General features: G+C 46.5%; 4 protein-coding genes, 1 long non-coding RNA gene and 1 other non-coding gene across 11 annotated transcripts; 3 read left to right on the top strand and 3 right to left on the bottom strand.

The window, feature by feature from the left end:
• The first annotated feature begins 3,509 nt into the window (after positions 1-3,509).
• LOC117197766 (small nucleolar RNA U89) lies at positions 3,510-3,792 on the top strand. Its single transcript, XR_004478626.1, has one exon. It is a non-coding gene; the product is annotated as a small nucleolar RNA U89 (small nucleolar RNA).
• Positions 3,793-5,523: 1,731 nt separating this feature from the next.
• Positions 5,524-8,396, top strand: ATP5MC1 (ATP synthase membrane subunit c locus 1). Of its 4 annotated transcripts, none has more exons than XM_049702553.1 (5): positions 5,524-5,643; positions 6,234-6,281; positions 7,205-7,282; positions 7,707-7,858; positions 8,179-8,396. In XM_049702553.1, exons 2-5 carry the CDS (start codon positions 6,243-6,245, stop codon positions 8,291-8,293), a joined length of 384 nt encoding a protein of 127 aa, XP_049558510.1. In that variant the 5' UTR covers positions 5,524-5,643; positions 6,234-6,242; the 3' UTR covers positions 8,294-8,396. The 4 variants fall into 4 exon arrangements, with proteins under 4 accessions (XP_049558510.1, XP_004282704.1, XP_004282703.1 ...); XM_004282656.3 differs by having other exon boundaries at positions 5,539-5,643; positions 7,680-7,858; XM_004282655.3 differs by having other exon boundaries at positions 5,591-5,713; positions 7,680-7,858.
• Positions 8,397-11,608: 3,212 nt separating this feature from the next.
• Positions 11,609-17,394, bottom strand: LOC117197751 (uncharacterized). Its single transcript, XR_004478601.2, has 2 exons — positions 17,227-17,394; positions 11,609-12,324 (listed from the first exon to the last, which is right to left on the bottom strand). It is a non-coding gene; the product is annotated as an uncharacterized LOC117197751 (long non-coding RNA).
• A 131-nt stretch (positions 17,395-17,525) lies between these two features.
• UBE2Z (ubiquitin conjugating enzyme E2 Z) lies at positions 17,526-32,440 on the top strand. The gene is made up of 7 exons (XM_004282654.4): positions 17,526-17,955; positions 19,945-20,017; positions 21,947-22,134; positions 24,468-24,579; positions 27,182-27,294; positions 28,088-28,178; positions 30,155-32,440. Exons 1-7 carry the CDS (start codon positions 17,642-17,644, stop codon positions 30,323-30,325), a joined length of 1,062 nt encoding a protein of 353 aa, XP_004282702.1. The 5' UTR covers positions 17,526-17,641; the 3' UTR covers positions 30,326-32,440.
• Positions 32,441-32,662: 222 nt separating this feature from the next.
• SNF8 (SNF8 subunit of ESCRT-II) lies at positions 32,663-41,413 on the bottom strand. Of its 3 annotated transcripts, XM_004282653.4 has the most exons (8): positions 41,255-41,413; positions 40,844-40,894; positions 39,223-39,361; positions 37,981-38,085; positions 37,274-37,346; positions 36,183-36,324; positions 35,089-35,163; positions 33,780-34,044 (listed from the first exon to the last, which is right to left on the bottom strand). In XM_004282653.4, exons 1-8 carry the CDS (start codon positions 41,306-41,308, stop codon positions 33,907-33,909), a joined length of 777 nt encoding a protein of 258 aa, XP_004282701.1. In that variant the 5' UTR covers positions 41,309-41,413; the 3' UTR covers positions 33,780-33,906. The 3 variants fall into 3 exon arrangements, with proteins under 3 accessions (XP_033266907.1, XP_004282701.1, XP_033266906.1); XM_033411016.2 differs by lacking the exon at positions 35,089-35,163 and having other exon boundaries at positions 32,663-34,044; XM_033411015.2 differs by lacking the exon at positions 40,844-40,894 and having other exon boundaries at positions 41,255-41,402.
• Positions 41,414-45,663: 4,250 nt separating this feature from the next.
• Positions 45,664-50,804, bottom strand: GIP (gastric inhibitory polypeptide). Its single transcript, XM_004282652.1, has 6 exons — positions 50,744-50,804; positions 49,796-49,898; positions 48,203-48,349; positions 47,555-47,644; positions 46,708-46,809; positions 45,664-45,797 (listed from the first exon to the last, which is right to left on the bottom strand). The coding sequence occupies exons 2-6, from the start codon at positions 49,879-49,881 to the stop codon at positions 45,788-45,790; spliced, it is 435 nt and encodes a 144-aa protein (XP_004282700.1). The 5' UTR covers positions 49,882-49,898; positions 50,744-50,804; the 3' UTR covers positions 45,664-45,787.
• Between the last annotated feature and the right edge of the window lie 9,690 nt (positions 50,805-60,494).

The following is a 60,494-nucleotide window of genomic DNA, read 5'->3' on the forward strand; positions in this document are numbered from 1 at the left end:
AAGAGCCAAGCCACTTAATTGCTGCGACTGATACCCCTTTCCCTATCCCACTATATTCCCAGTCATGGCAGCTTCAGTTTAATATTACATGTTTACTGCTCTAATTTTATGTTCTCTCTTTCTTTTGGGTCCTTAGGGACTCTCGTTACTTTCTTGTGAGCTCAGCTATGCATTTAAAAGCTAGGATTTATCACCATGAATCATCTATGCCAAAAGCTCCCCCCACCCCAAAAAAAACCTCCCTTTATATTTGTTACTATTGTTGTTACAGAATATATCATCACCACCTGGGTCATTTGGCAGAGGAGATATTATTTTCAGACTGTGGGAAATTGGTAATTTGGATATAATATAGAATACATTTTATTTTAGCTGTCAGAAACAAGGCTATGCGTTTTAAAATATGTGTGCTATATTTATGTAGCATTTTTAGGTGTTGTGGCAGGAGGATTTTCAGAATACTTAGTCTGGCCATATTGCCAGAAATGGAGTATAGCAGTCATATTTCTGCTGTCCCATGGTCATGACTGATTGGTCTAAAATTGGCCACACCAACTCTCCTGGGTTTCTACATCTCATTCACTCTGCCTGGAATATCTTCATCCATTCTCACTCTCTCCCTTGATATATCTAGCTAACATATGTTTATCCTCAAATCTCAGCCCAGAATTTTTTTTTCCAAAAAGTTCTTCCTTGGTTCTCTCCACCTCCCTTCTCTGTACTTTGCAGGAAGTTTTCTTGTAGTGCTCCTTAAGATACTAGTTCTTAGTATTTATTTGCCTATTTATTTTCTTGTTAACTAAGTTTCCTTAGTGTGGAAACTGGTTCTATTCACCTGTGTTCCCCCAGAACCAAGTGCACTGCTTGGAGCTGTCAAGTGATCAAAAATGTTTGTTGAACTGAATTCCTAAAGGAAGAGTGAAACTGAATTCCTAAAGGAAGAGTGAAAAGGAAGAGGAAAAGTGAACGATCTGAGATAAGACTCTGGGTGGAAGAGGCAGATTTGAGGAGTCAGAAATGCCTTTGGAAAGAGGGACCTGCTGGTATTATTATCCACAAGTTTGCCCTTTGCCACCTTTATCAAAAGCTTTTTTGCCATACAAATGAACTTATTTACAAAGCATAAAGAGACCCACAGATAGAAAACAAACTTATGGTTACCAAAGGGTAAAGTAGGGAGGAGGGATAAACTAGGAGTTTGGGATTAACATATACACACCAAAATAGATAACCAACAAGGACCTACTGTATAGCACAGGGAACTATACCCAATATTTTGTAATAATCTATAGGAGAAAGAAAAAGAACAAATTGAAAAAGAACAAATATATATATATATATAACCAAATCACTGTGCTGTACACCTGAAACTAACACAACATAAGTCAACTATACCTCAATAAGAAAATATATCTCTAATAAATCATTTTGTAACCATAAGAAAAAAGCTTTTTTGCCTACTCAGGAATCCTCTCAGAGTTCCCACAGAAGTTTTTGGGCCTCCTCCAAGCCAGCTAGTACAACCCCCAAGATGTCAGGTCTGGGTTTGAGGTTTCCTAACCTCCTTCCACTTCCCACAGCCTCTCCTGGTTTACCAGTACTTTTTACTTCAATAATTAAAGGAGCACCTCTACATGTACTATCTCATTTACTCATAACAATTCTGTTGAAAAAGGGGTATCTCCTTTTTATAGATGATGACAGAGCACTAGAGAGGTTAAGAGCCTTGCCCCAAATCACACAGCAGTAAGTGGCATTGCCAGGATTTGAATCCTGCTTATTGAACTCCAAAATTCATGTCCTAAACATGGCACTGAAATACCTGATTTCCAGCAGGTCACAGGATAAACTTGGCAATGTTGAAGTTAAGCTATGAGTAGAGCTATGTGACAAATCTGGATATGAAAAAAAAATTAAAACACGTAGACAAAGTTAGGGATTTCCACACGAAAATATAACTTGTCCTAGAGTAGTAACAGCCAGGGACTATTCACCAAACACCAACCTAGGCCTGGCATTTATTTTACCTCATATTTCTATAAGGTAAGTAGTATTAACCCTGTTTTACAGCTTCCCCAGTTTTAGGGAGACTCAAGAGCTGATAGTTAAGCACTTTGGACCCAGACCGACCTGGGTCCACATACTGACTTTACCTCTTACCAAATATTCCAAACTGGAAAAAAGATGCTCTGTAACATGGGGGTAATCTGTAAAATAGGGATAATAATATCCACTTAAAAGGCTGTTGTCGGGCTTCCCTGGTGGCGCAGTGGTTGAGACTCCGCCTGCCGATGCAGGGGACACGGGTTCGTGCCCCTGTCCGGGAAAATCCCACATGCCGCGGAGCGGCTGGGTCCGTGAGCCATGGCCGCTGAGCCTGCGCGTCCGGAGCCCGTGCTGCGCAACGGGAGAAGCCACAACAGTGAGAGGCCCGCGTACCGCAAAAAAAAAAAAAAAAAAAAAAGGCTGTTGTCAAGCTTAAATCATATAACAGGTGAATCCACCTAATCCAATGCTTGCCGTATGGTAAATGGTAGCTTACTACACTAAAGCCAAAAGAGATGTGGTAATCTGCTCGGAGACAGACATACCTAGTTATATGATAGAGCCATGATAGGAACTCAAGTCTGTGTGATTTCAAAACTCCACATTCTTTCCATTGTACCATTCTTGCAGGATACCTTAAATCTCAATCTTAAAATATTTTTTCTAAGAGTCCAAAGTTCAGACTTTCCAGATTAGCATAATTGTTAATATATTGCTATTATAAATCTTATACAGGGACTTCCCTGGTGGCGCAGTGGTTAAGAAACCGCCTGCCAATGCAGGGGACAGGGGTTCGAGCCCTGGTCCGGGAAGATCCTACATGCCACAGAGCAACTAAGCCCAAGCACCACAACTACTGAGCCTGCGCTCTAGAGCCTGTGAGCCACAACTACTGAATCCCGCACGCCTAGAACCCATGCTCCGCAACAAGCCAAGCCACCACAATGAGAAGCCTGTGCACCACAACAAAGAGTAGCCCCTGCTCACCACAACTAGAGAAAGCATGCGTGCAGCAATAAAGACCCAATGCAATCAAAAATAAAGTAATTAATTTTTTAAAAATTTTTTAAATAAATAAAAGTACATCTGGCTGAAGTCAGATTAAAAAAAAAAAAAAAGGAATCCGCCTGCCAATGCAGGGGACACAGGTTTGGTTCCTGGTTTGGAAGACCCCACATGCCACTGAGCAACTAAGCCAGTGTGCCACAACTACTGAGCCTGTGCTCTAGAGCCCGCGAGCCACAACTACTGAGCCCACGTGCTGCAACTACTGACACTCACACACCTAGAGCCTGTGCTCTGCAACGAGAAGCCAAGCCACCACAATGAGAAGCCTGTGCACTGCAACAAAGAGTAGCCCCCACTCACTGCAACTAGAGAAAGCCTGCCTGCCCAGCAACGAAGACCCAACACAACCAAAAAAAAAAAAAAAAAAACTAATACATACTCATAAAAATATAAATCAACCTTATTATACCATACTGAATTAACTATTGTTTTATTTTTTTAATTTTTCCATTTTTTTCACAATGCCATACAGCTCTGCATTTAAATCTTCAAAATTTGTCTTACATCATGAAAATTTTCTCAGTATAAAACATAAAACCAGAAACATGGTTTTACAGGCCTTGCCTCAATTTCTGATGCTGCCTCCTGTTCCTGGCAGCTGCCCACAGGGAGGGTTCACAGGTAGGGACCAAAGTAGGGCTAAGCACGAGCCACCTTAATGCAACCTTGGATCTGAGAGCCCAGAGGATGGCTGGGGAGAGGGGGGTAGTAAGGGTGGGGGTCAGGGATTGAGACTTGGTCTTGTTGAACCCACCGTGCTCACCTCAGAGAAGCACTGAGCAGGAACCCAGGCTACATCAAAACTGCACAAGATCTGGGCAGCACAGAACATCTCCAAGACAATCGCCACATCACAGAATCGTATCTATCTCACTGCTGACAGCCTTGTGCTGAACCTACAACATGAAGTGTAGGTCACTTCCCTACACCCAGGGAAGTGACAACCTCATCAAGGGTAAGAAATGAGCCTGGTGACCCAGAACTCGGCCCCCAGAGAAGAAGTGGATCTGTTTCTCCCCTGGTTTTTCAGGAGCCAGTTCGTGGTCCAGCACACGCCCACCCTGCCCCCAGCAACATGTGATGGTCCCCTCAGCATCTGTCCTCCCAACACTTCTTGGAATAATGAGAACTGACCCATTTTCAGGGGAATGACTTTCCTCCCTATGTTGGCCAGGGGTGTTGGGACTGTGTGATTTCTCAATGATTTCCTAGTGTTGGTTGTTCCTCTCTTGAGGTTGGGAAGCCACAACCACCATCCCAGGAATTAATAAATTTTTATTACTTAAGCTGAAAAAAAAAAAGAAGGGGAGGAAGGAAGGAAATTTACAGTGTCTGCTTATTTCATCAAGTGAAAATATCACAATTTGCTTAACGTTTACCATTTACTTGTTTCCAATTTCAACAAATTCTGCAATGTACATCCTTTGAAGGGAATCTTTGCATTTCTGATTTTTTTCTTCAAGACCGATTTCTATGAGTGATATTCCTGGGTCAAAGAGGATAGAGAGTTTAAAGGCTCTCAATTCCTCGAGAATTTCTGAGTCAAAGAGGGTGGACCATTCAAAACCTTTCAACAAACATTACCAAATCACTTTCAAGAAAAGTTCTAATTCATACTTCTCACCAGCAGTACAGAAGTGCCTGGCTCACATTAGTAAAAAGAACTCTGCTTTTTGATTTAGTGAGAAAAGTTGCGTTTAAACTTCTATTTCTTTTTATAGTTTAGTTTAAGATTCTTCCCTTCAATTTATATTTCTTCTGCCTGTTTCCCATCCTTTGCTTGTTTATCAGGGTGTTACGCGTTTTGTCCTTGGAATGTTGTTTTTAACAATACAAAAATACTTAAAAAAAACAAGCAAACAAACTACTGGTTGCTAGCTCATGACTGCTCAACACTGGCACAAGCCCACAAAGTTGCGCTCACCCATTAGAGAACTTACATGGAGGCAGGTAGCCTTTACGCCTCTTGGCGGAAGCAAGACTCCCACAAAACACTAGGGCGGGAGTTGCTGCAAAGGCATTGGCTCTCCCAGCCTGGGGAGAAACGTCTCGCGGGATCTCAGCCGCCCTTAGGGCCTCTGACCCGACTACAAATCCCAACATGCAACGCGCCTCAGGGCCCGAGCGCTCGAATGAAGGCTAAGGTCCAAGGTCATGTGTCTCTCTGTGTAAGGCGACCGGTCATCTCTCCCACGCCTTTTTCTGCTGCTTTCCACCTTGGCCGCCATTTTGTGCGGGAGGTTATAGAACCTCTGAGTCAAGCCGACTCTGTGATCGAGCCCTTCAGGGATCGGCCAATCGGAAGCGAGATCTCGGAGGAAAACCCCGCCTTTACCCGCACGGAGGCGGGAACTGCCACGAAGCTCCTGTGGAGAGAGAGGAAGAAGCTGCGGAAGACCAATAAGAAAGGAGGACTCGAGGATGTTAACCAATGAGGGCGTGGGGGGATTGCGGCCAATGAGAGTGGGGGTACCCCCGGACACGTGGGCCGGGGAGCTGAGCGCTGAGTCCTAGAGCTAAAGCCCGGAGGTGAGTCAGTCACCTTGAGCCGGGCGAGCGCTGTGTTCCGAGAAGGGGCAGCAGGGCAGTGGGAGTGCAGGTGACCTGGGGCCGAAAACCAGCTATCGGCAGGGATGTGGCTGGGTTGTGTGGTGGGGCATTTGCCCCTAGGGCCGGGAAAGGCAATGGCCGTCTGTAACCTTAACAATTAATGTTAGTTACCAACGGTAATGAGCAATTTACTGTCCCGGCTGAGGCGGGCCGTGGACTGCTGTGTGAAATGGGCAGGACCCTGAACGGCACCTACCTAGTTTCTGCCTCCCCAGTCTTCCCGGCAGATCATCCTCTTTGGGTATCATTTCCCGGCTGGGGCTCGGGCCTCCTTCCTTTACTTCCGATCTCCGTGACCTTCCTTTGCAGACCTGTCGCGCTGAAAGTGGTGGAGAGGGTATTTGCGCTGTTCCTCTGACCTCTAATGGCCTCCTCAGCTGGGGCATGGTTCGAGGAAGACCGTGGTCCAGGGAGGACGGGCGGGGTGAAGGGGACGACCGAAGGTCGCGACTGTAAGCAAACAACCAGGCTGTCAGTGGATTTTTTTTTTTTTTTTTTCCCCTCTGCAGACCGAAAAAATGCAGACCACCAGGGCACTACTCATTCCTCCTGCTCTGGTAAGCTGCGGCTCCCGGGTGCTCTGTAGCGCCAGCTGTGGGAACCATGAGTGTTTAATGAATGAACTGAGAGGAGCTTGGCATTCTGATGATGTTGCCCCTTTAGCGAAGCAGTAGGATGGATGCAGTTAACCCCTGATTATTTAAGCCTGTAAACCAAGCTATCTTGGCTTTGCAATGTGGTCAGAGTCTGGATCTGACCTTTACCCCCAGTCTGACTTGGCCATAGTTAGCCCATTGAAACAGTGATTTTCAACATTGGCTGTACAATGGAATCATCTGGGGAGCTTTTAAAACTCCTGATGCCCAGGCTGCACCCTATGGGAGTGGAATCCATGCATCTGTATTTTTTTTATAACGCCCCAGGTGATTCTAATGTTCGACCAGGTTTCACAACTGCTACGTTATATTTCTTGAAATAGTTCAAGAAAGCCTTGTTACAGGAGTCTCTGCTTAGGTGACTGTTTCAGGAGCCTCACCAGGCTTACTGGCTCACTCCATTCAGGGTGTATAACAGTGACTACAGTTTTAGCAAAATAAGATTTTCCCCTTCTGATTCCTTTGGTGGTCTGGGTACAAACCCTTCCTGTACTTGGTTTGATGTTAGTGTGGGTTTTTGGTTTTGTTTTTTTCCACTCTGGGATATTGATTAAGGGCTGTGCTCATAGAAGTGAACTTTGTTACCCAGTTTTAAATGGAAGGGTTGCCACTGCTGACTACACCAGGGTCTCAGGACAGCTGTCTCTGGTGTGGGCATATCTGGTAGCAGCAGTAACACATTAATTGACCTTGAAATACCTTGGACTTGTTTTATTTATAATATTTGTAGTCATTTTTGACTGAAGCTCAGCAGTTAGGGGGATTTTTTGTTTTGTTTTGATTTCTTGCCTGATTTGGAGAAATGTGTCTTTCTGATTTTATAGATCTGCTCTTGTACCAGGGGTCTGAGCAGGCCTGTGTCTGCCTCCTTCCTGAGTAGGCCAGAGATCCCATCTGAACAGGTAAAGGAGATTGGGCCTTCTTAAGAATTTCCCCAGACTAAGTTCCTTTAAGTTTGTTCAGTTGCCTTTAGGCCAAAGTGGGAGGAGAGTCTGTGGTGCTTTAATAGTTCTAAGTACCTCAAGGTGAGCATTGTAGGTGAGAAACTTGCAAAAGTGAAATTGGGTTTATCATGAACCCCACGAAATTTCCCTAGTCCTGTCTGGAAACGGACCCTAAGACTAATTCCAAGCATGCTCTGCAGTCTGAGCGTTCTGTACTTGCTAAGAGCTTGCCAACAATTTCCGAGCTCAGGTGGGTGGGGTGAGGGGTGGAGTCAGCCACCTGTCCTTGAGCCTCACTATCTCCCTTCTTCCGCTCTTTCCTTCTCTACTTCCCTCTCTCTCCCCCTCCTTCTAGCCTTCCTACAGCAGTGTCCCACTCCAGGTGGCCAGGCGGGAGTTCCAGACCAGTGTTGTCTCCCGGGACATTGACACAGCGGCCAAGTTTATTGGTGCTGGGGCTGCCACAGTTGGTGTGGCTGGTTCAGGGGCCGGCATTGGAACAGTGTTTGGCAGTTTGATCATTGGCTATGCCAGGTAAGTTGTGGGGTGGCCTAGAGCGTCTTCTACTATAAATTCCATCTTATTTGGAGGAAGCCTCAGCAAGAGATCCTTCTAGCTTTGTGTTGATTTCATCTACCTCCTGTTTTCTCAGAATTTAAATATAAGTTTCCAGTCTGGCTCACTTAAACTTACCATGTTGGTACTCTGCTTGCCTGTCCAATCCCCAGGATATATGCAAGCTAGGCCCTCTCCCAGTTTCAGCACTATCCATTCACCTAACCTACTTGAGTCCTCCACCACCACCCATGACCCATACCCTCACCCCTTCCTTTCCCTGTCTCTGTCCCCGGCAGGAACCCGTCTCTGAAGCAGCAGCTCTTCTCCTATGCCATTCTGGGCTTTGCCCTGTCTGAGGCTATGGGGCTCTTCTGTTTGATGGTCGCCTTCCTCATCCTCTTTGCCATGTGAGGCTCCATGAAGGTCACCTATCCACCCCTGCTGCTTCAACTCCAGGCCATGCCCGGTGCTAGAGTGTGCTAAGCTTTACCATTAAACACAATGTTTCTCTAAACTCATATGCCTGCACCTCTGTCCTTTGCCCTTGGGGAGGACCTTCATAGAAAGGTGGGACAAGGAAATGGGATTGGGTCAGGAACCATTGGTGATTAGGAACTTCTCAGGGCTGAGAAGTAGCACTGACATGGCTGTAATAACATCTCCCACAGGAGGGAACACGGATTTGTCTAATGATAATTGGTGCTTTTTTCCCTTCAAATTTACTGTAATAATATGTAACATTTTTGAGGGGCTTAATTTGCACCAAGCTCTTTACCAAGTGTTTTGCATTTTTTATCTCAGCAACACTATGAATTGTAAGTGCAGTTATTATACCTGTTCTGCAAATGAGGGAACTGAGGCTTAGGGAAGCAAAATAACTTGTCCATCATCACAGAGCTGGAAAGTGGCAGAATTGGAGATTCCCCCCTCCCCACCTCGGACCAGCCTAAATCTTTACCTGCTGTGCTGTGCCATCTATTTTCATTTTGGCCACACAATTAAGGTGGCACAGATAGGGAAACTTCGTCCCAAAGAAGTTGTATAGCACGTTAGAGTTGGAGGTGGGCCTCCATCTGCCTGCACTTAGCTCCACCTGTAAGTTTCATTTCCTTTCTTAGAGTGCCTAAATGTTCTTGAATAAAGCAGATGAGGGACATGGTCTGTGTTCTTGGAGAATTTACAATCTTAGCTTTGCTAGGGATGAAAAGGGTGTTTGGGGGGTGCGGGGTAGTGAACCAACAAATGAATTGCTTAGAGAGCTCCTCATGGTATCATCCTGTGCTCTCAGTCTGTGGCCAGCAGGTGCCCCCCACTTGGCCTGACGTGGGACTGATAACCCAGGTAAGAGAAAGCTAAGCTGATATATCCACAGAATGAACTCAGGGGTGCTAGTAGGCATGGTCTATCTCAAATATGGGACCCATTTTTTGAAAACCCGATAATTCAACTTATTGCAAAAGTCCCAACTAGTGAAACCAAAATAAAATTCCTAATAATTGTTAACACCTTCCAGCTGAAGGGCAGCTAGTAGAGTTAAAACACCAAAAAATGTGAGTCAATAAGAATGGATTCAATTTAATGCAATTTAAAGACAGTTATGGGACTTCCCTGTTGGCGTAGTGGTTAAGAATCCGCCTGCCAATGCAAGGGACACCGGTGCAAGCCCTGGTCCGGGAAGATTCCACGTGCCACGGAGCCGCTAAGCCCGTGCACCACAACTACTGAGCCTGCGCTCTAGAGCCCGCGAGCAACAACTACTGAGCCCGCATGCTGCAACTACTGAAGCCCGCGCACCTAGAGCCTGTGCTCCGCCACCACAATGGGGAGCTTACGCACTACAACAGAGTAACCCCCACTTGCCACAACTAGAGAAAGCCCGTGTGCAGCAATGAAGACCCAATGCAGCCAAAAATAAATAAATAAAGATAGGCGTGCAGTTATTTAGGTGTTAAGCATCCTCCTAGGAGTCTTGGGGAATGCTGAAAAATCAAAGAGTGGAAACAATACTGAACAATGCCATAAATTATTGAATACGTGGGTACAGAAGCTATGTGCTATAGAAGAGGAAAAGCAAGGAGGCTAGTGTTGGTTGTAATAACATGAGCTAACATTTGAGCACTTGTATGTCAGGCATGGTGGTAAGCATTTTCAATGAAGAACTTCAACCTCCCTATGAAATAAGTCATTTTATAGGTAAGGAAAATGAGGGAGATTCAGAGAGGTGAGGAATCCTGTGAAGGTCATACAGCTGGTTAGTAAAGCTGGGATTCAAACTCCAGAACCTGTGTTCTAATGACTGCTGACTCATCCAAGATTCAGTGACATGCTCAAGGTCGTACAGCAGGGCAACGATTTCAATCCGAGACCACCTAACATTCAACAATCATGGTCTTATTCCACAGGATCGCTCACCCTTGGCACATTCCCGGCCAGATAAATCATTGTCTGATAATGTTTAGCAACATCCCTATTCTCTACCCACTAGATGCCAGTGGCAACCTCCCCTCCCCCAGTTGTGACAACCAATTGCCAAATGTACGATTGACAAATGTCTCCTAGTTCTGGGGCAAAATCACTCCCGGTTGAGAACCGTTGGTCTACTGTAACCTGCTACTTGTCCTCTTAGTCTGTTCACCTAAAGTAACTCTCAAGATTGTCCACAGCAACCCAGTGATAGAACCTGAAGCAGAGCCCAGGAATCTTAGGGCCAAAGAGAAGGAATCAGACTGAGGTTGAAGTGGCAGCTGAGGTATCACCAAGGGAGCAATGGATTAACTGGTAATGCTGTTATGCAAATGGAATGCAGTAACCTTTTGGGATGTCAGGCTGGCATCCTTGCCAGGTCACTACCCTTTGGTGGTAATCCAGGGGCAGCCCCCAGGGAAGATGGTTACCTTTTCCTTCCTGTGAAGCTCCAGGAACTTATTTTTTTCCCAAGGGGCTGGTAAGAATTTCCCTTCATCATGGGTTCCAAACAGCTTTGGAATTGCTGGGCTTTCAAATCCAAATCAGCGGGGTTGGGAATGTGGTTAGTGGGCCCATGGAACTCTAGAGTCAAGAGAGAATGTGCGGGACTTCCCTGGTGGTCCAGTGGCTAAGACTCCGCACTCCCAATGCAGGGGGCCCAGGTTCCATCCCTGGTCAGGGAACTAGGTCCCGCATGCTGCAACTAAAAGATCCCAGGTGCCGCAACTAGGAGCAGCCAAATAAAGAAATACTAGGAAAAAAAAAGAGAGAATGTGCTCCCACCCGCAAGCAGGCAATTAGTCCATTACCATTGAGATTCTTTATCTAAGCTCTATGGCCCATGGATGGGACCATTTTGCTTACCGCAAAATATTTGTGAGTACATACAGAGGTGCACTGTTCTTGGGAGAGGGGTAATGACCAAAAAAACACTGAGTAACCACTGCCTTAAGAGTTCAGCAAGGTGGCAAAGACCATAAACTTGGGAGTTAGAGGGGAGTGCAAATCTCAGCCCTGCCATTTCCTAACTATGAAGTTAATTATCTCTCTTGAGCCTTGATTTCCCCATCTGTAAAATGGGGATGAGAACAATTCATAGTGATTGCGACAACGAAGTAAGATAATACAGGTAAATGTATGCAAATAATGATAATATATGTAATGTATACATGTACAGTATTTTTAATATACATGTACAGTATTAATTATATGTAATATAAAGATGTATTGAGTACGTAATGAGATAACACATAATACGTGTATTATTAAAAATTTTAATATAGCTATTACTTATAATCAGAAGCCTCCAACACCCAGTCCAAGTTCTGATTTTTCCTTTTAGCCCCCAATTTGTGACCTGGGTGGGAACTCTTCATCTATTCCTGGCACTGAGCCCAAGACAAAAGGCTAGGCCCTGGAGGGGAAGGACTGCCCCAGAGAGCAGTGGGACACAAGACCTTGGGGAAGAGGAGAAGGATCTTCACGATGTATCTATTTAGAAGGTTGAAGCACAGCAGTGACCTGAACATCAGGATACTTGCTGGTCTCTGTCCTGGGGGAGAGTGCTTGCCAGGTTGCCATGAGCAAGGTGCTACCAAACTTTGCCGCACTGAGAGATGGCTCAATGCAGTCCAGTGTGCTGGGGAGGAGAGAGAGGCTTGGATCCAGTTTCCTGTCGGAACACAGCTTGGTTGTGTCATCCATCCCCAGAGGCCATGGGAGTGGCTTCAGAAGGCACACTCTTGCGCTCTGGCCAAGCTGCCAGGGAAAAGCAGCCAGGTGTTGCCTTGAAAAAGTCAGTGAGCACTGGACTAAGCAATGCCAATTCACAAAGTTCTGCTAGCCTCTCCCTGGTCCTTCCTTTCCCAGTTTAGAGGCCTTCTGGAGTTCCCTTGGGAGTTGGTGAGCTGGTCCTTCAAGCAGCTGCAGCCCTTTAGACCTTGAGTTGAAGATTCTTTGTACAAGCTTGGCCAGCCCTTTGGAAAGAAAATGGGCATTTCTGAGGAAGAGGAGGTGAAATCTTAAAGATCCGTGGCCAGGGGAAGGGCACCTGGCTACCAAACACTTCCATTGTGTTTACCATTTCTGCAATACTCACTGAATGTCAGGTCCTGGAGATACAAGATAGGTGCTCCATGCTTACTGCCCTAGAGGACGTCATATGTAGTAGCTAGACAGATGAGTAACCAAACTACTAAAATAAAAAGCAGGGCTTCCCCGGTGGCACAGTGGTTAAGAATCGGCCTGCCAAGGCAGAGGACACGGGTTCGAGCCCTGGTCCGGGAAGATCCCACATGCCGCGGAGCAACTAAGCCCGTGAGCCACAACTGCTGAGCCTGCGTGCCACAACTACTGAAGCCTGCACACCTAGAGCCCGTGCACCGCAACAAGAGAAGCCTCCGCAATGAGAAGCCCGCGCATTGCAACGAAGAGTAGCCCCCGCTCACCACAACTAGAGAAAGCCCGCACCAGCAATGAAGACCCAATGCAGCCAAAAATAAATAAATAAATTTATTATTTTTTAAAAAGCAGTCCGTGCTATAATAAAGGTATGAATTACTTCAGAGGACGGAGTAATTAAAAATGACTAATAATAATAATATGCCTGGGGGTGTTAAGGCTTGGCAGAGAAAGTAATATTACAGCCAGGCTTGAAGGTAAGAATAATAAGAGTTAATAGTTATTGGGACTTCCCTGGTGGTGCAGTGGTTAAGAATCCGCCTGCCAACGCAGGGAACACAGATTTGATCCCTGGTCCGGGAGGATCCCACATGCCTCGGAGCAACTAAGCCCATGCGCCACAACTAATGAGCCCGTGTCCCACAACTACTGAGGCCTGCGCGCCTAGAACCCATGCTCCACAACAAGAGGAGCCATCGCAACGAGAAGCCTGAGCACGGCAACAAAGAGTAGCTCCCACTCAACTAGAGAAAGACCGTGCACAGCAACAAAGACCCAATGCAACCAAAAATAAATAATTTTTTTAAAGAGTTAATAATTATTGAACACAGGACTTCCAGGACTTCCCTGGTGGCACAGTGGTTAAGAATCCACCTGCCAGTGCAGCGGACACAGGTTCGAGCCCTGGTCCAGGAAGATCCCACATGCCATGGAGCAACTAAGCCCATGTGCCACAACTACTGAGCCCACACACCCAGAGCCCATGCTCCACAACAAGAGAAGCCACCCAATGCAGCCAAAAATAAATAAGTAAAATTTAAGATAATAATAATAATTATTATTATCGAACACTTACTTTGGCCAGGTATTGTGCACGTTCATCATCACATTATCTCTTCTTTATAGCTACTATTTTTTTATCAATATTACTGATGAAGAATAGAAGCTTAGAGACTTTAAATAATTAGGATTTTCCCTAATAAAGGGAAAGCGTATTCCAGGTAGAGAAAATATGAGCACAGGCCCAGAGGAGAGAAGGCACATGGGCAAGTGAGGTGCCAATTATTTGGACAGTGCTTACCACTTTGCAAAACACTTCTAAAAATGCCACACTTAATCCTCAGAAAAACCCTGAGAGGTAGTAATTATCACCATTCTATGGATGCAGAAATAGGCTCAAAGAGGATATTTGCAGAGTGGTACATATCAAAGGTTGAACCTCTTTTTTCTGGATCTGAGGTAAGTGGTTTTCTGTTCATTGTCCCATCTCTAATGGACCTTGTACCTGAAAACAATGGTCCAATAATAAGTAAGGGACCCATTGAGGAGTCCTCTCACCCCATGGGCCCCCTATGGGCCTCTGCAGTCTGTAGCCATGGAGAAGCTATGAAGTAGTGTTTTTCTTTGCGTGAGGTTACCCAATGACTTTTGACCATCTTACTAAGTAAATAATACCCAAGAAAAATTCTAGAATCCTTAAAAAATGAATGAAATAATATAGTTTGAATAGGCAATAGATGTACAGCACAACATTTAAAAGGTACAAGTGTGTTTGTGTGTGTGTGTGTGTATATATATATATATGCCCTTTGCCCCATCTTGTCTGCAGTCAAGAGGCAACCGCTGTTACCAGTTTCTTACATATCCTTTCAGAGATATTTAGGCATCTTTATTATAGAGTGGTAAAACGCTATACCAATAAAACATGAAATCTGTGTAAAATATTGTATCAATTCATTTTGCTTCATGTTAAGTACCTAAGCTGTGACAGGCCCCATGCTGGATTCATAGATAATACACGATCTAGAGTCCGAAGAACGGGGAGCAGGAGGGAGTAGGGGGTGGAAGCAACAGGTACCAAAGGACTGTAATTAGTACAAGGTACAATGTGATAAGTGTGGGAGAAAGTTCCAAGCTGTGACAGTATCACATAGTGGTCAAAACGTTTTTTCTGGAGACAGATTTGGCTTGCTCTCACTGTGACCCATGTAAATGACTGAACCTCTGTAATCCTCTCTTTTTCCATCTATCAGAATGGACTAATAATAGTACTTACTTCATAGGTTTGTTGAAAGGAATAAATAAGACATACAAAGCACTTGGCACGGGACTTGCCTGGTGGTGTAGTGGTTAAGTGGTTAAGAATCCATCTGCCAGGGACTTCCCTGGTGGCACAGTGGTTGGAAATCTGCCTGCCAGTGCAGGGGACATGGGTTCGAGCCCTGGTCCAGGAGGATTCCACATGCCGCGGACTAGCTAGGCCCTTGCACCACAACTACTGAAGCCCACGCGCTGTAGGGCCCGCGTGCTGCAACTCCTGAGCCCGTGTGCTGCCACTGCTGAAGCCCGCACGTCTAGAGCCCATGCTCCACAACAAGAGAAGTCACTGTAATGAGAAGCCCGCGTACCACAATAAAGAGTGGCCCCTGCTGGCCGCAACTAGAGAAACCTGTGCACAGCAACGAAGACCCAGCACAGCCAAAAATAATTTTAAAAATAAGATAAAATTTTAAAAATAATAATAAAAAAAGAATCCGCCTGCCAATGCAGGGGACACAGGTTCAAGCCCTGGTCCAGGAAGATCCACGTGCCACGGAGCAACTAAGCCCATGTGCCACAACTACTGAGCCTGCGCTGTAGAGCCTGCGAGCCACAACTACTGAGCCTGTGTACCACAACTACTGAAGGCCATGCGGCTAGAGCCCGTACTCCGCAACAAGAGAAGCCACCACAATGAGAAGCCCGCGCACCGTAACGAAGAGCAGCCCCCGCCCGCCGCAACTGGAGAAAGCCCACGCACAGCAACGAAGACCCAACGGAGCCAAAAATTTAAAAAAAAAATCCATTTGTGTTAAAAAAAAAAAAAGCGCTTGGCACCTATTAGGCACTCAATAAATGTTAACTAAAAATCCAGTATTTTAGCTCTCAATAAATGCTGGCTATTATCACTCAACTCCACAGTCCCTGGCTGGAAAATTCATAAAGCTGTGAAAACAGGACTTCTTTTTTAAGAAACAAATTTGGCGGCAAAACGTAATCTAAAGTGAGGCTAGGGGCTTCCCTGGTGGCGCAGTGGTTGGGAATCCGCCTGCCAATGCAGGGGACACGGGTTCGAGCCTTGTTCCAGGAAGATCCCACATGCTGCGGAGCAACTAAGCCCGTGAGCCACAACCTACTGAGCCTGCGCTCTAGAGCCCACGTGCCACAACTACTGAGCCCTTGTGCCACAACTACTGAAGCCCATGCGCCTAGAGCCTGCACTCGGCAACAAGAGAAGCCACCGCAATGAGAAGCCCGCGCACCGCAACGAAGAGTGGATCCCGCTCGCTGCGACTAGACAAAGCCCACGAGCAGCGGCGAAGACCCAATACAGCCAAAAATAAAAATAAATAGATACAACATTAAAGAAATAAAAAAAGTTTAAAAATAAAAAATAAAGTGAGGCTATTCGTCTGATTTTGTATGAATATTCATAAGTGTACCCAAATTAATATGAATATTCATATGCTTTGCTACAGAAGTATCAGTATGCTTGGTTACTGAGTGCTGCCCGAGGTCTTGCTGGGAGTGTTAAATTATGATCCTGTACTCTTTTTTTTTTTTTAATTATTATTTATTTACTTTTTTTATTTTTGGCTGTGTTGGGTCCTAGTTGCGGCACGCGGGATCTGTGTTGAGGCATGTGGGATCTTTCGTTGCAGCACGCGGGCTTCTCTCTAGTTGTGGCGGCGCGTTTTCCCTCTCTAGCTGTGGCGTACGGCCTCCAGAGCGCATGGGCCCTGTAGTTTGCGGCACGGGGGCTCTAGTTGAGGTGCACGAGTTCAGTAGTTGTGGCACGCAGGCTTAGTTGCCCTGTGGCATGTGGGATCTTAGTTCCCCGACCAGGGATCGAACCCATGTCCCCTGCATTGTAAGGCGGATTCTTTACCACTGGACCACCAGGGAAGTCCCGATCCTGTACTCTTGATAGGGAGAAAAGGGAAAGCTTTTTTTTTGGATGGCTTGTTTTTGTTTTTTTGATGGCTTGTATTTTTTCAGCTTAATCTCAGTAAAGTCCTGAGGAATCCTCCCAGGATTTAAACTCACAGCCCCTTGATTCCTGCATATTCAAGGCCTTGTGGAAAGAAATGTTGAGCTTGGAGTCAGGAGGCCTGATTTTCTTCTTTTTACCAAGCTTCTCTAGGTTTGTTTTATTATCCCTATGGCAACGCCTAGCAAAAGTGCCTGGCATTTAGCAAGCCCTTCATAAATATATATCGAATAAACTCTAAAACGAGGTAGTTTTTCACTCGTAGTTCCTGATTCCTTCCTTCCTTCCTCTTGGTCCTGTTGCAGGCAGGGGGCAATGGCAGCCTGCCCTCCGTGGGTGAGGGTGCAGGAAGGATAAATCACAGAGACTTTAGGACAGGAAGGGCCCTAAGCGGGTCAACTCCTCTACTCAGCACCTCCCCACAAGGAAGCTGGATCCCCAGTCCTACCCCTTGGGCACGTCAGAGGGTCGCTTTCCTAGATGTGGTAAATGGTCCTCCTCTCCTCCCCTTTCAACGCTTGAAACTAAAATATTCCTTGGAATTGGGTCCTCAACTGCACCTAGAAGTCCGTACCCGCCTCAGAACTTCCTCCCGCAAAGCGCGGTACCCGCGCAGGCCCAGTACCCTCGCTTGGCCGGCGAGCTCCGACCCCCGCCCGCCCTGGAGGACTGTGGGTGGACGCTCTTGCAGAGCGCCTCTCGCTGGTCGGGGCGGGGGTGGGCGGAGCCAACACCGCCCAGGCCGGGGAAGCGGAGGGTGGGGACACTCTGGCCCCGCTCTCGGTGGTGCGGGGAGCGGGAGGGAGCAGCGGCCGCTCTGGTCGGCGGACGTGCTGCCGAGCAGTCCCGGAAGCGAAGGAGCGATGGCGGAGAGTCCGACTGAGGAGGCGGCGACGGCAGGCGCCGGGGCGGCGGGCCCCGGGGCGAGCGGCGTCGCCGGTGTTGTTGGCGTTAGCGGCGGCGGCGGGTTCGGGCCGCCTTTCCTGCCGGATGTGTGGGCGGCGGCGGCGGCAGCGGGCGGGGCCGGGGGGCCAGGGAGCGGCCTGGCTCCGCTGCCCGGGCTCCCGCCCTCGGCCGCTGCCCACGGGGCCGCGCTGCTTAGCCACTGGGACCCCACACTCAGCTCCGACTGGGACGGCGAGCGAACCGCGCCGCAGTGTCTACTCCGGATCAAGCGGTGAGCCGGGGTTTTTCCTCCCCCAGCCCCGAGCTCCGGGGCTCGACCTTCCCCGCCGCCCCCACCCTGTCCCACTACCACCCCCACTGCCCTCGCGATGGCCCAGCTCCCAAGCCCACGTCTTGCCAGCCCGGAGCGTCGGGATCCGAGTCCCCTTTCCCCCCGCCCCCAGCCCCACACGCACCAAGCCCCTCCTCGCGTATCCAGGTCCGACCCCGCCCCTCGGTAACCTCCCTTGAGCCCTCAGTCTCCAGTCCGGACACCCTCCCCCACACCTCCCGACCTCCCGCCCGAAACCCGACCCTTCGGCGCTTCAGTAACACCCCCTCCCGCCCTCCGCACCGCCCCTCTCCCCCCTTCTCCACCCCAGCCCTGTTAGATGCAGCCCGGAGGCCCCACCCAGCGGTCCCCTGCGTCGTCTCCTCCCGAGCCCCATTTGTAAGACACACACACAGCTTGCTTTGCCCGGCCTGAGACGTCAGGCCATCCTGGCTTTATTCCCGGCCTCCTCAACCCCCTCCACAGAGTCCCCTACCCAAGTCTAGGTCGCTTCCCACGCATGCCAGCAGCCTTCTCTTGAACCACTTTTCCAGAACCCCAAAGCTCTCTACTCTCACACCTGTTCCAGGAACTCAAGCTTCCATCCCCCTGCCGCCCCCCCACCCAGTCTCACATTGGCTTGTGATATCCCAGTCAAGACTTTCTTTTCTGTATTCTTTCCTCTGAGTCATGTGATTTACTTTCTGAAGCAAATGTACCCAATTGAAATATAGGAACAAAGGCCCAAGGCCCTTCTGTGCTTATTTCTTGGGTGACTGATCTCAGATCATATCATTTAATAGATAATGTTCTTGTGAAATTGCTTAGCATAGTACCTATCACATAGGAAAAGGGAATGCTTTTTAGCTGCTATTAATCCTGAAACCTGTTTGCTGATAGCCAGACTCTCTCTCCCCATGCCACCATCACAGTCATCCTCATCTAGGTAATCACATTGCCCACATTCCAAGTTCTTTCAGATGTTTCTACCTACTTTCAAGGTTGTACTAAAAATTAAACAGCATACTGTGTGTAAAGTACCTGGCCCAGTGCCTGACACAGTTTGCCAACTCCATCAAGGTTGCCACCTCTAACTTGAGAAACTCAGCACTCCTCAACTCTTGTACTCCTTCAGCCATTTCAGTCTTCCAATCCTAACATATCTCTGAGTTCTGCCACTACTTCTTTTCCTCCACTCTGTCACTTGTTTGCACTTTTTTATGTCCCTCTGTACCGTAGCAAGTCCCTAGATTTCCCACTTATAGGCCCTTGCTCACAACTGATCCATTCTAGTTTATGAGCTATGACCTAGAAGTCCTGTCATCTTCTATAGTAATGACTTCATGTCATCCTCCACCTGTGAGATTCTCAGCAATTTCAGAGGGTCCCCATCCCAACCTGAAGAGGTCTGTACACTATTAGTCTCCTGGGCAAGAAGGCCATTATTGCTCCCTGCTAGCTCACTTGCTTCATATAATCCCTATGCTAACAACGGTCCACTGTGTGGTTTATGGAATTAGTTTTTTAGTGGAGTTGACTATGCCTTCCCAGTTACCGAGAAATCTTCATGTAGCATTCAGCTGTAGTCCCTGGGAATCTCGGAGGTGGGGAGTGAGTGAAGTGCCATGTGGGAGGAAGTGAGTAAATGGGATGCGGCTTTTCCAGGGCGACATTGGATACCATTGGGATCTCTGATTTTTTTTTTCCCCCTCTCCCTTCCCTCCCCCTGAGGAAACAATGCCCCTTTGATGATAATTTGCTCTCTGCTTGCCTGACAAATACTCAGCTGAGATTTCTCAGCCAACAAGACGGTGCAAACGTTTGTGGTACCAAGCACCACTTTCTCGAACCCTGGCCTCACTGAGGTGATAACAACTGTCCTGCTCAAGGGATTCCCCTTTTTTCTCCTCTCCCTCACTCCCTCCCCCACTTCCTCTTGGTGTTATACAGGGATATCATGTCCATTTATAAGGAGCCTCCTCCAGGAATGTTCGTTGTACCTGATACTGTTGACATGACTAAGGTATGTACCTTGGTGGGGTTTGGGGGTTATTGGGAAATTGGGCCCATAAAGTTGAAAGAGCCTAAAAGAGATTATCCAGCTCACATCTCTGATTACGTAGATGAATAAATCAAAACCCCAAGAGAGTAAGTGGCTTGCCCAAGGTCACACAGTGAGGTGGAACACAGCCTTGAACAGGTATCTGTTTTGGGGTGCCAAAAGGTCCTGGTTGGCTTGGAAAAGCCCAGTTTATGCCTGTTGTCCAAGCTTAATTATTAATAGAGCACTCTTTACCTCTCAAAAATGCTCCAGTTTGGATGATAAATTATATGGTCACCCTATTGTACTAGCCAACTCTTCCCCCATCTTGCCACTCTTGACCTTTAAGTGTGGTGCTGTAAGTCAGATGCCAAGAAGGTTGGGGATGGGACAGGCTTGAGTGAACAGTGTTTGTAGTTACAGGGCCTTGTTTAGGCTCCTGTCCTTACTGATTGCTTTTGAATATCCTTTCCACCCCAAAGACCGTTCCTCTCTTGTCCACACACAGACACAAGAGAAAGCTTAAATTCCTCTGGCATAGATACCTAGACTACTCTGTCATTGATTGCTCTACCCTGAGAAGTGAATTTTTACTTAAACTGATATCGGGAAGAAATCAGATTACCTAAATCTAGTGTTGTTTAAATGAAAACTCCTTTTAGTGTCAAATTTCTTATAGTAAAAATTCAGATTTGGTATTATTTGTGTGTCTGTTTTGTTTTGAATAGGTTTCCCTTTAAATTGATTTTTTTCTTTTTATGTGGTTGGAAATGTTTTTCCTGGGACATCTTGTTCTTAGTCAAGTATTAGTGTTAATATGCTAGTCCCTGGGGTCCCAGAATTGATGTCATGTTGATACCATTTGAGCTTGCTATTCCAGATGACTGAAGGCTAAAAGATAACATAGGATGCCACCAGGGCAAGGTGGGGACTATAGACAGAGGCATTGGATTGCAGGTCCTTTTTCCTCTTGCTGTTTAAATTCTGAGCAGACTTAAGTGCCTAGGAGCCTTTGTAGATGAAGAAATATAACTGAGTCAGTTAGGTTTTCTTCCCTTCAAGAAGGGAAGTCTTGTTCAATAAATCACAGCTGGAGGAAGAGAACTTAGCATTTTGTTTCAAGTGCTGCTGATTTTTTTATATTATTATTAACCTACAGTGTTGGGGAAAGTTCTGGGGATAGTCTGTGGCTCCGAGTGGACCCTGAGTTTCCCCATTTTTCTTTGTATCTTTCACACAGCTGGATGCTGCCTGAGCCACATCCTCCACAGTAGGTTTGATCCTCTGCGGAGGAGACAGATACTGTAGGCCTCCATCACAACCCTCAGCTCTGCCCTGTGATTGGCACTGGTGCTGTGGCCTCCAATCCCTTTCTTCTTTTCCATTCATCTCCTCCCCTTTGTGCCACATAAATGGAGGGTGGAGTTGCATTGTACGCATGTTTAACCTAGGCAAATCCAAACATACGTACTCAGTAAAAATATGTATTGATTTCTTAAAATTAAGCATGCTAGGACAATATTTTACAGATGTATATTATGTTTTGCACGTTGGTGTTCTATCCATTTGTTATATAAAATACTGATCAGGGAAGTCCGAACAAAAAACATGCTTTAAGGGAGTTTTAAGGGACACTCAAGGGTGATTTTGGCTAGATTCAATTTTCACCTTGGGCTCTAACTTTAGAATGTAACCCCTGAGTAAGATGCCACTACACTGTAATGGGGTTTCTTAAAATTCCAAAAATATTTATTGGTGTGAGTGAGCACAGGCTATTCATTTTTCATGGTGAGGATATGGAATATGGATTCAGATGAAGGTCCTGCTTCTGGCGTGGGTAGCAAGTGGAAGCCAGGAGGGTTTGGGATGGGACATCACCTCACAATTTTGAGATGGGGTTTTATTTTGCAGATTCATGCATTGATCACAGGCCCATTTGACACTCCTTATGAAGGGGGTTTCTTCCTGTTCGTGTTTCGGTGTCCGCCCGACTATCCCATCCACCCACCTCGGGTCAAACTGATGACAACGGGCAATAACACAGTGAGGTTTAACCCCAACTTCTACCGCAATGGGAAAGTCTGCTTGAGTATTCTAGGGTAAGAGGAGACTTCTAAGTGGCCAAGTTGGTTGTTAGCAAATATTACTCTAGGCCAGCCTTCATCAACCAGGGTTTCTCATCTGAATCACAGGACACAGAAAATGATTGGAGTGACTGTTTCCTCAATTCTCCCCCGGATGGTACTTGATTACTGTCATTCTAGATGCAGAAAAAGAAGTTAATTCATGACGTACAGTGGATGCCTTAGTGAAGTGGTTCACCCCGAGCAGCAGTAGCATCTGGGAATTTATAGCCATGTAGAGTCTGGGCCCCCACCCTAGAATTATTATATCAAGAACTCTGGGGGTAGGGCCAGCAGTCTGTGTCTTACAGGCTCTCCAGGTGATTCTGGTGCAAACTGTTGGAGAACCACTCCCTTAGGGCATCAGGGCTTAATTCTCTCCTGAGCAGGTTGAGAAAGGCTGCAGATCCTGTGCCATTCAAGGCTGTGAATGTCTTATTCCTGAGTCTCTCGTGAGTGGCTTTGGAGGCAGTGGTGGTGATGATGATGATTATGTTTTAGCAACTGAATGAAAATGTCTGAGGTTGGAAGTCACATCAGATATGAAACACAGATGTTTCAAGTACATTTTTGTTTCTGGGTGCTACCAAGATTTTGCTTCATGTAGTTCTCATCCATTCCCTTTTAATCTCCTTCGGGGGTTAAAAATTCAGAATGGAAATATCTTCTAGCATATTCTGAATTGGTCTTTTTAGTGTGGTCTGAATTTCCCTGGGGCATAGAACAAGTAAAAGTTGAAGTTAAGAAAGTTGCCCAGACTGGTGATACTGTTTTCTTTCTTCCTGTCCAATCCAATATATTAGGTTTGTGTGGGGAAAAGGCAGCTGAAACAAACTTCTCCCTCTGCCCAGTTCTCTCAGATCGAAGAATATGTTCTGTGATTGCGGCAGTGAGAAAGTCCTTTGAAGGAGGTTGTCCTTAAAGAAGTCCTTTATCTCGTTAGGGTATAGGATTGTCTGTGCTGGAAGGATAGTGGTATATATAAACCACAGTGGTAAGGAAACTTAGTTGTTGTTTCTGTATGAAAGTTGTTCTTGTAAGTGTTTTTGTATTAGGTTTTCCTTCATTAGGCCAATATAAAACTATTTCGAGCAAACATGAGTTCACGGTAGAAACAGGGGAAGTAAGATGGTGGGGTAAAAGTGGCAGAAGTATTGGGTGGAAAAGGAGAAGCTACTCTGAATTTGAAAATTTGCCGTCAAGAATCAGAGTAGAAAATTCCCATGCGTACTTAGTTGACTATTCACTTTAACAGCTGCATTCCTTTCCTCCCTACCTAGAAAAAAATATTGGGCTGACTTACAAAAGAAATTGAATGAGTTTACCCTGTTGACTTCAATGCCCGAATACTAGATGCTTCGGAGAGCACAAGGTCTAGGGTTCCTGGGGAACTGAAGCTGAGAAGAGAGGTTGAGAGGCACTGAAGAGCGAGCTCTGAGGAAGTTACTGTTCCCCATTACTTACTGGCCTTCCCTCAAGGCCAGCAGGGAAAGGGAAGTGGCGAGTTAACTTGAACAAGGCAGTCCTGGTTCAGGTTGTGTTCAGCTTCCAGCTCAGGTGCCATCTCTTCAATTAATTGAGTTAAAAATAAATGTCCTTAATGTCCAAGCTTCCCTCCTTCTCCCAACATTCCATCAGGCATACGAAAGAGAGGAGCAATTTTGGTGTTTCTCTGTTGTTGAAGATGTTGTTCATGTATTATTTTCAAACCCTCCACACTCTAGAAGTGCCCCTTATTCCCTTTCTGTCCTTTGGCAGAGTTCTGTAGTTTTCAGAGGATTTGACACTCTTTGGGGGTTTGATAGAGAGCTGGATCCCCGATCATCAACCCCACCACATGGCCTCTAACCAGGGAGCTTCAGTCCCTTCTCTGCCTCTGTGCTCAACTTCTCTCTCCTCTCTGACTCCATCACCACCCATAAATAAATAAGCTCTTTAAGATCCATAGAGGTTAACATTTAGCTTGCCTTTGGAGCTGTTTTCTTACCTTATTTCTTTCATTTTGATGAAGGGAACCTTCCCTGGCTACTGTTTCTCTCCTAGCCCAAAGAAAATCCCTTCAAAGTTACTTTGCTTACTTTGCCCTCTTTTGTGACACTTGATAAGAGGATTAGGCAGTTGAGTGATTTCTGGTGAATGAGGGTGAGATGGAGGCTGGGAAATTCCAGAGTATTAATAGTGAAAGAGAAAGTGAGTCACTTATGATGGTGCTTCCAGGCCCCGGGGTACTCGTACACTGGTCTTTCTGTAGGGCCTTTCCCGTCTCTCTCTGCCTCACCCTCTTCCCTTCCTTCTGATGTGTTTTGCAGTACATGGACTGGCCCTGCCTGGAGCCCAGCCCAGAGCATCTCTTCCGTGCTCATCTCCATCCAGTCCCTGATGACTGAGAACCCTTATCACAATGAACCTGGCTTTGAGCAGGTAAGGCCAGGTGGGCCCAGCTTTGGGGTGTAGAATATTGGGTTTTAAGAGATCTGAAAGATCTACTTGGGGGTTTTTGTTTTGTTTTTGACCTGGCTCAGCCCCATGTATTAAACTCGTCACTGTGGGAGAAAAAAGGAGCTGGCATGTGTGTGCCTTAATAATGAATTTTTTCCCCTATTACAATAACATTGTCAAGTTATTTCCATTTGACTTGGATTAAAGTTAGTGGAGTCATTTGGAAATTGATTCTGCGTCTGTTTTGGGGGCTCTTGGAGCCAGTGTGTTCTTCTGTATGCCTCCATTCCCCAGTATCCCTTTAAGGTGCTCCCTAGTGACTACTGCTGAGCCAGACTTTCTTTTGGAGTTGTGAAGTACTGTTACCTGCAGAACCACAGGAACAGTCATTGGCTAGGGCAAGAGTATTTTAGTCAGTGCTGCCAAACAGAAGCTGGAGAAAACCCATAATTCCCAAGGCTGTACTATATGCCAGCCCCTTCCAAACTTTATATGTAACTGCTCATTTAATCCTCATACTAACTCTGCAAGATAAATGTTATCCCCATTTTCAGCCGAGGTAATGGTGACTCGGAGAGGTTAGTTAACTTTCACAAGGACACACAGATCAGGATGTAGTCCCAGGAGCCCAAAGTCTTCCATTGTTTCAAAGCCCCTTCCAGATTACTCATGAGCACAGGAAAAGAGTTCCAGTGATATTATCAAAAGATACAGTAATTCAGTTTAAATGATTAAAATGGCTTAATTCATTTTGAAACTATTTGAGATAACACTAACATTGGTGATTCTTCTGTAGTCCTAAACAAAGGGAAATACCCTTTAAGAATGAACAAAAATTGGGCTTCCCTGGTGGCGCAGTGGTTGGAGGTCCGCCTGCCGATGCGGGGGACACGGGTTTGTGCCCCGGTCTGGGAGGGTCCCATGTGCCGCGGAGCGGCTGGGCCCGTGGGCTGTGGCCGCTGAGCCTGCGCATCTGGGGCCTGTGCTCCGCGGCGGGAGAGGCCACAGCAGTGAGAGGCCCGCGTACGGTAAAAAAAAAAAAAAAAAAAAGGAATGAACAAAAATTATTCCCTAAGCCATCCTTTCAAACAAATAGTGAATGTGATTTCAGGAGTAGGTGGAAATGGAAACGGACCTCATTGGCTAACCAAGGACCTGATTTTTACGTCTTGTTTGGAAATTCAAGAGATGGGACTTTTATTCTTAAAACTACCAAACATTCTTGGTTCACAGAACCCCCTTGTCTTGGTAGTTTTTTTTTCACAGTTCCCCAGGCAGAAAGAAATGCCACACTGTTCCATTTGTTAAGTAGTTAGGTCCAAACAACTTACTTCCTTCTCAGATGACTACACTGACTTAATAATAGGATGTGTACACCTGTTCAGTGCCATACAACTTTTAAAATCTTGGAATCAGACCAGAGCCACCACCCTCATTTCTGTTCCCTCCTGTTTTCATATGCTACTTGCTATTTACTAAAGTAGTGACTGAAAATTCAGCTTCGTGAAAACAGTATGTCATCAAAAGGAATGTAATACAGTTCAACATTAAAACTGAACTACCTAGGGCTTCCCTGGTGGCGCAGTGGTTGAGAGCCCGCCTGCCGATGCAGGGGACGCGGCTTCGTGCCCCGGTCTGGGAAGATCCCATATGCCGCGGAGCGGCTGGGCCCGTGAGCCATGGCCGCTGAGCCTGCGCGTCCGGAGCCTGTGCTCCGCAACGGGAGAGGCCACAACAGTGAGAGGCCCGCGTACCACAACAACAACAACAAAAAACTGAACTACCTATCTCAAGGTAGTAGTTTGCATGGAATTTCACAGGTGTTGAATACTGTGGTTTTCCTCAAAAAGTTTACAGTATCCCACAGTGCCCTTGTGATTTCGCTGTGGTGCACATTGGGAACCGTGGTGGTAGGCTGAAGGCATGTGTGTATTTCCTGTTCATTACATGTTTTGATCAGAGCCAAGGCTCTGATTGACTAGAGTTGGTGGTGGGAGGGGGGACCAAAGGAAGAGTTAAAGGGTGGAACGCCATGCTCCCGTCTGTTCACGCCCACATGTTCCTATCAGCTCTCCGGACCAGGTTCGGAGTTTTTTCTTTTGAAAACTTCAGGTTCTACTTCTGATAGACAATAGTTGAATTCAATGATGGTGGAATCCACAGATGTGTAAAGGAGTTAACCAGGAAGCATCCCGATATCTATAGGTTTTTCAGGCTAAGACTCCTAGCATCATTTATACCTTTTTGTCCCACCATTATTCTTATACATGGTTATTTCCCACCTCATCCTTCCTGCGAGGCCTTTCATTTCAGGCTTAGGGAAATTTGATGGATGTGGTTTGCTGCTTATAGGTCAAATGACCCATAACAGAGGATGGGTACTGGTATGTGGGGGGGGGGGGCGGGGTGAGTGGTCTCAAGGACTTAGTTGCTCTTCATGGATCTGCCATATAGTGGGAAAGGTATCCTCTTAGTTCATTTGCTTGGGTCACGTACCCCATACTAATCCTAAAATCTCTTCCCATTGGCTTTTCTTTTTACCTAAATTTTGTACTTGGATACTGTGGTGTCTGTCACATTATAGGAGAGACATCCAGGAGACAGCAAAAATTACAATGAATGTATTCGGCATGAGACCATCAGAGTGGCGGTCTGTGACATGATGGAAGGAAAGTGTCCCTGCCCTGAACCCCTACGGTATGTGTGAAGAGAGCCCACTTGGTACTTGGTATTCCTTCTGGATATTGAGCTTGTTCGTACATTTGAGAACCTTTGCGGCAAAGTCCAGTGTTGGACACCAGAGAAAGAGAGAGAAAAAGGAAAGATGTGGTTCATGCTTTTAAAGAGGAAGTGACCAAGGGGTTACCCAAAAGGAAGTTCAGAGAGCTTTTCGGTTCTTGGAGAGTGCCGAGCCTGATGGGAAAGACATAGTCCATGCCTTCAGGGAGCCCCTGTTTGACTAAAGACACTTAACTGTTATATAGCCAAATGAGGTGTAGAGTACTTCATAATAAACCCATTTCTTAGGGTTCAAGTTTATTTCTAGGTGTTAAAAACTAGATGAGCAAAGAGTTAATGAAACAAACTTTTCTAGGAAATGGGGGGGGCAACGGTTTTTTCTTTCTTTTTTCTTAATTGACGTATAGTTGATTACAGTGTTTCAGATGTATCTAGGAGAATTTTGAGTAAGGTTTGGGATTAGGGATGGCCTGTGGAAAACGAATGAGAATGAGCAAAGTCATGAGTTGAAGTTGGAGTTCAAATGATCAGTATTAACAGTCACTCTCATTTTATAATCCTTAGGGTATAAGGGAAATCAACCATGGGCAGTCAGCTGTTTCTTTTTCCATTTTCCATTGAAAGATCTTTGTAGGAAACCAAATCTGGTCTTGGGAACTCTAGCTGCTGAATTTGGCATTAAGGTTCGATGGTGAAGGGGTGGTGCCTTCCCCTCTTGTTCCTAAGTGAAGCTGCTTTGCTTGTTTTCCAGAGGGGTGATGGAGAAGTCCTTCCTGGAGTATTATGACTTCTACGAGGTGGCCTGCAAAGATCGTCTGCACCTTCAAGGCCAGACTATGCAGGTAACAGAGCCCCCGCTGCTGACTCCAGAGGCCTCACAACAGTCCATGTAAACCCCCCTCACAAGGGTGACATCCACATCTCTCATAGAGTTCAGAGCCAAAAGGAACCTGGTGCATTGAGTAGCTGAGGCCCAGAGGGAGAGACTGAAGTCATATGGAGTTGGTTCTAGGTTCCTGGCATAAAGTAGGTACTCAAGAGTAGAATCTGAATCATCCTGCTTTCTAGCCTGGAATTCCTTCCCTTCTTGGTCAGTAGTCTTTTCAAACCAAGAACATTCAGCCCTCTCAGAACTTAGGGATTATGAGAGTCATCTGTTGGAATTCCATCCCTAGCTCAGGGGGGTGCTAAGAGAAGGAATGCTTAGGGAAACATTGGGTGTGCAATTATTGTTGAAAGAACCTAATACAAGGATGGTAACCAGTTGTTCATTCTCTGCCTCTACTGGGGAAATGTGCTTCTGCTTCCAATAAGAATGCAGAATTTAGGCTTGCTTAAAAGAAGAGGTTCTTATTAAACCGAATTGTAAATAGGATCCAATATAAGCAACTGGTTGAGAGTCTTCCTGTCCTGAAGGGCCAGTCCTGTGTCTGTTGGATCATTTACTTGCTTAGAAAAGTGGTGACTTGGATAAGTAGCTAAAGCCTCTTCAGGTTCTTTCCAGTTCTTTTTGGTCTATGTTCCCACCCACCCAGCACCACCAGCAGTGGGAGTAACTGTTCTGTTTCCTCAGGTGCTGCTCAGAGATGGTAGCTTCCCTATCCTCCCTTCAAGGACTTCCCTCCTATGTCCCGCATTTAAACTCAAAGGGCAGGACCAGCTCAAGGCTGACTTGTTTCCTGAACCTTTTCTGAGAATATATCGAGGATGATGCATGCTGTAGCTTGTTCCCCATCAGGAGTTATCATTGCTGGTATCTAGCAGCATTTCTAATATTCAGTCTGTGAAGGAAAACCAACTCATGACAAGGGAAGGGCAGGGAGGAGCAGCATCTGGGAAGGCGGAGAATGGGTGGAAATGGAGCCAGTGAGGAAAGGAGGAAGATTTGGGAAATTGACAGCTCCAGAGTAAGTGTGGAGTTCAGTTTTGGGAGAACATAACCCTCAAATGTGAAAAGTATGGGCTGTAGTCACAAGAGACTGACTTACATCCACTGGCCCTTGATCATGATGGTAATGTGCGGGCAGAAGTGTGGAAGGAGTTTAGGTGGGAGAAGCAGACATTATGTGAGGGGGAAAATCGTGGACTTTTTGTAACTGCCAAGGAAAGAGGTCTCCACTTGTTTGAACGCTGGGCAAGCTACTTTGCTGCCATAATCCTTATTTAGCATTTTAAATTTCTTTTTTTATACCCTTCACCCCACCCATAGTTATTTTTGAGACTTTAAGGACAGTTAACCCCTTTCCACGTAATGTTTGGTTATCTTTGATCTCGAATGACAAGGACTGGAGTGATGCCCAGAAACCTGGACAGGAATGTGATGACTGGTCCGTGGGGAGGAGGGCAGGTGCTTATCCGAAGTCAGAACTCCTTCATTCTAGACCTGCCTGTGATCTCAGAAAAGCAAATTACCCTTTTTGAGTATAGGGAATGAAGGGTAATTTTCCCCTTATATAGTTTGTATGAGGTTAATTGAAAACACCAGCACACTTAATGATTACAGTCCTGGTCTTGAATTTCTCTTCCCTATCTATCTCGCCGTTACTGTGTCCCCCTTCTGCACAGTGGCTTGCTTTGGGGGAATGCAAACACATTTTAATGTTGGCCCAAGCCAGACCTATCTGGGGTGGTGAACGTGCCACAATATTCCTAAACAAAGATGATGTTGTCTGCTGTTGGGAACTCTCTGTGCTATGCCCCCTTCTGTCCCCATGCTCAGAAGTTGAGCGTGTGTTTCACGTGGGCCTAAAGCTGCTCTGTCTAGGGTGAGCCACCCAGACTTGAATCTTCCTTCCCGCTTGTCTCCTTTCCCCCACAGGACCCTTTTGGAGAGAAGCGGGGCCACTTTGACTACCAGTCCCTCTTGATGCGCCTGGGACTGATTCGTCAGAAAGTGCTGGAGAGGCTCCATAATGAGAACGCCGAAATGGACTCTGATAGCAGCTCGTCTGGGACAGAGACAGACCTGCACGGGAGCCTGAGGGTTTAGACCCTGCTCCCCTCTCCCCTCCCCCCACTCGAGAGTCCCAGCAAAGTCCCTTCCCCCCACCCCAGGGATGGAGAGGCACTTGTGTATCTCCCTCCAAATGTGACATCATCCCGCAAGATGGCAAGAACCAAGCAAGCTTGGATCCCAGGGTGTGGAAGTGGGGAGGCTGTTCCCGATCTGACCTCCTTGGCTCTCGAGCATCTGGGGCTGTGTTCATCCCATATCAGGGGCCAAGGTACCTATGCAGGAGCACCTAGGGCGAGGGCCTCTGGCAAAAACAAAACAACCAACACACCTCTCCACAGGGCCAGCTCCTTAGGGACAGGTGGAGACAGAAATTGCAATTCCTAGAGGGAGTGTGCCCAAATGATTTATGGGGATATCTGGAAGGGAGCTTGGGGTGGGGGGCTGTCTGTGACACTTAAGCAGTCTGGGTGGTTGTCTGTCTGTCTGTCTTCAGTTTTGAAGCAGGGCTTCCCAATGCCCTTTTCCTCCCTGCCTCTTTACCCCCATCATTTCCCACAGGCCAGCATAATTTTGTTTTTCCTAATTTATAGTCACTGTTCTAGACAGACCAAAGAGAAGGAACAGTGGTGGAGTCTAGGCTGCTGATGAGTAAGCTTTACCTAGCACCTGAGCACCTTTCTCCTCTGCCCCCCCTTCCCTCACCCATTCTAGATTTAAGACAGAAGGTAAATGTGACTGGGCCTGAACCAAGGTCTTGGTAAAGCCTGCACAGGCACCATAAGAAGCTGAATTGCCGTTTGTTCCCGCAATCACCGATTTGAAAAGTTCCCAATGCAGACAACTGTTGTGTGTATGGGATTAGAGCCACTACATAGAACAGTCTCTTACAGATTTTTCATAAATACTAGTCACAATGAGGGTATTACTCCTGGGGGTGGGGTACAGGGGGGAGGCTGATGCTAGTCCTATTGTATTTTGTTTGGCTGTCCTTGTGTGTTTTCACCTCAGCCTGTAGTCCCCCTCCTCACTTCAAGGCCCAGGGAGGGGGCTTCCGTGGTGGCGCAGTGGTTGAGAGTCCGCCTGCCGATGCAGGGGACACGGGTTCATGCCCCGGTCCGGGAGGATCCCACATGCCGCGGAGTGGCTGGGCCCGTGAGCCATGGCCATTGAGCCTGCATGTCCAGAGCCTGTGCTCCGCAACGGGAGAGGCCACAACAGTGAGAGGCCCGTGTACCAGTTTAAAAAAAAAAAAAAAAAAAGGCCCAGGGAGTTGTGGGGAGCAAGGGTGGCCAATGGCAGAGGGGATTGGGGCTGGGACTCTGTGAAGACTCCTCTCCTTCTCTCCCCCCCCACCCCCAACTGCTCTTTGTCACTGACTCTGATGGGTGTTTGCCTGGCTGTGTCGCTTCTCTATTTAGCTGCAGTGATCCTTTATCTGGTTGGCTCAGAAAAATGTACTTTAGGTGCCCTGTGACACTGGGCATCAAGGGAACCCATCCTTCCCCTTTTTGATGTGTTCTCCTGTACTTTCCAGATTCTTACTGATAGGTCTCCCAGTGGGGTATTGGTGATCCACATGACACAGGGCCTCAGTCAGTATCCAGCCACATGTAAGGGAGAGGATAACTTGTACCTGCTCTGCCCGCTGCTAGAGAGGCCTCTGCCTCGTGGGTCATGAGACTTCCTGGGGAAGTTGGGAAGGGGGTTGGGCACAAAGGAGAATGTCCTACTTGGGAGGGCAGGAAGCAAAGGAACTGGACAGGAAGTGGGCTTGGGGGACAGAAGTATAGCTTGGAAACCTGAAGGCTGGGCCTCTTCACAAGAAGACTCAAGAAGGGGCCCTGCTTCCAATTTCCCTCTTCCATTCCCAGAGCTAGTACAGGGCTTGGAAGAATGCCCTTGGTCTGTTGGTCCAGTGTTACCTGTCATACATTTAAGTGTTCCCACTTTCAAGTGACAATCCTCTCCTTGGTCCTGCCATGGGCAGAGCATGTCTGGCGTACTAGCCTGACTTTTACGTCCTAATCTTGAGTTGAGGAAATATATGCACAGGAGTCAAAGAGATGTCTTTATATCTGACTGTACATAAATGAAGTTTTTTGTTTTTTTTTTTTTCTTTTTGGTGCAATAAAGTTTGTTTTGGCAGAAGGAGGAAGCGCCTATGGGTGTGGGAGGGTTTGTGTAAAAGGAAGAATGGGATTGTTTTGACAGCCACACCTCTCACCTAGGCCTGAAACTGTCAGGGATAAAGATAGTGCTCAGTGGAAGCCAAAAACTTGGGTTACGTGGTGTGGGTGGAAGCAGGACTACTGGTGGCAAAAGCTCCCATCATTAAGAAATAAGGTCCTTTTTTTGAGGCTGTAACTTTGACAGGAGAGGAATGCCATCTTAGCCTCGGCTGCTTTGAAAGAAATACCTGTTCAGGAAGTGAGCTTGTCCTCAAGGACAGGCAGAGGTAGAGATGGGTTCAGGCTATATATCCCCTTGCTAAGGGAAAGGCGTCTTAGTATGGATAGTCCAAACCATTGGGTTTTCAGTTTTCTGATACCAAACGACCCCTTCTTAGGAATTCAGAATTCAGACCATGAAGACGGGGCTTAATGCTGGCCTCCCAGCTCATCACCTTCTCTACTTGCTATAGAAGGCTCTTGCTTTCTGGTACAGAGGCTTTTCCTCTTCGCTGACCATGTGTGTCGGAAGAAATTATACACAAAATGTCCTGCCAACCTGTGCCACGCAAAGCTGCATACAGGAAAGCGTGGGCCCGGGGGGCCTGTGGGCCTAGGCTCTAGCTTTGGCTCTGCTTAAGGTGGTGGCCTCTGGTCAATTAGATTCCTCACCTGCCAAAGTTAAGGACACCTATTTAACTTTTAAGGTTGTGAGGACTATACAAGGTGTATATAAAACTGGGTGTCTGGTAGGTGTTCAATAAATGATTCCCTTTCCCACCCCTGAGGTTAGAGGAATGACCTGATGATCACTATAGGAGGAAAAGGTAGCAAGGAATTTGAGAAATACTGCATCCACTATTGGTAATTCCCCTCAAATTAAATTTTCTTTTCTGTAACCACCATTTAACATTGACCTCTGTTTCCTTCATACTCGTAGCTAAGTCTGCTGCCATAACCTGGAACCTCTACAAAGGAAGCTGGAAGAGACTGAAAGGGTGACTATTTACTGGTCCGTTAGGGTCTGCTCATTTGAGATAAGGAACATTTTATGAGGAAGGGGTTTGAATTAACAGAGGCTATAATTTATGTCTCAGGGCCACAGAAACTAGACTGTCTAGCCAGGAGACAGAAGGCCTTCATTCTAGGCCCAGCTCTACCATGAACTTGTAGATGACCTGTGCAAGTCATTTTATACATGTTCACTGTTATCTATGTTACTCAGGTTATCCTTAGCAGATAAAAAAGGTTTTCTCCAATAAAGATGCAATGTGAAGGCACTTTAAAAAAAAGAAAGTAATGGCTGAAGAATACTGGGGGAAGAAAAATATTGGAATTTTTTTGGTTTTTTGGTTCTTTTTTAAAACAAAGTGGTCGAGGTTTTATTCACCACCAGCTCCTCCCTCTTCTCCCTGCCTGCTGCTGTGCCCCCTTCCGCATTCCCAGTCAGGGGAGGGCTTCTCTGGCCTCCTCAGCTGTAATCTCCTGGGAGTAGAGGTCAGTGAAGAGAGCTGGCAGCCAGTAGTGGGCCTCCCCTGGGGCCTGCAGGTCCAGCCAAGCCAGCCCTTCCTTCAGCAGGTGTTCCTGGCAGAAAAAGGAAAAATCAGCTGAGAAAGGGGAGTTTACATAATGTAGGGTAGATAATCCTCAAACCTATCTTTGCTTCAGTGGGGTTTTCAAACTAAATCTACACGAGTGCCTTCACATATTTACACAGCCAAATTAGAATGATTTGTTTAGCCTAGGTCTTTGCCTGAGGTGTGAGAAATGCCACCAAGTTGCTTAATCTGTGCTGCTGGGAAAGAGGATAACGACAAAGTGGGATGTTGTGGAAGGAAGGGCTACAGAAATATTTGCTGTATGGCTTTGAGCAAATCACTAACTGCATTCCCTAAAACAAAATGGAGATCAGTACCTTTCAGTTAACTTACGGAGTAACAGACAGCTAGGGGGAAACCTTTTTGGAAAAGTTAATGGAAAAACCATATTAGTATTAGAATGGACTCATAGTTCCTACAGCTGGAAGTATGCTCCAGATGGGTTGGTTCTACCCAATATCATTAAATGTTTGTTATCCCCACTTCACAGATGAAGTTAAGTCTATAGTTCAACTGCCTGGGTAAGGAGAAAGGTATTGAAAGCCAGGGTTCCTACGTGTTCATGCCACTCCCTCTTCACAACATCAGTCTTTCATTAGTACCATGAAATGTGTATATATAAAATTATATGTAACATGCACTATAATAGTATATAATTATAGCAATGTAGTTATCAGTAGTTAATAATTCCCTTCACTCTGTACTAACAGTGTTACTTCCAGTACAAGCCACATTAACCATCTGACCAGGCTTTACAGGTCAGCAGAGAGAGGCATTGGTGACTCCCCAGTGGCAGTGGCAGCCTGGCTGTACCCATGTGCCAGGGCTGGAAGCCTGCCTTTGTGAGTTCTGCCTCTCAGTGCCATCTTCAGAGAAATGCTGGGGTTACTTCTGGTGTGGCAGCAGCAGCCTTCCAGGCAAGAAGTCAGCAGAGAGAGAGAGGCCAAAGCTCTTGCCTGTGTGGTACCTGTCTACCCTCCTCCTCCCATCTGGGGCCCATCTTTTCTGGGCCATTCCAAAAGTCACATACCAGCACTTGCCGCGCTCGCTCCGTCTCCCATTTAAGACTGGCTTTGATGTCACTGACAGTCACATAGCCACTTTTCTGAAGGAAGGAGGAATGGAGGCTGCGTCAGTTAAGAGTGTGCTTTCCCTTAGAATCCAGCATCTGCCCAGGGACAATTAAGTTACCCAGGCAGGAGGGGGAACTGCCCTTGGGTGAAGCCTAAGAGCGCACAGAAGAATGTTTAGAGGTCCCAGTAGCGAGCAAGAGAGAAGTGACTTTCAGGATGACAGAGGTAGGTTGAGGGGTTCAGTCCTAAAAAGTAGAGTCAAGTCCCTGGTACGAAAATATTAATGTAGACTTTACCAGAGAACTCTAAAGTGACAAGGAAAGATTCAGAATGATTAACTGATAGGAAGAAATGGTGATCATCATAAACTGTTCATAATCTAAAATATTTAAGTATTCAGCCCCTGTCCTGCCTCACCCTAACCATTCCCCAATCCAGAAAAGTCCCCTCCCTCATTTAGTTCTATTCTACATTACAGAATTGAGAAAACTGAACATGTCTTCCCTAAAAACATTATAAGGATTTCGAGGAAGATGATATAGCTTAAGGCATTGCTGAGGAACAGGAGGATGGCAAACAAGATTAAACATTTTTTCAAAGAATCCATAAAGCAGTTTTATGAAGACATCAAAAAATCTGTCCACCAAGGAAATTCAGTTAGTGGTCTGCATGTCTGTCTACACTAGACTGTAAGCTCCTTGAGAGCAGGAACTATATGGTACCCATCTTTATATGCTCCTACAGCCTGGCCCAGTGCTTTGCACTATAGCTGCTCAATAAACGTCTGCTAAATAAGCACAGGTCTGAGTAGTGCATCCGTTAGACAGTTTCAGCAAAAGACCTGAGTGATGGAGGGGAGGAGATCAGAAAATCCCCTCCCAGACTGCCTCTACATGCACATGCGCGCATGCACGCACGGACACACACACACACGCACGCACACGCACACATACACACACTCTCCCTCCCCCTCCCTTCCTCCCTCCCTCCCTCCTCTCTCTCCCTCCCTCCCCCCCTCCCCCCCCCCCCCACACACACGGCCCACCAGTACCTCTGCCAGCTGCAGCACCACAGTGTGATCCATATTAAGCTCAGCTGGAACAGACTGAATGAGGTAAGTGCCGCCCACAGGGATGATGCCGAAGCCAGTGCCCAGTGCCTTTAGTTTCTTGATGGCCCTGATCAGGTCGTCTCTGAGGTGAGGAAGAGCTGCTTAAAGACCCTTGGCAGACCAGACCTAGCAACAATGCAGTTTCAGCTCTGCCCTGGGCAGGATACCATGGCTGAAGACTCAAAAGGCTGCACAACATTTAACTACATCAGTAAAAAGGCAGGGTCAAAGTGCACCAAATGGTGCTTGGACATTCCAGGGAAATGGTATAGGAGTCAGGCTCTCCACTTAGCAAACCATTCCAATACCAGACAGAGGTAAAAAATATGCTTCCAGGAACCCATCAGGAAATGTGAATAAGTGAGCTGAACTTAAGAGACAATAGGGAGTACTGTAAACTATGGCAAAACAGACTTGAAAGGGGCAACCCAGCTGATTGCCGCCATTTGGAAATTCAGGCCCAGTGGTGCCAGATTTTGATTTCTTAGTTGACAACTAACTGAAATTAAAGAAAACCCACAAGATAATGTGTAGACCACATATCCAGCCCACATACTGAGAGTCTTTTTTACCTTTTCTCAAATTGGAGTCACACAAAGGCTAGTGAACCAGGTCAATTTACACCCCATCTTCTGAGCCCAGCTCCTTTCCCCAGCCTTTCTCAGTGCCAGCTCTAGTCTCCTTGACCACAAATAATGTCAACAGTGTATACAGCCCCGAGTATGTTTAAAAAGAAGAAAAAAAAAAAGTGTATACACACACCCACATTATTTTTATGCATGAAAAAAATGCTTAGAAGGAAATCTACCAAAACTTTTAACAGTTGTAATATCTCAGTTGAGAAATAATGGGTTTTTTGTTTTTTTATATCTCTATTTTCAGATTTCTAAAATAAAAACATTTCTTCTGATCATGAAGAGGAATAAAAATGATTCCTAAACTAGCCTAGACGAACGAGTGGTAAGGAGAAAAGATTTCCACCTTTTTTAAAGACCTTTCTATACTCCAAGGGGTTGGAAGGCAAAACCTACTGGCTGACATCCTGGGCGAATTTGCCCCTTCCTTTTAACACCTGTTGATGTAGTTCCTCCAGAGTTATCAGACCTATTGGAGAGGGGGACAGAAAGCAGTTGAAGGATTACCTTTATGACTTTAAAAAAAAAAAAGACAGCATCTCTGAAAAACTGTAAATGCTCTCTTGACACCAAGGCTGTGTCTACAGCCAATGATTTCTGTCTATAGCCAATGATTTCTAACTAGGTTTAAGTTTTATTTCTTAACTTCAACACAGACCATTCAGTGTGCTTATTAAGATGATATCACTGAATGATCGTTTTAAAGCTAACATTCTGGGGAGCACAGAGACTCCATTGACATCACCACACCTTGGAGAAGCAGGGCAGGCCTATAGTTACTAATGAGAAAATCATAACCCAGACACATCATCTATCAGGGAAAAAGGCCTATTTCCTACCTGCCTATATGTTCTGTAACAACTAGGAGCTAAGCCTTCCTGGCCAAAGACCTTTGGAGAATAGAGATAATCATTCAGATTTACCCTTGGCCATGGAGACTGGTCATGGATTCAACATCGTGAAGCACTAAGATACTTCTCAGGACCTAACAGCTTCTCAAGACCTTACTGGCCTGCAGACTGCAGGATAGGAAAGATCATCTTTCAACATTTTTTCCCTCTCAGAGAAGCCCAAAGCCCAGTCCAGGACCGAGCCACCCTCACCTCCATTCCGGTGTTTCAGGGCCAGGCACACTTCGATAATCTGGACACCCAGCTCGTAATAGAAGTCTCCCACGCCTAGCATCTCAGACCAAAATCCTTTTCCAGCTAAAAGACAGAAAAACAAAAGCTAGGTTATTCAATAGTTACATCTTTTCTTTCAAAGCTAGATTAAAACATCTATTCTAGTGCTTGCTTCGGCAGCCCATATACTTAAAAAAATACATCTATTCTATGGGAAGTCTTCTCTGCCCAGCCTTACGTCCTTCTGCTCCACTTACAACTCAGGATCCTCAACGCAATCTGTCTCTTGGTAATTCCTACTAAACAACAGGTTCAGACAGTTCTAAAGGTGGGCAATCTATTTGGCTGCTAACTCTGGCTCAGGATACTATAAAAGTGAGTTTTCTTTCCCAAAGCATGCAATGAAATATAATGGGACATACGGTCTAGACAGGCTAAGAAAAAGAATATGCAGACCTGGCATTCAAAAATCCATTGAAGATATTTTATTGAGTAAAAAATGCAAGTTACAGAGTAATAATTACAGCATAATCCCATATATATTTTTATATATATATATTTTTTTTTTGCGGTACACGGGCCTCTCACTGTTGTGGCCTCTCCCGTTGCGGAGCACAGGCTCCAGACTCGCAGGCTCAGCAGCCATGGCTCACGGCCCCAGCCGCTCTGTGGCATGTGGGATCTTCCCGGACTGGGACATAAACCCGTGTCCCCTGCATTGGCAGGCAGACTCTCAACCACTGCGCCACCAGGGAAGCCCAATCCCATATATTTTTTAAAAATAGTTTATAAATATGATGAAGGTGTCTAGAAAGATATACCTTAAACTGTTAACAGTACTTTATCTCTGCAATTACGGGCAGGGTCAGAAGACTTCCACTTTCTCGTTTTCTTTTTTCTCCTTTGTTGACTGACTGCCTGAATACATGCTACTTTTATCAAAACTTTTTTAACAAAGGGAAAAATAGTCATAAAAAATTCCACAGCACAGCATTCCAGGGAAGATCACGTACACTGGCTACTCAGCCTGCACTCCAACCTCTCCATCTTTCCCATCAAACTGGATACTCAGCCATCCTGCTAGGGACTCCCTGAAGACAACATCCTCTGGATCTCCCTGTAGGCCCTTACAGAAGACGCCCCAGCAGTAGTGACAACAACTAGGTGAGCTTTGTCCCTTAGCAACCCTAGAAGAACACTGGACCCCTACAGACAACTTACAGGCCAGAGGATCCACCCCAATGGTGGCACACATGTCCTGGAACTGCACCCGGAACTCAGGATTCTTCCGGATCTCCTGCTTGTGCTTGCTGGCAAATTCTTCCAGGTTGGTCTTGAACATGTCCAACTGCTTTGACATCTGCAGGATGAATCACAGTTAAGTTTAGAGAACTTCCTTCATCACAAAATACAAAATTAAAGAAATAGAAAAAAAATTTTTTTCCTTGTGCTGAGAACTCTTAGGGTTTACTCTCTTAACAACTCTCATTATATAACATACAACAGCATTAATTATATTTCGCTTGTTGTAAGTGCTTCTTTTCTTTTTCCCAGAAGAAAAAAATGTTATTAAATTGAAGGTGCAATCAACAAGGACCTATTGCATAGCACAGGGAACTCTACTCAATATCCTGTAATAACCTATATGGGAAAAGAATCTGCAAAAGAACAGACATATGTATATGTATAACTGAATCACTGTGCTGCACACCTGAAACGAACAAAACATTGTAAATCAACTATACTCAAAAATAAAATAAAATTTTTTTTAAATCTAATGAAATTAATTAATTGAAGATGCACCTAATAATTTTGCAGCATTCACACAGTGGGAAATCTTCAGCCACTGACAGAAAGGCTAGATAGGAGAGAAAGGAAGCCTGGCATGAATTAGGTGTGTTGTTTTAATCTCTGAGTCAAGAACCTCCTCTGGGGATAACCATAGATAAAGAATCTCTGAGGAAGGGATGTGGCTCTACCAGAGTACATTCTAAAGCTAAATACTTTTGGTTTGGGGATATTCTGACTTCCCATTTGCATTACTCCTTTTCTTTCCCTAATTAACAACCTATCTTCAACTCACCAAGAATAACCACTCCTGGCCCAGCATCTCCTCATTTCCAACATATTAGAAATTTACACATTATTATAATCACCATTTCCAGCTGATTCCTGCATGTTATCTCCCCTGAGTGGGAGCTTTTGAACAGCACACCCTGTGTCTATTTATTTTCCTCAGTTCAAGGGCCCATTTCCCTGCCTCACTGCCTCCTTCTCTTCTTCACCAGGCAAAATAACTGAGTAAACAACAGGGCATGTACAGAAAAGGGAAGTGTTAGAGAAGGAAACTGCAGGAGCCATACCCCCATCACTGACACTTCTGGTATGCACCTAGATGTGATGGTGGTGGGTGCCACAGGTTAGGCAATATTTTCAGGTTATTCTTAGGCATTTAAAGTAAAAACCCAAAAGACCTAATCAAACAACTCTACCACTTACTACCCATGTAACCTTGGATAAAGCACTTAACACCTCAGTGCCCTCAATTTGAAAGTGCGAAGAACAGAGTTCCTTCCTGATAGGATTGTCAGGAGGAATGAACAAGACGGTGTATGTAAAGAAAATGGACATGTGCCTGGGACGCTACAAGTAGGTAATCACTCAAAGATGTTAGCTATCATTGTTATCAGCAAGTCACCTAAATGATCTGAGCAGCCCAGAAACTGGGATTTGCCAAATGCCCTATTTTTAGTTCGATCCAAACAATCTGGTTTATATCAAAGGTGTCCTGCCCAGCCTTGTCGGATCTCCCTTGCTGTCTGGAGCCCTCCATCCCACTCACCTGGGCCAGCTGGTCCTCAGCCAAGACAGTCCCTCGCTCCTTATACTTGGCCTGTCAGACAAATAGACCAGGATGAGTTGAGAGAGTGGGTGCTGGGGGCTCCCACTTGTACTGCCTCCGCAGAAGTATTAAAAGGGTCTCGCAAATGGTTTTTCTTAGGGAGAGGGAGTGAGGAAGTAGAATAGACGACTCGACTGTAGGCTAATTGGGGGAAGTGGGGGAAAGGGCTGATGGATCTAGGGATGCTGACATTCCAATACACCGGAAGCTGGAGAAACTCAATTCCCCGGGACCGAGAAACCCGCGTCAGATTCTGTTGGGAGACGATCTGAGGGTACAGAGCTCTGCGCGGAGAGACTTCTGTCTCTCGCGGGTCTGGAGTGACTGTAGGGCCCGCCTCCTTCCCCTCACCTCCGCAAGCTTCTTCTTGGCGATGGCGCCGGCTCCTACTCCGCGGCGGTGCATCCCCACCGTGGCCCGCGGGCCGCCCCGCTGCCGGGACCCCGGGTCTCCGCGTCCCGGGATCCTCCACCAGCTCCCCCACGCGGATGCGCAAACTGGACGTCATCTCCGCGCGCCGGAAGCTACGCCCAGACTTCCGGCCGCGGGGCTGAACTCCGCCACCGCCAGGGGCCTAGCGGCCCCGCCTCGTGCTCCAGCCAGGATCCGCAAAACTGTTTGCGGCCCAGCGCTCCCCACCCAGGTGGACGCCTCGGACTCGCTCGACTTCATGCGACTGCCCCCACCGCCACCCCAGCCTGCAAGTGAAGGTCCGCCGCTGCTCACTGGCCGTCTGTTGCGTGCGACGCGCTGAGTTGGGCGCCGAGCGTTCCATATTAAACATAAAACAATCCGTTCTACGCTAATGGAGCTTGCCTTTTGGAATCACACGTAGAGCTTGTGACTGGGGAAGGCCTTACAGTTAAGAACTTGGACTCTGGAATTAGTTTACCTGGTTCCATAGCTCACTTCCACTACGTATGGTCCAGTAACTTAAGGCAAATTCCTTAACCTCTTTGTGTTCCATTTTCCACAGTTGAGAAAGAGTAATACCTACTCATGAAGTCATTGTGAGAATTAAGCCAGAAAATATATAACAAAGCATTTAGTGCAATGCCTGGCACATAAATAAGTATGTTTGTTATTCATCAGGTCTGGGGTGAAATCAGTTATCTGTGTGTTTAGGAAGTTCCGTAGGTGATTTCCATAGCATTATTGAGTCTTAAAAAAAGGAGCCAAGGGAGGTTTAAGTCAGGGAGTAATAATATCAAAATTTTGTTATAGGAAAATTAGTGGCAACCTAGACTTAATTTTAAGTCAGTTGTAGCAATCCAAAGTAGAAATGATGAGGGCCAGAGCTAAGATGGTGGCAGAAAGGATAGAGAGAATGCGACAGATTCCGGACAAAGTAAGAAAATGGGATGGTAAAACTGATGAGATGCGGGCAGAGTGGGTGGGAAAAGTTAGCAGGATGTTCAGTGTCCTGGCTTGGGCAACTGCGTGGTGCCGTTCAGAGAGAGAGGTAGGAAGAGACCACAGGATGAAGCTGAGGAAATAAGAGTGGTTTTGAAAATGTTGAAATTGAGGTCTGTGGGACATCCCGGGAGAGATGGCCAATTGTCATTCAGATGTACTGGTATGAAGTTCTACAGAAAGAACTGGCCTACAGATCAAGGCAAAACCATGGATGTGAATAATGTTACCAGAGAGGTTTCAAGTAAAAGGAAAAAGAGGATGGGAGCAGGGACTTCCCTCGTGGTCCAGTGGTTAAGACCCCATGCTCCCAATGTGGCAGGGGGCAGGGGGGTGGGGGTGAGAGAAGGAGTTCGATCCCTGGTGGGTGAACTAAGATCCTGCATGCTGCACCATGCAACCTGAAAAAAAAAAAAAAAGAGGATGGGAAGCAGAGAGATCGGTGGCAGGATATTTAGTTGCCATTTGGGGCCTTGGGGGATGGTGGAGCCATGAGCCAATGAGTCTGGGTCCCTGAGGATTTCACGGAGCAAAAGCTGTCACACCAGCTCCGGGCTGCCTGCCTCTGGGTGTTTACGAGAAAGAGAAATAATGCTCTATCTTGCTAAAAATATTTAGCACTGTTATTTGTGTTTTTCTGTATTTTGAAAGAACGACCAAGGCTGAAACAATTATTTAGGCTATCATAGTCCTACCTTCAGATTCACTCCGATACATACCCTTAGACACTAAACTCAGATAACATAAGCCCCCTTAAACACAAACTTACTTTCTCAGACACAGATTTGTCCCCTCCCAACACATCCATTTGACACCCTCTCATACACATTGACTTCCTCCATTATACCCTGTCTATGAAAAATGCATTAGTCTCATGTATGCACATACTGACCTCATATTTTCATATTCTTACTACACCACTCCCTAACACAAAAACTCCGTCCCTTAGGTGCCCACTGACACCATCTAGACACACCTGCCTCACTTCTCACTCTCTGACTCACACTGTATGACTCTTTAAGGTATACACACTGATCCCTCACTCACACTCATGACTTCACATTTAACTATGCAGACCCTCAAATGCACACATACATACTCCCTGAGGTACACACATTGACCCTTGATAAACTTCATTGCCACCCTCAAGCAGACATGTTCATTCCCCTCTTCAGACACATTTGTTCTCCTCTATAATTTAAGAGAAAGTATGCTGACCAGTAATGTGCTGGTAAATGTTTAACAATCACCTCTCCAGGTTGGGAGGGTGGTGCTCTGGTTTATATCATTTGCCAATTTCCATAGTGTAAATACTCTGACCACAGCCTTTGGAGCTATTGTTTCAAGCTATGGATGGTTTTACAGCCTGCTCACAGAATTCCTGACAATTTCACAATGGCTCTCAGAAGCACTCTGCCCAGGTGCACCACTGAATGTGACCGTCACAGATGCTCTCAGTTGCTTTAAGTGACTAGTGAGTCATTGGCCTTATGGCAGAGTGGCTAAGAGCATGGGCTTTAACTCTCTGCCTCAGGGAGGCAGTGTAGTGCACGGTTGACAGCTATGATGCTATCATTACCTCGAAGGACTGTGATGAGGCTTTAAATGAGATCAGCATGACTTTTTTTAAATGATGTTTCTAAATCTGAATAAAAGCCAAAAAAAAAAAAAAAAGTTGAAAAAAAAATGGCGTCTCGAAAGTCCTGAGCACTAATGCCTGGCCCATAGTGAGACAGTCGTACAACATTTTTTTTAATAACACTTACAGATTCACTGACTCACAGAGACACCCAAGACTACAGAAATATAGATCTGAACTCCTCCCCAATACAATCAGTTCTATCATGGAGAATCACTAAAATATAACCTCTGAGCAAAGGCATGCTCTAAATTGTGTGGTACACACTCTTAGAACTCCAGGAGTTTAGAGGAGAGGAAGCCCAAAATGTTAAGAACTGGAAGAGATTGCAAACTGGCAGCCCTCAGGCAAATTCCGTTCTCCAAAGAGTTTTGTTTGGTCATCAGAATACCTTTAGGGGCACATTTCTTTTCCATTTTCACAGTCCCAATCCTTCCCCTTACTTTACACACTCCCCACTTTGCTTATTTAGGTTACTGGCCCAGCCGTTCAGCCAATCCATTTGCCACTCCCTGATTTTAAACTAATACCGCAGTGTTTTTAAACTGAGGTTTAAGTGTGTGAATAATAATAACAAAAGTTAACTTTTATTGACCACTTACTTTGTGCCAGGCATTATTTTAAAATACTTCAACCCTATGAAGTGAGTACTTTTTAATCTTTTCCAGACAGCAAACTGAGCTTCAGAGAGAGAGAGGAACTAACTTGCCAAGTCACAGACCTAGAGAGTGATTTGAATCTAGGTGTGTTTGGCTCTAGTATGCTAAAATATGACTAGATCAAGGGGAGAGGAGGGGACATTAGGCAAAGGTAACCTAAACTAAGCGGGAAAGAGAGACAGCCTTGTCTTCTGTGGATGCAGGGCACTGGGAGAAGGCAGCATGCCGAGGTGGATAAACATTTAAACACCAGAAGAAAGAGGTATTGACTTTTGGACAAACTGAGTTCTCCCACTTCCCTTCACCTTCACTGGCAACTCCCTAGTGTGAAATCTGGAATCCCTTAAGAGCCTCTTCCACATTCATCCCTCTTCATCTCAATATAATTCTCACCATCATCAGGGTGATTGTTCGGGGATGCAAATAGATCTTCTCTGACCTGCCCCTGCTTAAAATCCTTCAAGTACTTGTCCTTGCACTGAGGATAAACTCTCAAAGCTTTAACATGGCCTCTGAGGCCCTGCCTCTGCCCACCTGCCCAGTCTCTACTTGTGCCGTTCTCACTGTTGCCCATTTTGCTGTGCAACCATAGCACTGGCTAATATTTATGAAGGCTCCCGTCACCCTTTGGCCATTTTATCCTTCAAATCTCACTCAGCTTAAACGTCATTTTCTCAGAGAGGCCCTCCTGACTGCCCACTCCATCTAGATGAGGCTTCTCTGCCCTCTCACAGCTCCCTAGTGTTTCTTCACCTAACTCTGCATGTTACGTAATTATTAATGTGTTTGTGTGTTTAAAGATTAAAGTCTGTCTCCACCACTGGACTGTAAACCCCTTGGGGACAAGGATTGTGTCTGTTTCCATGATTGCTGTATACCCAGCGTTCAGCGCAGTCTCTGCCTGTGTTAAGTTTCCAGTAAGTGTTCGTGGAAACAATAGATGAATTAACAGATGGGTAAGAGCCATATCTGCTTTTCACCGGGTGGTGCACACACGAAGACAAATGAACAGTTAGTGCTCAGTAGACACGTGAATATGTTTTGACAACGGGCACAAAGATTTATTTCAGCTTGAACTTGGTTTTGTTTCTTTGGGGTATCCTGGGGTGGAGCTGAGGCAGGAGCTGAGTAAGTGAAGGACAGAGCCCAGTTCTGAGCTGGGTTTGGTCAGAGTCACTGAAACCTGTGCAGAGTGGAGAGAGGAGTGGAGCAGTGGAGAGAGGGTCAGTATCGGCTTAAAGGCAGCAAAGTAAATGTATCCTGGCACCCAGCCATAGTTCCACCGCTCCTACCTCCAAATTACCTCTCTAATTATAAGTAATCAAAATGATTCCAAAAAGCACAGAGACTGTTACCCACTTTCCTGTGGAGATTTTCTCGTACTCTCTTCTCCATTGTTCAGGTCACATGCTTCTCTTCCTTCTAACCCTCTTACAGGAAGCCATCCCAGATTTGTGCCCTCAGTCCCTCAACTTCCCAGCACCGAAGTCTGAATTTGTTTTGGTTTCTGTGCCTCGGTGTCTGCATCTTAAATGAGTGTCCTGTCTCACCATTCGGGTGGGTGGATCTCTCCATGGTATTGAGCCATCCCTTGTTTCTGAGACATAATAGATTGAAAGACTTCCTAGCTTAGGAGGAGGATTTGAGGACTATTGAGACCAGCAGCAGCTACAGAGAAGGGCAACATGCCTCCAACTCTAGGGGTTCCATCACTGAGAAGGTGCCATGGCACAACGGTACCAAGGAAAAGCTAAGGTTAGGATGGGCTCGGGTGGGTAGGGCAGGTGAGAGCAGCATCTCACCTGGAGGAAATTGAGGAAGAAGTGCAAGTGGTACTAATAACTGTCAAGGTTACCAAACTCTTAGTACTCTGCAGATGTTGATTTCAGCCTTTTCCTCGAATTATCTTATTTAAACCCCACCAAATCCCATGAAGTGGTTTAAGTAGCCCCAATTTTCCCAAAAACACCAAGGTTCAGAGAGTCTAAGTAATTTGTCAGCATGTGTTGAGGTGAAGATGTGAACCCGTGTCTGACCCCAGAGTGCGAGCTCACAACCACTATGCAAGATGCCCAAAGCTACCAAACTCCCACCTGAGCCTGCAGAGCTCCATCTGATCCACGATCCAGGACAGCAGCTCTCGAATCAGTAAATCCTTTAGCAAACCGTCATCACTGGGGTTCTTGGGTAGGGAGCTACAAAGGAGAAAGCCTCAGGCAGGCGCCTTTAGCCTGGGCACCACCCAGAGAGAGTAAATACCGGACCTGGGACTCAAACGTGGTGGGACAAGGTGGGGTGGGGGTGGGGTGTACGAGTCAACACAGCTGCCTCTCAGTTGTCTCAGCTTTCAAAGCTCCACCCAGACCTGTCGGCCAGGGAATATAGGCTCTTCCATACAGGCAAAGACAAACAATTCTGGTGGGAGACATCCCACCCATCCACCTCTCCAAGTGTCCCAGAGTGCATTCCAAAACCCCAAGAGATTACTTTGGGAATATTCACTCTTTAGAAGGATCTGTGTCATCAATTCCTCAGCTTCCTACAGAGACAGGGTAACTGATTTCAGGGGACTGGCCTTCAGAGGGTCCCAGTTTCACAAAAGCCTTCCTGAAGTTTGGCAGGCAGAAGTGGAGAAGCCAGTTTCCGAGGTCTCTTTTGTGCCCCACTCCTGGACTTGGTGACTCTGCACACTAAGTCATCCACCTTAGAAACTCTGGCCCCAGATTCCCTCCCAGGACCCCCACCCCCATTCCTCCCAGGCTTTCCCTTAGGCTTGGGCTGTCCTCCAGGAGTTCCGTGAAGACCCCTCTTTGAACTCTGAGTAGAAGGGGATGCTTATCTGGGGCCTAGCCCTGCTCTGGAGTCTGGGAGTGGGAACAATGAGGTGGGGTCAAGAGGGCCCCCCCCAACCCGGACCCCTTCCCCTGTGGGCTGACTCACCCCTGCTGCGCCCTTGCCTCCTCCTTCCTGTTAGATTGATGGGCCAGCTCTAGGGCCCGGGCCTCCCTCTGGGTGATGTTGTGTTTCCAGCTGGTAAAATAAAGATTAGGGAGTGGGTGGGGCCAGGCGGGACTCCAGATGTTCTCCAGCCCAAAGAAGCTCCAATCTTTTGGTACCTCAACCCAAGGAGCAGAGGGGACCTCTTTCTCTACTCAGCCTCCCCGCTGCTTGTCTTCAGCTATCAGTGACAAGCTTTTCAGGAGCTACCATGCTGGCCAAACAGTAAGGGCGGGGGAAAAGATTTTGCATAGAGAAGAACGATGAAAGCAGTTTATCCTATTTCCAGAGTCTGACGCTGCCGCCACCAAGTAGTCATTGGCAGCAATTCAGCTCCCCTGGTTCATCCCCAGCCCCCCGGGGATCCTCTGTGAGTCCCACACATCTTCCCGACCCCTCCTCTTAGAAGAAAAGGATTGGAAAATTGCCCAAATCCTGCCCCAACCCCCGACCAGACTGCTGCCTGAGCCAGGGTCCCAGGCAGGGCCGCCATGCGGTCCAGCTCCCCAGCAGCACCTAAGCGAAAGGCGCCACCTGGCTTTGTGCATCACACGGGGGCACAGGGAGCAGGGAAGGGCACGCATGACTCACTCGCTCTTCTTCCCCTTCTGCGCCAGCAGCCAGTTCACAAAATCTTGTTGGCGGATCTTGTCCATGGCGATGCTATAGTCACTGATGAAAGTGCCTTCAGCGTACCTGGGGGCTCGTGGTTGGGAGCCGCCAGCCTTAGTGTGGAACCTGAGGGGCAGGGAGGGGAGAGAGAGGGAAACCAGGATGCCACAGAAGGAGCAGAGGGTGCGAAGATAAATGATTGTCACCAGCAGGAGGCTGCTATTTGGAAAGGAAGCAGCCCATTTCTAGGGAGTCAGTTTTTATGGACACACCCTCTTGTCCACGCATCAAGCCCCCGGGGCTTTATCCTCAGCTCAAGCACCCACTTCCAGCATCCTCAGTGTTTGAGGCTCTGCTTCTGGGCAAAGATCAGGGGTCCCCCTCATCCCTAAGGACTGAGCCAGTTTTCTCCTTTGCTCCTCTTGCCCTGGCCCCACCAGATTCAGTTCTTTGGTTCTCAGTTTCCTAATAGTGAGCTCTCATATAACGGCACTTACTATGAGTCAGGTCCTCTACAAGCCCTTGAATACAGAAACTTACTAAATCCTCACACCACCCCAAGGAGGTAGACACTATGTATATCTCCCTGTGGTAAGTGAGGAAACCACCGTGCAAAGAGATTAACTTAGCATATAGTGTAGGTATGATCCAGGGTTTACCCCAGGTAGTCTGGGTCCAGGTCTATGGTCTTTAACTTCTGCATGATGTTGTCTGTCCTTGTATACGTGTGACAGCTGCATCTCAAACTTAGCCAACTTGACAGGGGCATATGGCTTGTCCTTGCATATGAGAAGGCCTAACTCTACTCAGACACGTCTCTCGGCCTCCCGAACACACAAACAGAACTCCCTGCTATATTCATTCATAATCTTCCCTGCCTTTTCCTCACAGCGCTCATGACAGTTTGAAGCTTTGCTTAGATGGTTCTTCGTCTGCTTTCCCCTTGGGCCTATATGCTCCACGAGGGCAGGTGGCATTTGTGGACCACTCTTCAGGTACATCCCTTGTGCCTGGCACACAGGAAGCCTGCTGTAAAATTTGATCAAATGCACACATAAGTGACTGGTTAAGGCTTTCATTAGGAAGGGAGATGCTATCATCTACTTCAGACACTTAACCACTGAGAAGTCCTTCCAGAGATCTAAGCACACTCTCTCCAGCTACAACAGTAGCTCGTAAAAAAGACTCCCTGGGGCTTCCCTGGTGGCGCAGTGGTTGGGAGTCCGCCTGCCGATGCAGGGGACGCGGGTTCGTGCCCCGGTCCGGGAAGATCCCACGTGCCGCGGAGCGGCTGGGCCCGTGAGCCATGGCCGCTGAGCCTGCGTGTTCGGAACCAGTGCGCCGCAACGGGAGAGGCCACAACAGTGAGAGGCCCGCGTACCGCAAAAAAAAAAAAAAAGACTCCCTGGTTCTAGCCTCACTCTGCACTCAGACTGCTGAAAAGTTTTTTCCGTCAAGCATCTTTCCTCTTGGCCTGGGATTCCTCCCTTTCTCACCTCCCCCTTGAAAATAGAGCCCAGTCACCCCCCGAGCCTCCTCCCCGGCACCTGACCCCTTCCTTCTCACCCCAACCTGGAGTGACCTTCTTCCTTCTCTCCTAGCACCAATGCCAGGAGCAGGGACACCAGCAGCAGAGAGAAGGTCTTCATGGCCAGCATCTTCCAATGGTTATTTCCTGAGCTAAGAGAGAAAAGGACCAGCATGAGGTGGAAGCCCTGTGCTGAGGAAGCAGGCAATATGGCCGCGCACTCCTGGTGCCCCAGAGCCTGTGGGGAGTCTGAAAGCTGGGGGGCCCTGTGCCCTGGGAGTTGGAGCTTTTCAAAGAGGCTAGAGCAACACCTTGGGGATGGTGGGAGGAGCTGGCGTTAGAGTTAGAAGGGACATTAGAAGGGATATGGAGCCTGGATGAGAGTGGACCTGCTTCTTGTTTTTTAGGTGGAGTCTGAGTGGGGTGGGAGGAGGGCAGCAGGGGGGTGATCCTGGCAGGAGAAAGCAGTGAAGGCCTGTGTGCAGGGACAGCCCCCTTCCTGGCCCCTGTGGCTAGACATCACAGGCATGTGGACTGGCAAGATTCTCCCTTCAGAGCCTCCAAAGTTCATACCAGCCAGCCTTCCAGCTCTCAGATTGGCTGTCACCTAAATCTTCGCAGCCCTCTTGGCCTGAGTGAAAACCATAAGTAGAACCCCTACCCGCCAGCCTTCACTATCCCCTCTTAGGGATGTCCGACGCTTCTGCCGAGGGCAAGCCCCGTTTCATCAGGGCATCTTCAGCAGAGACGAAGAACAGTAAGGAGCCTTCCTCCCAAGCCCTGAACACCAAAGCTAGCTCTACAGATGTGTGGATTTTCCTGCGTTGTCACCTGGATGTTAAAGGAACCCTCAGCCCCACCTTTTCTTTCTTTCACGGAGGAAAAGAAAGTGAGGGGCTAGAGTGCCAAACACCTCAGGGGTGCCAAGACCCACCTCCTCTCCAGTGTCCTGTCCACGTCCACGTCCACCCCCATCCCAGCTGCTCTCTTACCAGCCTTCCTTTCCGGCTCTCCCAGAAGAAGGATAGGGCAGGGGTCTCCTCCTCCCTTCTGGCTCTTTGCAACCTGTCTCAAGAAAGTCTGCCCCGGCTCCTTTATATCCAGATATCACAGACCTACTAATTAGCCTAAAAGCATCTTATCTCAAGAAATTAATCCCACAGCTCCTGCCACATTAAGTCCATTTTACACGTAATAAAGTTGCCCTTTCCACCTGAACTGCGCTAATTGGTAATTAACATTTGGGTATCTCCAGCTGCTCTCTGGGCCTGGCCTGTGGGCAGGGTACCTTAAGTGCCCCTTTTCTTCTTCCCCCTCCTCCCTTCTGGGCAGGGAAGCCCAGTATTCCTCCACTTCCTTTATAGGTGCCCTCGGTTAGAAAGGATGGGTGCCCTTGGTGAGGGCAGGCTTGGGTAAGGTGGCACTAACTTGGGTGGGGGGGCACTGCCATAGACATTAGACTACTCCTGGGTCAGAGAGAGAGGGGCCACAGTGGCCCGCGGCTTTGTCAATGTGGCAGTGTCTCCAGCTCGATATCTAGGGGGTGTCCAGCTGCCTGGGGAAAGGGCGGGAGAGTGATGGAGCAGAGGGTTGAGGGAACATGAAGGATGGGGGTTTCCTGGTGGTAGCTGGTGAACTGAGAACTTCTACTCAAGCTGCCTTCCTGCTGAGGGGCAGGCAGGGTGGGGAAAAGAGGCACATGTACACCGTGGGGACGCAGAGGAAGGCGGACCAGCTACAACTCTAACTGTAAAGATTTATGAGGTCCAAGCCTCTCTCCTCCAATGCTCTACTCTCCTGTAAGAGAGAAGTGTGTGCCCCTGTGTTTTGCCATCAGAGTGGGGCCTCTGAGGCTGCGCTGTGCCTCGATCAGACCCGGGGCCCTCAGACTGGAGACTCCTTGAGGTGCACCCTTTGCCTTTCTCCAAGCACTTAGTGCATGGCTCTGTCCCCAAGGGCTCTCAGTCCGGAAGGGGCGGGGCACAGCCTGCACGTTTGGCCGACCCCCAAGGCCTCCTTCCCAGGCTCTTCCCTCTCCACTCTCTGTGGGTACTTTGAACCCTAAACAGCCCCGCTCCTGCCCTGCCTGTTAGCTGCAGGGCTGAGTAAAGGCCACTTTCCTTTCCGGGTCAACTCCCCAGCCTGGGAGCCAGTCCAGCATGAAATTAAGTGCTTGTGTGGGATGAGAGGTAGCTGACTAGGATGGTCACTCACCTCTGCTTCCTGGAAACCTCCCTGACCCACCACCCATTTTCCACCGTCTCGAAAAACTCCTCTCTGGGCAAGCTCTCCAGATTCCATCTCCTAGCTATCAATGGGCAGAGATTAGACATCAACTCAGATTTGGCCTCCAAAGAGGGTGCGGAGGCTGCTTGTGGTCCTGCTTCCTGCTGAGCAGCACAGTAAATGGGCTCAAAAGGGTTGGTGCGAAACCTGAGCCCCACTGCCGGAGGCACAGCATATCCAAAACGTGTGGACATCATCCTGGGACCCGTAAGCCTCACGCCAAACCAGAGTCAAGGAAGGTTCTGGGATGGGTCCCAGCAGCCCTGAACCCCTGCCTGGTGCTCTGGGGATTCGTTTGGGGGTGAACTGCTCTGAAGGCCAGCTGCACTTTTGGTCCCTAGCCCACTTCCTCTTGGAAGCGATCTCTCTGCAGCCCCCTTCCCTGTTTCCCTTTGATTTGGGGCTCTCATGCCCAACAGTGGACAGATTAGGGAGAAATGTGGCCTGGGTCCTGGGGGAGGGACAGATGTGGGGAGGACCAGGGAAGGAAATCAGAGAAGATACCAAACTCCCAGGGGAACCTACAGCCCCGACCCCGCACGGCGTATTGGGAAGCCAGGGAATGGGAAAGATGGCCTTGGGAAGTTTCTGGAGATCAGAAGGGCCTGCTGGACTTAAAATAGTTCAATAAACCCAACTGGCAACCCAACCAGCCTGTCGATGCCACAATGGGCAGTGCCCTGGTGTGTGGAGTCCAGTGCAGTGCAGGGGTGGGGGCAGGGCAGGGAGTGAGCAGAGCCTCCGACCACAGAGGAGAATTTCTAGGATGTGAGGGATCAGATGGACACAGGGGATGGGGAAGCAGGAAATGCCCCTCACTGGTTGGAAGCCCAGATACAAAGACTGATGGCCCAGAGAGGTGGAGAAAGTCTGTGGGGTTGGGGTGTCTGCGGAGCCAGGGAAGTCAGGGAATCAGCGCAGGAGAGGGTGATGGCAGTCCTGTTGCAGGAGAACCCAGGGTGCTGCTTCCCAGACCCTCCTGGCATCTGGACTGAGGCGCCCCGGGAGCTGGAGTAGCAGAAGAGCTTTGGAGGCTTGCTGGCTCTTCCAGCTCACAGAGGTGACTCACCATCTCCCCAAGGCCCACAGGGCCACCACAGACATTCCAGGCCAGTCTCCAAAGCCAAGACAAGGTGATCCAGAGGGCTGGCTGCAGCCTCCCTGCCGTGGACTCTGCTTTAGAAGTTCACTTGCTCTTCGAGCTCACCGGCTGACTCAGAAAGCAGACATCCCTCTCAGAGCTCACTTACACCAGGTGGCAGATTTTATTCTTCTCCTGAAGAGGAGACAAGAGGTGACTGGAACCCTGACAAACTCTGCTGAGTCATCTGGTCTCTCCTGATTCCTAGAAGGACCACCTCCATCTTTCCTCCCCAGTCACATCGCAAACACAGGGGTAGTCCCAGACATTATTACCCACTCAGCCTCCAGTACCACTCCGGTCAAGAGAGATACTTTCCAGAAGGATCTTAAAGAAAGTATGTATTGGGTGGGCCAAAAGTTTCATTCAGTTTTTTCCATAAGATGGTTCTAGTAGTGCTTAATTGTCTTTAACTTCATTCAAAACAATTTTGTTAGATTTTATGTGACAGCTGTCATATCAGCGTGCTTTTAAAAAAAGACATCAAAATTGGTGAATTTTTGTGTGAAGAGAAAAGCAACATTTTTGGCATATCGTGCTTTATTATTTCAAGAAAGGTAAAAATGCAACTGAAATGCAAAAAAAGATTTGTGCAGTGTATGGAGAAGGTGCTGTGAGTGATCGAAAGTGTCACAAGTGGTTTGTGAAGTTTCATGCTGGAGATTTTCCGTTGGATGAGGCTCCACGGTCAGGTAGACCAGTTGAAGTTGACAGCAATCAAATCGAGACATTAATTGAGAACAATCAACGCTATACCACGCGGGAGATAGCCGACATACTCAAAATATCGAAATCAAGTGTTGAAAATCATTTGCACCGCCTTGGTTAGGTTAATCACTTTGATGTTTGGGTTCCACATAAGTTAAGTGAAAAAAACCTTCTTGACCCTATTTCTGCATGCAATTCTTTACTTAAACGTAAGGAAAACGTTCCATTTTTAAAACAAATTGTGACGGGTGATGAAAAGTGGATACTGTACAACAATGTGGAATGGAAGAAATGGTGGGGCAAGCGAAATGAACCACCACCAACCACACCAAAGGCCGGTCTTCATCCAAAGGAGGTGATGTTGTGTATATGGTGGGATTGGAAGGGAGTCCTCTATTATGAGCTCTTTCTGGAAAACCAAGCAATTAATTCCAACAAGTACTGCTCCCAATTAGACCAACTGAAAGCAGCACTCGACGAAAAGCATCCGGAATTAGTCAACAGAAAACGCATAATCTTCCATCAGGATAACGCAAACTGCATGTTTCTTTTATGATCAGGCAAAAACTGTTACAGCTTGGCTGGGAAGTTCTGATTCATCCGCCACATACACCAGACTTTGCGCCTTCAGATTTCCATTTATTTAGGTCTTTACAAATTTCTCTTAATGAAAAAAAAATTCAGTTCCCTGGAAGACTGTAAAAGGCACCTGGAAAAGTTCTTTGCTCAAAAAGATAAAAAGTTTTGGGACGATGGAATTATGAAGTTGCCTGAAAAATGGCAGAAGGTAGTGGAACAAAAGGGTGAATACGTTGCTCAATAAAGTTCTTGGTGAAAATGAAAAATGTGTCTTTTATTTTTACTTAAAAAACCAAAGGCACTTTTTGGCCAACCTAATACTACCTACAGCCTCTCTTGACCATCTGCTACAGGGGATCGGTTTGGAAGTCCCCTCTTAGCTTTAACCCCAGTCTCTCTTGCTGTTTTCAAGGGGTTGCTTTTTGTATGTTTGTTTTGTCTTTTGTTTTGTTTTGTTTTTGGTCTGCTTTTGTTTGTCAAGAAAAGAGCTCAGTCCTTAGTAATTGCAGCCTAATCCATGGGAGAACAGCAGTGAAGAGTTAGAATTGGGAGGGGGTGGCCACAGGTTCTCAGTTCCAGGGAGGGAAAGGATTGGCATTTAGGTAAAAGGCCAAAGGACTGGCCCTCCCAGAGAGAGCAGCATTCCCTCTCTCTCCCAGGTGGGAGCACACCCCAGGGAAAGGAAGAGAGGGGTGAAGAGTGAAGAGAGGGGTGAAAAGTGAGAGCTTTCCCTTCCTTTTCCTTGAACGAGGACATGAAGGATGAAGTAGTTTCCAGGGTCCCCAGTGAGCCCCCCCACCCTCCCATCAACACAACACACACGCATTCCTGCAGTGTGTATGGGGAGGGCCTTCTGCAACTTCAGAAAACATGCCCCTCATTAGTTAGATTAGGGAGTAGCCTGGTAGGATGGAGAGAGGAGTAGAAGTATTCAAGCCCAGCTCTACCTGCTCACCACTCCCGGGGTTGTTTGGCTTTGTCTGGGCGAAGGCCTTACCCACTCAGAGTCTTAGCTTACTTGTCTCTAAACTGGGGTTAAGAAAACAAAATCTGCTCTGCCTAGCTTATAGGTAAGTGTAAAGCGTGTGTCCTGTTAACTTGAGGGCTTCCTGCCAGTGTTGGCTGGTGGTTTTCTCTGGAATTACCTCCCCTATCTCACTCTATGGTGAGAATTAAATAAGATGAAATAATAAGGTCAGGCTGATTCAGCCCAGCATCGGAATCGTGGAAGGCTCTGAAATTCCTGAGTAGGGGTGAGGGAGGGCTTTGGAGACAGATCCATCTATACTTCCTGGTAGGGTGATTTGGAGCAACGTGCCCTTTCTGTGCTTTAGTTTACCTTCCTGCAAAATGGGGAATGTAATAGTTCCTGCTTCAAAGAATTATCTTGGGAAGCATGTATACTTAGATGATACATTATGTTACATTATATCTTGATACCTTAGTTATCTTTTGCTGTGTAACAAATTACTCCAAATTTTAGCAGTTTAAAACAAAGAACATTTATTTCTCACATTTCTGGGGATCAGGAATCTGGGAGCGGCTTAGCTGGGTGGTTCTAGCTCAGGGTCTCTCATGTCAGCTGAGCTGCAGTCTCAAAGGAAGACTCATCTGGGGCTGTAGATCACCTTCCAAGCTCACTCCCATGACTGTAGGCTGAAGGCGTCAGTTCCTGAAGGCTGCTCACCGCAGGGCTTCTTTCCCCCAGAGGCAGGGCATGCACCTAAGATGAAAGCCTAAGTGTCTTTTAAAACCTACATCCAGAAGCAACATACCATCACTTCGTCTGTATGCTATTGGTCACACAGACCAACCCTGGCACAATGTGGGAGGGATTACACAAGGCTGTGAATACCAGGAGGCGGGGTCATTGGGGGCCACCTTAGAGGTTGGCTACCATGTGCATAATCAACGTTAAAAAATGATGACCATCATTATCATTAGTATAGAAGATGCCAGATTCATTAAGTGTTTCTTTTCATCATCATAAACTCTGGCCATTTAATATCTATTTATATTTATCTCAGTCCCTATCTCACTGCAAGAGTAGAAACGGAGATGATGTTAGATATTGAAGGAGGATAATGCAAGTTAATGTCTCTGATATGCTACAAGACTAGCAGAGGACAGGTATCAGAATGAATTTCAGGGACTTCCCTGGGGGCCCAGTGGTTAAGACTCCGCGCTCCCAATGCAGGGGGCCCGGGTTCGATCCCTGGTCAGGGAACCAGATCCTGCATGCCTCGACTAAGAGCCCGCATGCCACAACTTAAAAAGATCTTGCATGCCAGCAACGATGATCCAACTTGCCACAACTAAGACCTGGCACAGCCAAATAAAAAAAATAAAATGAAATAAAAGAAGAATTGCATTCCAAGAGGGTACTTCCTTGGGTAGGCAGCAATACTGCATGGGAGGTATTTATGCTAAAAAATGTTAAGATTGTTGTTTATCTGAAATTCGGATTTAAGTGAGCATCCTGTACTGTTATTTGCCAAATTTGGCAACCCTACCTGGAAAGATTTTTAAAATCCTAGTGCCTCAGTGTCATTCCCAGAGACTCTGTTGTGTCATTTGTCTGGAGATTTTTAAAACCTTCTATTTTGAAATAAGTTAAAACTTACAGGGAAGTTGCAAAACTAATATGGAGAACTCCAATATACCCACAGATTCACCAACTTTCAATATTTTGCCACTTTTCTTCTATCATTCTATTATGTATCTTTTAAACATTTGAGAGTAGGTTATGTACGTCATGCTCCTTTACCAGTTAATATTTTCACCCACATTTCCTACAAACAAGGATATTCACTTATCTAACCACAATAAGTACAGTTATGAAATTCGAGACATTTAACATTGATATAAATCATATAGTCCATATTACAATTTTTTCAGTTATCCCAATAACATCCTTTCAGGTATTTCTCCTCCATTCTTAGATCAGGTCCAGGCTCACGTATTGCATTTAATTATGTCTCTTTATTCTCCTTTAATCAGTTTCTCAGCCTTTCTTTCTTTCATGATACTGACATTTTTAAGAGTATAGACCAGTTACGTTATAGAATGTTTCTCCATTTGGTTTTGTCTGAGATTCAGGTTATGCATCCTGACCAGAACACTAGAAAATGAAAGTGTGTCCTTTTCGAGGTATTGCACCTGGAGGAACAATGTTTCCGCCTTCCGCCTTCCCATAACTGATGATAATTTTGATCACCCAAAGTTTTGTTGGATTTTCCCACTGTACAGTTACTATTTTTCTCCTTATAACTAATAAGCAGTGTACACGGAGACATGTTAGGACAATGCACATACCCTCTTCCTCATCAGGCTTCCCCCACCTTCAGACTTATTTAACACCTTTGATGATTCTTGTGTGAACTTATCTTTACTATGATGATGGAAAATGGTCATTTTTCCAAGTTACCACTCCCTCCACAGTGCTGGGATTTTTTTAATGGCATTGTTGAGGTAAAACTGACACATAATTAACTCACATATTTAATTTAAAGTGTACAAATGATTGTTTTGACATGTGTCTTCTCCCATGAAACCATCAGTCCAGCTAAGGTAAGGAACATATCTGCTGTCTTCAGAAGTTTCTTTGAGCCTCTCGCTCTTACTATTTACTCTGTCCAGTCGCTGAACTGCTTTCTGTCACTGTAGATCTGTCTGTATTTTCTTGAATTTTATATAAATGGAATCATACAGTATGTACTCTTCTTGTCTGGCTTCTTTCATTTAGCATACTTATTTTGAGATTCAATTATATTGTGGCAGGATGTTCATTCTTTTTTATTGCTGAGTAATATTCTTCGATCGTATGGCTATAATTGTTTGTTTATCCATTTACCTGTTGTTAGACATTTAGGTTATTTCCAGCTTTTGGCTATTACAAATAAAACTGCTATGAAACGGGCTTCCCAGGTGGCACAGTGGTTGGGAGTCCGCCTGCCGATGCAGGGGACACGGGTTCGTGCCCCGGTCCAGGAGGATCCCACATGCCGCAGAGCAGCTGGGCCCCGTGAGCCATGGCCGCTGAGCCTGCGCGTCCGGAGCCTGTGCTCCGCGGCGGGAGAGGCCACAGCAGTGAGAGGCCCGAGTACTGCAAAAAAAAAAAAACTGCTCTGAACACTTGTGGACAAGTCTTTGTATGGACATAATGCTTTTATTTTTCTTGGGTAAATACCTAGGATTAGGGTATATTTAACTTGTTAAGACACTGCCAGACTGTTTTTGAAGTGGTTGTAACGTTTTATATTCCCAACAGCTGCATGAAGTTTCCAGTTCTTCCACCATCTTGCCAAAACCGGATATGGTCAGTCTTTTAAATTTTAGCCATTCTAATAAGTATGTAGTTGTACCTCACTGTGATTTTAATTTGCATTTCTCTGATGGCTAATGATGTTGAGTATCTTTTCATGGGTTTATTAGCCATCTGTATATCTTCTTTGGTGAAATGTCTGCTCAAATCTTTTGCCAATTTTTGCGGGGAGGGGTGTTTGTTTTCTTGTTATTGAGTTTTGAGAGTTCCTTTGACAGTTCTTTGGATACAAGTCCTTTGACAGATATATGATTTACAAAAATTTTCTCCCAGTCTGTGGTGTGTCTTTTTTTTTTTTTTGCATTTTTATTTTTCTCTTCCAGTTTTAGAGGTATAGTGACATACAGCACTGGATAAATTCAAGGTGTCCAGCATAATGATTTGACTTACATACATCATGAAATGATTACCACAGTAAGTTCAGTGAATGTCCATCATCTCATAAAGATAGAAAATTTTAAAAAAAGGAAAAAATTTTTTTCATTATGTTGAGACTTTTAGGGTTTACTCTCTTAACCACTTTCATCTATAACCCACAGCAGTGTTCATTATGTTCATCATGCTGTACATGACATCCCTAGCACTTCTTTCTCTTATAACTGGGAGTTTGTAACTTTTGACCACCTTCCTCCAATTCACCCTCCTCTCACCCCCCATCTCTAGTAACCACAAATCTGATCTTTTTCTGTGAATTTGTTTGTTTGTTGGAAGTATAATTGACCTACAACACTATATTAGCTCCTGGTACACAACATAGTGTTTCAACATTTCTGTACATTGCAAGATGATCACGACTGTGGCTTGTGTTTTCATTCTCTTAACAGTATCTTTTGAGAAGCAGTTTTTAAAAATTTTGATAAAGTCCACTTTATCAATTTGGTTTTTTGTGAATTTTGCTTTTGGTGTCGTACCAAAGCTTTGCCTCACCCAAAGTCACAAGGATTTTCTCTTAGAATTCTTATAGTTTTGGGTTTTACAGTTAATTACATGACCTAAGCGGTTTCATTTAGGTATATGATTGAGTTAACTTTTGTATATAGGTTGGGGTATGGAAGGATATTTATTTTTTTGCATATGGATATTCAATTGTTCCAGCACCATTTGTTGAAAATATTATCATTTCCCCACTGAGTTGTCTTGTTTTTAAAATTAATTAATTAATTTTTGGCTACGTTGGGTCTTCGTTGCTGTGTGCGGACTTTCTCTGGTTCCCGTGAGTGGAGGCTACTCTTTGTTGCGGTGCGCGGGCTTCTCATTGTCGTGGCTTCTCCTGTTGCGGAGTACAGGCTCTAGGTGCGCAGGCTTCAGTAGTTGTGGCACGTGGGCTCAGTAGTTGTGGCTTGTGGGCTCTAGAGTTCAGGCTCAGTAGTTGTGGCTTGTGGGCTCTAGAGTTCAGGCTCAGTAGTTGTGGCTACAGCCTTAGTTGCTCCACGGCCTATGGGATCTTCCCAGGCCAGGGCGCGAACCCATGTCCCCTGCATTGGCAGGCAGATTCTTAACCACTCCACCACCTGGGAAGCCCTGCATTGAGATTTTTAAATGCTCCACTGGTATAATGGCAAGTGCAAGGACTTGGGTCCAGGCATATTTGGGTTAGACTCCTGGTCTTGCTACCTATCTGTGGCCTAGCTAAGCTATAGAATAGAAACAATGATCCTACCACCTCAGGGTATTTACCACATTTTACAATGTTCTCTCTGCATTT

Source organism: Orcinus orca, chromosome 19 (assembly GCF_937001465.1).
Source record: "Orcinus orca chromosome 19, mOrcOrc1.1, whole genome shotgun sequence".
NCBI lineage: Eukaryota > Metazoa > Chordata > Mammalia > Artiodactyla > Delphinidae > Orcinus > Orcinus orca.

Excerpts from the sequence above, each read along its gene's own strand:
- ATP5MC1 (XM_004282656.3), top strand. The coding sequence starts at position 6,243 with ATGCAGACCACCAGGGCACTACTCATTCCTCCTGCTCTG. Across the intron at positions 6,282-7,204 it reads TACTCATTCCTCCTGCTCTG|ATCTGCTCTTGTACCAGGGG; the intron begins GTAAGCTGCGGC and ends CTGATTTTATAG. Across the intron at positions 7,859-8,178 it reads TTGATCATTGGCTATGCCAG|GAACCCGTCTCTGAAGCAGC; the intron begins GTAAGTTGTGGG and ends TGTCCCCGGCAG.
- SNF8 (XM_004282653.4), bottom strand. The coding sequence starts at position 41,308 with ATGCACCGCCGCGGAGTAGGAGCCGGCGCCATCGCCAAGAAGAAGCTT. Across the intron at positions 40,895-41,254 it reads CCAAGAAGAAGCTTGCGGAG|GCCAAGTATAAGGAGCGAGG; the intron begins GTGAGGGGAAGG and ends TTTGTCTGACAG. Across the intron at positions 35,164-36,182 it reads TGGTGCTGCAGCTGGCAGAG|AAAAGTGGCTATGTGACTGT; the intron begins GTACTGGTGGGC and ends TCCTTCCTTCAG.
- GIP (XM_004282652.1), bottom strand. The coding sequence starts at position 49,881 with ATGCTGGCCATGAAGACCTTCTCTCTGCTGCTGGTGTCCCTGCTCCTG. Across the intron at positions 47,645-48,202 it reads CAGAAGGGGAAGAAGAGCGA|CTGGAAACACAACATCACCC; the intron begins GTGAGTCATGCG and ends TTATTTTACCAG. Across the intron at positions 46,810-47,554 it reads GAGGCAAGGGCGCAGCAGGG|CTCCCTACCCAAGAACCCCA; the intron begins GTGAGTCAGCCC and ends TCTCCTTTGTAG.
- UBE2Z (XM_004282654.4), top strand. The coding sequence starts at position 17,642 with ATGGCGGAGAGTCCGACTGAGGAGGCGGCGACGGCAGGCGCCGGGGCG. Across the intron at positions 20,018-21,946 it reads ATACTGTTGACATGACTAAG|ATTCATGCATTGATCACAGG; the intron begins GTATGTACCTTG and ends TTTATTTTGCAG. Across the intron at positions 22,135-24,467 it reads GTCTGCTTGAGTATTCTAGG|TACATGGACTGGCCCTGCCT; the intron begins GTAAGAGGAGAC and ends TGTGTTTTGCAG.